The sequence below is a fragment of the Lytechinus variegatus genome, chromosome 1 (genome assembly GCF_018143015.1).
Source record: "Lytechinus variegatus isolate NC3 chromosome 1, Lvar_3.0, whole genome shotgun sequence".
Classification (NCBI taxonomy): domain Eukaryota; kingdom Metazoa; phylum Echinodermata; class Echinoidea; order Temnopleuroida; family Toxopneustidae; genus Lytechinus; species Lytechinus variegatus.
Genome location: NC_054740.1, coordinates 85706715 through 85778803, shown reverse-complemented (window position 1 = coordinate 85778803; position 72089 = coordinate 85706715). Strand labels below are relative to the sequence as shown.

At 35.5% G+C, this 72089-nt stretch overlaps 1 long non-coding RNA gene across 2 annotated transcripts; it reads right to left on the bottom strand.

Moving 5' to 3' along the window:
* Positions 1-38371: 38371 nt before the first annotated feature.
* Positions 38372-42930, bottom strand: LOC121426146. 2 transcript variants are annotated; one of them, XR_005971563.1, is made up of 4 exons: positions 42660-42930; positions 41568-41728; positions 41114-41191; positions 38372-39788 (listed from the first exon to the last, which is right to left on the bottom strand). It is a non-coding gene; the product is annotated as an uncharacterized LOC121426146 (long non-coding RNA). The 2 variants fall into 2 exon arrangements; XR_005971562.1 differs by lacking the exon at positions 38372-39788 and having other exon boundaries at positions 41113-41191.
* Positions 42931-72089: the final 29159 nt, after the last annotated feature.

Genomic DNA, 72089 nt, shown 5'->3' with positions numbered 1-72089 from the left:
ATGGTATATCAAGAATTAAACATCAAAATGAGTTCTTAGAAAATTACATTGATTTCTTACAAAAGGCACTTCATAGAGAAATGAGAAACCTTGTCATATATCTACATCTTTTAGTGGGAGTCCCACTACACAAGCTCTATGCATCTTTCTTTTCTGGAGCTCTACCCGTTTTCTCCATTTTTTTTCCTTTATAGAGAAATTTTAAATCAAGGAGTAACATGGAATGTCGCTTGCAGGATCCTGTAGGAAAACCACAGCTCTGACCATTGACAAGGTGCCTAAAACTAGGGTCAGCTTCTCAATTTCTCTTTAAGGACATCCTCAGGAGATAGCTGTATAGCGGTATGGTCTTTGGGAGAACAATTATCTCAAAATCAATGATAAACGAATGCTATGGTACTTTATCACGGAATAGAAACCTGCCTGCATTTCTTGGAAATTGTACCCTGGGAGATAAAAGAATTGTACATGGAACTGAATTGCACAAAATAAATCATTGGGACTATGATACATCTGAGGTGAATTTGTGTATGATAAGAAAATATTAAGAGATGAAAAAACTTTGGAATTAATGGATCCTAAAACAATGTTCCTGAAATACATCGACTCCATGTTGGAGTATATACAGGGTGACAAAATCATCAAAGTCTACTAATGAAATTTTATCAAGTAAATTAGAAAACAATAACTTGAACTTTGAAGCAAAAATATGACTATGACAATGAATCAAGACACAAGCTATTGATTTTTTTCCCCAAAAAAAGGTTTGTTTTGAGAAACATCTGACAGAATACCTCTCTTATATCTAATTTGTCTTTAGACTCAATAGCATATTGCAACCCCTAAAATGAGATGCATGTGCAACATAAAGGCCCTATACTGAATTCTTTATCACCCAAATTTAGCCAAAACATACCCAGTAATTTGACTTTGAAACTTGACCTATAATACAAATCCTTGTTAATCTTCAAATGGAATTTCATACTTTAAATTGAATGATAAGAACAAAAACATATTTTATTACTGTATGGGCAGAGCACAGCTTGTCACCTTCTCTGAGGCTATAGGCCTGCATACATATCAAATGAAAGGTATGCCTATACAGATAGACTGCTCTGTGCATCTCAATACCAGGTTTTTTAATCAACTGGGACAATTTTGATTGAATTAAAAGGTAACCGTCCACGTAGCTCTCCTGTATCAGAATTACCTGATATTAATGCAGCATTACGTGGTGGAATACGTTTGGGGGAGCAATACCAGGATTGGAGGAAAGAGAGAGAGACCCTTAACATTTAATGTATGCAATTTCTTTTCTCTACCTTAGAGCAGTAATGTGATAAAGAAGATTCTATATTACTGATTTGATTTGGTCATTTTATTTTAAATGGGAAAGGGGTAACATTAAAGTTCAAGGGCACTGTGCAGTAAACATGCATGGCTTCAACTTTTTCACAATACCTGAATCCTTAATAGGGGAATGCATTTTCCGGCGTCCTTTATCAAATCCTTCATTCATCAAAACATGACTAAAGCTTCTATATTTTATCTTACAAAATCGTAGCCCTGGGCATATTTTTTCATTGACTGATTTTAAATGAAAATTTGAATTTGACAATTAAACACCCTTCAAATGCTCTTCTGATTGTAAACTTATATCATCACTTTTAAAAAAGTTATTTATAAAAATAATTGCATTATTATTATTATTATAGTGGCAGATCTAGGCAAGGGTACAAGGGGCGCATTCCCCCTCCTTATTTTCAGGATTGCCCATTGGACATACATATTGATATATGTGGAGCGTTGTGGCCCAGTGGATTAGTCTTCTGACTTTGAAACGGATGGTTGTGGGTTCCAATCCCAGCCAAGGCATAATTTCCTTCAGCAAGAAATTTATCCACATTGTGCTGCATTCAACCCAGGTGAGGTGAATGGGTACCCCGCAGGATTAATTCCTTGAATGCATGAGCACAGGAAAGGCGGCTTGAGATAAAGCCGGGGGAATGATAATGATAACATCGCGCCTCGGAATAGAATATTTATAGATAGATGGCACAATATAAATGCCTATTATTAATATTATTAATATCATCATATAGCTATATCTAAGAAAATTGCCATCTGTGCTCCCTTTATTTTCAAATTTACTACTTTTTCCTCCTCTATTTCAAACTCTTGGATAAGAGTTGTATTATACCAAAAGGAAAGAGTTACTTTCAAAGCCAGGGAGGCAACATTGATGTTTGATTTAAAATTTTACCCACATCATTCCAGCGACATGTATTTTAAGATACACTCTATAATTTCCTTTGAAAATGAATTTTTAGATTTTCCAAAGATTAAAGGTAAAATGCAGTAGTTGCAGCAAACAATTATTTTTCGAGAAAGTCTTTTAAATCAAGGTTAATTGTCAAAATATTATCATACATCTAGATCTAGTACGTTAGTGTAAACTCGTATTTGTGAAATCATGAAATCTTAGCTCAAAATAGTAAATTCTAATGATCACTAACACAGAAAAGCATATGTGAGACAGCGTAATATTAATATTGCTTCAAAAAATACTCGACATTTGATAGAATTCTGTGCTTATTTTGCTAAGTTCTCAGCAATAGGCATTTTCTTCCAAAGCTATTTGGTACATATATACAAACACTTTGGTGGTAATTTCATTGGATTCTGTTCGAACTTATTTTGAGATCGTTAACACAACTGTTTTTTAATCTTTAATGCAGGCTCTGAGCTACTTTTCCTCTCACATCTTCTTTGCTACCCCATTCTACTTCCTATCTTCAATTTTCATTCCCTGTTTGCATGGATCCCTGCGATAGTCGGATTGGATGCTTTCAACTTCAGAATGACCCATCATAATTTCCACTCACCATCATTCTCACTGATCGTGCCTGATGTTGAACTTTCCTATTGATGTAGATGATATATAAAGGAGGAGTGTTTTCTTTCATTATCTCTTGAGTGCTTGGAACCTGGAGATTCCCAGAATTACAAAAAGATCAAGCAGAGTGTCTACATTCATTCAGTCACTTCTTGTCAATTTCAATTCCAACTTTTACCCTTTCCAATTTTTAAATTTGTCCACTTCAGATTTTATATTTGCCCCTTCCAATGTCGTATTTTCATTTACTCAATGAAAATTCAATTAAGAGCCATTATGCAATTTAATGTTTTGGGGTATCATTTCAAACCTCTCAATAATTAGTTTAACTGAATCAAAACAACCATTTGAAATTCAGTCAATGTAGCCTAGTCTAATAAACATGTTTTTCCTTTTGTAAAATAGAATCTAATGATATTTCACCAGCTTCAAATTAACCTTCTATAATTCAACCCTTTCATGTTGACCAAAAGAATCTAATTTATTACAAATTGGCTCTAGGTACCAATCTGAAATCAATTTACTTTTTTAACTCATCAGATTCAAATATAATTTGTTGGTAGTTAACACTTTTCCACATTTTTGGTAATTTCAAACAGCCGTCCAAACCCTCACTAATACATATATCCAGTTAAATCAATTTAAACAACTTCAAGAACTTCTTTCTTTTTATTGAATTCCCTTAAATTGTCAAAAAATCAGTCTTCTTCTTTTCTACCAAACTTCTCATCAGGGCTTTCTCTAACTCATTTTTTCCATACTGGTCTTAAGAAACTCCTATTCATTCTTTCCTATCTGCCCTATTCCCTTTTCATTTCAATACTCAATTCATTTATGTCCTTGGTACCTAATAATCTATGATATAGTAGGCTATAATCACTGGATATCACAGAAGATCAAAGATCACCCCCCTCCCATCTATATGTTTCCCCCTTAGACTGTTTCATCTCTAAATTCATTAATAATATTTATTGATTATCAAGCAAAGGCATTCTCTAATTGATGGATATCAGCTCCTTGGATCAGATTCAGATCAGGCTACCCATGTGATTGATATTTCTCTTCCTCTTTATCTTCTAATTGCACAACTATGACTCCAATATGTGGTGAGTTATCAGTTAGAAAACAGCTGTATAAACTATATCATTGTATAATAATGTAAGCAAGATACCAAGTTAATTAAACAACTTTAACCATAATGGATGGTTATCATAAAACCTACATGTAAAGGTTTTGGATAGATTGGTTCTGTTATCCCTGGCCCACATTCACTGACTCAAACTGGCTCTCCTCTTATACGCCCCTATCCCCCCCCCCCCCCATTCTCATTGGGGTAAATGATATGTACAGACTTGGGGAAGCAATTGTTTTTGTTTTACATATTGATTGTAGTAATTGTCAATTGTTAATTGGCATTATCATTATTATCATTGTACTGTCATCCAGTAGGGTACTCTAAAACAGTCTATAATTACAACTGACTTTTGAATTTAAAGATAAATACTAGTTGTGGTAACAATCTCAAAACAATTTCGAAAAGAATCCAATCAAATTATCACCAAAGTGTTTGTATGTATAGATATGTGCCAAATAACTTGTGAAAAAATAAGTTATTGCTGAGAAATTAGCAAAATAAGCATGGAATTCCATTAAACATCAGGTATTTTTCGACACAATATTAATACACTGTCCCATGTTTTTCTATATAGTGATCATCAGAATTATTGATTTTGAGCTATGATTTTACAAAGACAATTAAATTAACATACCAGATCTAGATGTATGATAATATATTGACAATTAACCTTGATTTAAAAGCCTTCTTAATTAAATAATTGTTTGCTGCAACTACTGTATTTTACCTTTGATGTAAAGCCTTTGGATTTTGTTAGGGTGATGTTTCATTTCAAACTGGAGCACTGTCAAATCCCAATTTTTTTATTACATTTTATATTTCATCATTCAATTTTTTTTCTTGCAAATATTTCACATTCTCAACTTTATATTTGAAAAAATACCAGTTACCTATTTTTCTTCTTCTATTATTGTCCAACTAGATCAAATTTTATTTGGAAACAGAGAGTAGTGTGATGGGAAACTTATGTAACCATTAATGGTCCAAAGAAACTATAAAAAAGGGATCCTACTTATTTGTCCTACCCAATAGATCGACTGTTTAACCTACCTATATGTATGTTTTTCATTGACTTCTCATTATATAACACTGGTACATTGTCCCAAAACCATTTTAGGCTCAAAATGCATCATCCGTCAGGGTTTCATTCAAAAGTACATGGAACTCAAAAGGACTGAAGTTATATATTTTATGATGACTGCAATGTAACTGATCTACAGTAAAATGACTTAAAGGATTCAATCTTGTTTGATTCCTAATTCATCATTTTGTTAGAAGACCGTCCATACATGTTTGTATTATTATGATTATTATTGTTAATTCAATGCCTAGTAGTTAGTTCCTACATAAATCCTAAAACTCTACATAATAATAACCTATGTTGTTCTTTTTGTTGTTGTTTGGGGGGTTTTGGACATTGATCTACATACACTTCACCCATCTTCTCAAACACACATATAGGATCTTGAGTTTGGTGAAGGCAACAGCCATGGCAATTTATTTGGCAAATCATATGTAGGATATACAGTGCGTCCCAGAATAAACGAAACCGAGATTTAGCGATCATTTATCATAACTTAATCATAAATATAATAGACAAATGGCCTACCAATTTAAAGCTTAGAATCTCCTCTTTCATCTGATATTACTTAGGTTATTTCTTATTCACGCATGAGTGAGCAAAAACAATTTGAAGAAAGGATACCAAAACCTCATTTGGCGGGGAGTATCTGGGTTTCAAAAAGAAAACCACATTTCCGAAAAGTTCAATATCTGCTCTTTAATTTGGTACCTCAATTACAGAAAATGGTCAAGAAATAAAAAAGTTCTGGTCATTTGAAATAAGGCTTGTATTTCCATAATTTCATGAGATAAACGTGTTTTCACCGGTTTCCCACAGAAGTTTTTGCATGGTGAACAAAAGATTTAATGCATGGCTGATCGTCAACAAAACGGAGTGTCAAGTGAGTTTGAACGCTAGCCTGGAGAACCTCTTCATTTTATGAAATCATTGAAATTCAAGCCTTATTTCAAAGGACCAGAACTTTGTTATTTCTTGACCATTTTCTGTCATTTAGGTATCAAATTAAAGATATTGAATTTTTCAGAAATGTGGTTTTCTTTTTGAAACCCAGATACCCGGCCAAATGAGTTTTTGATATCCTTTCTTCAAATTGTATTTGTTCACTTATGCGTGAATGAGAAATAATCTTAGTAATATCAGATGAAGGAGGAGATTCTAAGCTTTAAATTGGTAGGTCATTTGTCTATTTTATTTATGATTAAGTAATGATAAATGATCGCTGAATCTCGGTTTCGTCCCGGTGGGGTCACTCAGCCGCAGAGGGGGACACGTATGACCGTTACCACAAATGCAAGTGACCCCCTATTGCAGTCAATTTCAAGGACATTTTGTGAAATTAACCCCCCTATTTTCACGCAAAACAAGGAAAAAATGCGGTAAAATGGTACCTTGAAACACCCCTAATGATAAGATTGTAAGGACATTTTTGCCCATTTCGCAAATTTACCCCTATTTACCGTATTTCAAGGACAGGGCATTTACACCCTTTCCTCAGAGGAAATTGCAACACAGGCGTCAGAGTGCTCAGTTCTTAAAGATGACCAAGAGCCACGTCATATTGATACAATAATCCAAAAGAACTTTATTTTTCTTGAAAAATAAGAAAATTAGAATTCTTTGTAAAAATAAATGTAGAGTTGTCCATATAAAGGTACAGAGCATGATGCGCGTTCCCTCTGCGGCTGGTGACTCGGCGACAGATTTTACTTCCCGTAATCGTTTTCCCTTTTTTCCTGACCCCTATTTCCATCAGATCGAGGACGGTGAGCACCCCTATTTTCACTACTTCGAGGAGTGTTCTGTCCGCGGACGTTCTGTGAAATTGACCCCTTTTCCCGCGATTTTGGTAACGGTCATGCGGTCCCCAAGTCATATTGAGTGACCCCACCGGGGGTTTCGTTTTTTCTGGGACGCACTGTATTTTTATTTGCAGTGGTGAATCAAGGATTTGGAAATATAGAGGAGGCACAAATAGCAAATTGTAAAGAAAAGGGAGCACAGATAACAATTTTTTTAGAATTAGCTACATCAATATGTATGTTGAACGATCAATTCTTAATATGAGTTTGAGGGGGTGTGCAATCCTTGTGACCCCCCCCCCCCCCCTCCCAATATTGTAAACTAAACTTTTGAAATTTTAGGTCTACTTAATTAAATATAAGGTCTGATTTATACACCTGATTTATTTGATCAAACTCTAATCTTCTAAATCATTCAGTAAACTGTAAGCATAACTTATCGAATTGAGACTTACCTGTCCATCTGCAAGAACATGAAGATTTCGATCACTTTGGTGCGAAGGTGTGTGACACTGCGAATTCCCCGACTTGGATAGCGGGCGGTCCAGGCGCTCGTGGGACGAGTAGTCCGACCGTCCTATCACGGTCGCTGCTGGGAACATTTTTACTTTGCTGTCTGTCCCTCCAAGACGACGATTTTAATCCGATAGAAATCCGTGACTAGAAAAGGGATCCTCGTTACAATCTTTACCTTCATCAAGAACTTGATCTAATCACTCTGAAATCCATCGCAGTTACAGCTCACTCGCTCAGGCGCATGTGAAAGAAAGTTTCGCTTTACTGTTTACACACACCGCACTGCTGATATCGATATCGTCCCAACCATGCATCGAAATTATGATTGAAACCTCATTCAGGCTTTGCAAATCGCAAGCCTGCTTTTGTCGTTTATAAATACCCTGTCGGAAAATTAAGATTGTACCCGAGTTCACTCAGCCGATGAGCCGAGAAATACTATACCGACTTTCCGCTCCATTCATCTACAAAAGTTCGTGATATGAAAAGAAGGTAGGGAAAAAAATGTGTCTTCAAAAAATATAACGGACCTAGCAGACTATCAAAACAGTGTGTGTGGTATTGCGAAATAGTCGTCTGAGGTATGGAAAGCAAAGTGCAGCAAAATATTTTTTTAAATTCTTTTGGCGTGAAGTGGGTCTACCTCGTCCTCAATGAGCTTGACAAATATCGTCCAAATGAAACACTGACAACGTAATTGGTGAGCATGCTCAAGTACTCAGATTTCCACTATCTAGAACCGGTATTGATTTCTTAATGAATAAATGAATGTCAATAAGATACTTAAATAAGGTAAGCAATCAAATGAATATGATTTTGGAGCAAACCATAGCAGGTTTATTTTATGTGATATTGAAGGAAGAGAGAGAAGGGGTAGAGAATGAAGGAAAGTGGAAGATGGTGATGGAAAGAGCAGACCAGAAGTCAAGGGAGGAGTGGTGAAGAAGGGGGAGTCAGAGGGGGATGACTAGGGAGAGAATGGTAGAAATCTACTAATGAAATATAATGAAGAAAGAGGAAGAGAAAAGGAGAAGTAAAGATGTGATGATTAGGATGATTATGTTGATGGAAGTGATGGTGGTGGTGGTGGTGATAGCGGTAGTTGTAATGGTGGTGGTTGTGGTGGTGGTGCTGCTGATGGTGGTGGTTTTAGTGGTGGTGATGATGATGGTAGAAGTGGTTGTAGTGGTGGTGGTGGTGTCTCTGATGATGGTGGTGGTAGCGGTTGTGATGATGATGGTATAGTGGTGATGGTGGTGGTGATGATGATGATGATGATGGTGATGGTGGTGGTGATAGCGGTTGTGATGATGTTGATGGTGGTGGTGATGGTGGTGGAAGTAAGAGTGGTGATGTTGAAGAAATTATAATTGATGCATGGAACTGGTGATGACGATGAGATAATTGATATTTTATAGTTATATTTTGATAGATAGATAGATAGATGGATGGATGGGTGGATGGATATATTGATAGACAGACGGACAGATAGATAGATAGATAGATAGATGCATGGATGAATGGATGGATGGATGGATAGACAGACGGACGGATGGACAGACAGACAGACAGACAGATAGACAGATAGATAGATAGATAGATAGATAGATAGATAGATAGATAGATAGATAGATAGAACGCCGAAATATATATTATGGTAACATAAAATTTCTCAAGGAATCATATTAAAACGTGAATCCAATTTCAAGACAAGACCCACGTTCAACAGCCTAAAGCATATTACGTGACAAAATGCGGCAAAACATAAAACGAAACTCCCAATTGTTTAATCCAGATCATAAACAAATGCAATGAAGGCTGAACAATTCAAATCCATGTTTCTCTTGATGAGAAATAGGCTTATTTTCCTCCGTCCCGGGGCAGAATCTTTACTCAACAGTAATCTTGTTCATCGAGATACAAGATGCTTTCTAACATGACTCATTGATTGAGGGCAAGAGAAGGGCGCAACCAATTAGGGATGGGTTTTCGGGCTACATAACTCGTGCCGCTGAACCATTTCGAAAACATTTTCTTCCATTATCAAAGTCAACATTGCTCTTATCAAACACCTTGTGTTGAAATCACAAGTGAAAACATATGTTCTTTTTAAAAATGAAGAGGTATAAGCAACTTTAAACAAGTGGTATAAATCATAAAACGGTCAATAGTCATGATCAACATCATTACTCCTATCTAATAAGAGTACCGGAGTGTGACGTCATCAATTTTCCATTTTTGTGACGTCATCACTTCGGTACTCATGATTATTATCGTTAAGCTCGTTTTCTTCTCCTTTCTTGATTGAAGTATTATTATCACAAGAAAAGCTTTTTGCTTAACAGCCCTCTGTACACAGATTCACCGACCCCCCCCCCCCCCCGTTATGACTAAATGCTCTCGAAATAATTGTCAAACATTAATAATCCGTGTTATGACAAGAGGGGGTGGAGAGGAACATCTTTCTTGTTTGATAGACCGCTGTAAAAGATGACATTCTCTTTTTGTGTGTGTGTGTAAAACCGTTGCGTTGTGATATTTCTTAAAAAATGTTAGGAGAAAGTAATTTAATGAGGTTGAGCGACTTTTGTGTAAAATAGTTCTGCAGTTGTATACCATCGGAAAAAATATATATACACAAACAAAATTTTGGCTATGCGGACTTATCAGGGAAAAACGAAAGTTATATGGTCTGTAATTCCTTTTTGACATAACGTTCGATAGATTCACTGCATGCATGAAAATGATAATAATGATAATGATGAGTGTAATATTAGTGGAAAAGCCTAACTTCCAGGCAAACATAATGTATGGATAAAATATTTTTTCACATTCAGCATAAGAACTTGTAAATAAGGAAACCATTGTTTACTATCATGATCGGATAGACTCTCTCATTACGCATCGGTTTTTCACAAACATACACTGGCCGAAACATAAATTATGGAGGCGCCACAAAGTCGTTCACAGAAAACACATGCCGTTTTCTCACAAGGCACCCATGATTTAGCCTTCTACAAAGATTTGCAATTCATTGAATAGCTTTTCTGTAAAAAGAAATACATTTTCGCATAGATTAATGCCTAGTTTGCTCTGCCCGAGTGTCAGTGGTGCAGGGGGAATTAGGGTCCAAATTTCACGCATAACCCCTTCCTGTATTTTTGTGTTTTCATCCTTTTTATCCTATTTTTTAATGCAGTCATTTTCAAGTTTTTTTCTTTTCCATTCTCTGCCCCTCTAACTGAAAATTTCATGATTTGGCTGCAAGAGTCGTGATCACGTGGCAAACGGCATCAGTTAGAAGCTCTTATAAAATTTCTTGGAGTGATATCCATTCAAAATACCGTTCTACTCCGCATCACAGGCGGGTCTGCCACTACAGACTAACAACTCGGAGGGTGACCTTGCACTCAATTGTATTACGAATACGGGTGTGAAATTATGAAAAACAGAAAAACAAAAGCACGCTTCGATCGAAAACAGACACTTATTTATTATCAGTTGCGACATGTTTATAAATATGATATTGATATTTACATCCAATGAACCTTCAGGTACCGTATTAAGCACTTCAGAATGGCCGATTAATAATTAACTTATTTTCAATAATTTCAAATGATCAGAATAACTGTATTTGTATACATTCTGTAGGACACATGCACGTTGAGCAGACAAGGAGGGAATATATCCACATCGTCAGAAATGCGACGACGAAGCAGTTTATCAATACCAAGCAACGCAGTTCTTTCGATATAGGCCTATTCTAAATTAGAATGATTGATGCCGATATGGAGGTAAATTATACGAATCATGATACGAGTATAAAACAGGAACCAACGGGCAGTCTATTATGATTCAAATAGTATAAATCGGTTGATGGATGTGCATTTACTTTTCATTGACAGAGTTCATTAATTTCATTATATACTCTGATCATATTCTTCAGAATTGTAGACATTTTTGTAAATTGAAATAGAGTTTGGAATCAGAAAGTACACTTGTTTCTCCGAAAAGCACAATCATGGAGATAGCTTTTTCATTAAATCATAACTGGCTGTAGCAAAAATATTATAAAGTATGCTGTATTTCCACCATCAAAAACCTTGAAAGTGCACCGATTTTTGACGAACTTTGAAAGTCAATTCAATTCAATTTCAAATTATGCAAACAACGTTTATTACAAAATGGAATAAGATTATGTATGCAAAACAAGCATATTATTGCCATTGGCATTTGTTTGAAAAATAATAAATTTGTTCACTTTAAACATACCATGACCAAGCACAAAAAATTTTAGAGATGAAATTAAAATGTCGTTTGCGAGTAACATAATGAAGACTTATACGAATGACAATGTCACTATTCTGGATGTCATCCAGTATTGGAACTCAATCAATCGATCGATATACCTGGTAGACAAATTAAACAATTAACTGGTTTCCACCTGTGACGTTTATTTGGCGCTACCTGACAAAAACCGTCTATGGTGTCATTGAATACAATGATTCTCTCCTTCACTTAATTGGTCGAAAATTACAACACCTATTTCTCTCTACCCCCCTTCTCAATCTTTCTCTCTCTCCCTATATCTTTCTATCTCTCCCCCTCTGCCTGCTTTCTTTCCTCTTTTTCTCTTTCACTATATCCCTGTATCTCACCATTCACTAATTGCTAATTTTAGCCTTTCACTGTCTATTTTGTATATTCATCTATTTCTCTCACTTTGTATTTACAATTTTATATGTCATAAAGTAATGCAATCATTTAATCGATGAAATAGCGATATAATATAGAAATCTTCATCGTCGTTGTATTAGTAGTTTTATATTGGTAGAAGTAATCGTTGTATATAGACAATATAAAGAATAGAACATAACATTTTAATAAGCGGAACATGTTTCGAGGTGTCGCACCTCATCCTCAGCCTGAAAATTATTAACAGTCAATGGTATTTATACAGTTAGGATGTCAAGTAAAAATTTCAAGAATGTAGTTACACAGGATTTCAAGGTGTGAATTCAATGTTAAATGGAATGAAGTAAAAAATTTACAAGTCTATGGAGTCATCAGATAGGGGTGGGTTGAATTAAATGGATAACATTATTTGGTAATTGTACACCTGTTGGTTTAGTTGAGGTTGTTTCCATTTGTTAAAAAGCCCTTCTTTTATTTTTAGTTGAAAATATGTTTGAGCAGTGTCGAGAATTTTGAAACAGTGGGTATTGCATTCTAACAAGCATTGGGGTGACGATTGCAAGTGTCTCCAGACATGGGAGTTCTTGTCCTTCCCCAGGTGTTCCTGTACTCGTGTCTTATAATGACGATTGGTTTGACCAGGTAGATAGTAAAGTGCGCGTTATTACTTTATATCTCTATGTAATAGTAGAAGTTGTAGTAGTACTACTACTAGTAGTAGTAGTTGTAGTAGTAGTAGTAGTAGTAGTAGTGGTAGTTATAGTAGTAGTAGTAGTAGTAGTAGTAGCAGCAGCAGCAGCAGCAGCAGCAGCAGCAGTAGTAGTAGTAGTAGTAGTAGTAGTAGTAGTAGTAGTAGTAGTAGTAGTTGTAGTAGTAGTATAGTAGTAGTAGTAGTAGTAGTAGTAGTAGTAGTAGTAGTAGTAGTAGTAGTAGTAGTAGTAGTAGTAGTAGTAGTAGTAGTAGTAGTAGTAGTAGTAGTAGTAGTAGTAGAAGTAGTAGACTAGTAGAGAGCGTTATTAGTATAATATCGATGTATTTTACTCACTTAATGGCAATCACTGATATATTTCAACACTAGAGGGCCCAAACACGAAGACAGTACTTGCACAGATTGACTAGCTCGCGCAAGAATTATTGAGTGTTTACAACTACTTGAAATATTAATGAGCAGAATTATCCATGTTACAGCCCCATTAACTTCTTCAATAACAATTCTAAAGCTACCAATAATAAATTCATTATTATTTCCACAACCACCATCATCATCATTCTCAATACCAACGCTGTCACCATCTTCATCATCACTATCAGCATCAACACATTAATCGTCACTATTATAATCACCCTTCCGTAAATTGTATCAGACACGACAATATAGACATATACATCTCTATGTATAACGAATTCACTACTTGTATTTCACCTTTGATATTTCCGTAGTTTATGATTTTACACATCATTGTCACCGTCACAATCATAATCACAATCATCACCACCATTCTCACCATCACTGTCATCATCATCATTCATCTATAATGGTATTTTCAACATTGACAACGGCAGCAGCAACCAATGTTTTCACATAGAATGCATTTGACATGTTTGACTTCTATCTGGTCATGATCTTCACTGTGTCATTCGCATACTATCCACACTGAACAACTGCAAGACATCCACAGTTTGCACCATCATTCACTGTAAAAACTGTGGTGTTAAAACTAACACCAATTGGTGTTATTAGAGGACCACACCCTGAGGTGTTAAAATTACACCCTAGAGATTGAACATAACACCAAAGAGTGTAAATGTAACAACAAAAGGTGTTGTAATAACACCTCATAGGTGTAAAACTAACACTACCAAATTAACACCGTTGTGAAATAAATGGTGTGGTCCTCTATGTAAACCGGATTACACCACAGTTTTTGCTGTGTTCGAATACACATAATGGACTTACCTATTATGTTGGTTGTACGGTAGTGAAAGGAGACATCGATTTCAAGAAGACATGGATAAAAGGAAAAGAAAGAAAATACAATAAATTGAAATATAAGGATACACTTAAGAAACATTGATAAAAACTTGACTGATATATTGCAAAAACGATAATATGATTTTGAAGTTATATATAACTAATTTTGATACGCTTCCTATTTTGAAATACTGTATGTGTTCAATATTCAAAATGCAAAGGTTTATTGAAAATGATTGTAAAACATACTGACACACACAAAAAATCATATGAAAAAAATCATATCGTTTAATCAAATGACCTGTACTACAAAACGAAGTCAATTTCATGTTTAATTCATTTTCATAATGTCTATTTTCTTTATCATCATTTTTGTTGGTTGGTATATGTTATCTTCTTCCAGAATTCCATAATGCAACAAATTTCACATTTTCAAAACTTTGGCCCAAGTCATCTAAATTTATGAGTTCATATCTAAGTTTGATCTCTATTAATGTCAACGTCCAATACTTCATTACCTCACTTTTCATTAATCAACAGTATCATTGATATTTAATGATGCAAATCAAATTATTCAAATAACTCTCGAGGGTAAGACTGCAATTTTATGGAGAAATATATAACGATAAAGGCATATTGTATTGGACATGCATGGCGTAGGCACGAAAACGATCAACGAGCCAACCAAAAATGACACGAACTTCCTACTTTGGTCGCCAGAGGGCATACTTCAAAACAATTCAAGCACACCATTGAGTTACGCAGTTTGCATATCGACTCGCTAAAGAACGTGCATGGCCTGAGGCATAGCATTTCTCTTCTCACACATCTGTTTATAACAATCCTTGTGTATTGCTCTTACACGATTTAATGCTCTGCTCAGTGATATTTCTCTGTTTATTGCAAGGGAAAGTCATCTGTTCTTTTGCTTCAATGTTACTTCTTTTTTAAAAGCCTAATCGAGATCGATGGACTTCTCCCCGGGCTTCTCCCATCTCAATTTTGGAGATACCCGTAGTTTTGCCTTTCTAAATATCTTTCTTTTCATGCAAAAATCCCATTGATTACTTCTCTGTCTTAAATAATATACTTACACGCGCAATATAATAACTTTTTCATATCGCTCATTTAAGAACAGGTGAATTTCAAAATTGAATGAATAATAAATGCAATATTGCATGCAACTTGTAGATAACAATGAAAAATATATCAATTTTTCCAAAGGCTTTGGCTATTTTGAATGGAAAGAACTAACATAGTAATATGTGCAATGCATTTAGATTTCTTGTACATTTTAAGCGTATTATAAGTGTCATAATTTAAGGACAAATTAATTGAACAAATGAGAATTTTAAAAAAATATATCGCTTTGCATGGGCAGCAGAAGCGGGGGCCTGGGGAGGGAGTTCAGCCTCCCTCCCCCCACTTCTTTTTCCAAAACCGCGCACAAAAACGTAAAAAAATGACCAGATGATTGTGATTTTTTGTATGGTCAACCCCCCCCCCCCCCACTTTAAAAACCGTTCCGCGGCCCCTGTTTTGTCATTACAAAGGTCATGTAAAAGCCACGTCCTTTTCTTATTTTTGATGTGAACAGATGAGAGATGGATGCACAATCCCATATAGCAATATGGTAAGTGTAAGGGTTGGGAAATTAAGCATTTTGTTTAACATTGATAATTATGGGAAAACAGTTAAAGTAAATATATAAATAAATCAGTCACAGTAACAATTCATGGCAGAATCTTTTAAGTGCCATCGGCTTGACGAGATGGTGAGGTACTTAACCTTGCCAAATCGATTCATAACTTATTTTATGTTGACATGACAAGATACAATATCTACAACATATCTCGCAATGTTGACACACAACTCTTTGTAAGTCGACTTGTCAAGATATATATACATGTATATATCATATTGACATAATAACGTTCCTATGTCGACATACCATCTGGTGGATGGCACTTTAAAGGTTCTTGTTTATCATCTCTTTCTCAATTGTCTTTTCACCTATATGTGAAGTCACGTATCTCATCTTCACCTGTCAAAGAGTGGATGATCTAGTATAGTCAGCAGAGGGATCACGATTCGTCACGCTTTGTATGCAGATTTGTTCGGCCACATGGATTTACGTCAAAACTCATGTAGTCACAGTAGGAAATAATTAAAAAAAAACCGTATTAATCAAGATGAATTGTATTCAATTATTATAATAGTTTCTGAGAAACACTATATCATTAAAACAGAGTACGCTTAAATATTCCACCGGAAAGGTACACAGGGCATGTCCAATGGCTTAAGCCTGGAGAAAAATGGCAGATCTCCTGCAATTATTCATCTTCCACCGGATAAATATGACGCAATTTTTTGTCTGTGTCATGTACACACACACCCTCACACACACACACAGATGGTTAGTATTTTAGTTGGGTTTTGTTCAAAATAATTTTGCCCACACGGGTGGAATATAATCTTGAAGATCCTTCTCGGTCAAAAGTGCATCTTGTAATCAAGAAAAGAGATAGATGAGGTAAATCTCTTTTTGATTGGTGTCAATCCGTAATGACCTCGCCTTGGGATAGATCTAAAGGCACGATGAGATTGAAAAGGGAACATTAGAACCGATCTTTATCCCTCATCCCCTCCCTCCCCCGATAATGAATGTTGTGGTATCTTCATGATGATGAGAATTATGTAAATCAAACGAGATGTAAGTTGCTGTATAGGTGACAATGACAGAACCATCTGAAAGAAAACCGAAGAACAGACGGCTTCTCCCCATAATCGGCTACCCCATGCAGTACAATAGATGAAGAAATTATATAATATTATTTTTTTTTATTGTAAGTCCTATATCCTATTCTTGGTTGATCATTTAACATCGTGTTAAGAAGACAGTGGTAAATAAAGTAAGAATGTAAGATTTGATCTTGAACTCAAAACAAAACACTAATCAATCGAATGTGGCTATATGCGGTTATGCTATAGACCGTTGTAATGGCGAAAAGAGCAAAAATGGCTATGTCAATGTCTTTTGATTCTGTGCTGAGGGAAAGAGAGAGAGAATATTTAGTTCAATGGCGCATGAAATGAATGTTGTTTATATGAGCAACATTAACTCACAGTGATGTGTACGCGGGGAGATGGGATGGAAACGAAGTGAGACAAGCAGTTCATTGTCTTTATGCGTCAATAAAATATTACCAGTTTGGTACCAGTCTTCTGTTCTTGTAACCAGCTAACTTGATATGAATCACTATCGACTTGATTACTATCTCCACGCTATCTACAGATAAAATCCCTCACCCCAATCAAGTTGGTTTGATTTAATAAAGAAAAATCGAGCAACCATCGCACTGGGATTTTTTTTAATGGTTGTACTTAGATTAAAGTTTTTCCTATTTTCTCAAAACTATATGCCCGACACGGGTTTGATGCCCAAGAAGAGGGTTGTAAAGTTTTTCTAACCAGTTTCATTTAGATATTAAATAAATGGTGTCTGGACGCAGCGAATTATAAACGTTATATATCCAAATTCTATCTTGAATATCGATCCAACTCTCTCTTCTGAATGCAGGGAGAGATTCTTTCTGATTTGCAAATCTCCTTCTTGTACTCATATTACCCCCGGCAGTTGAAGTATTTTCTTTAGTAATTGCTGTAATCTGATTCTCAAAATGAGTCAATAATTGTCAATTTCCCCAGAAACATGTACAACACATTTCATTTTCCTTTTCTGTAATGTCCGTTAGCATGTTTTAAAAAGCAGGATTAAAACAGCCATAAACGAAATCCAGATTCGCAATTCAGTTCTTAAATCTTACTTCAACAAATTTTCTAAACGAGAAAGCACCTTGACGGGTTCGGGTTAAAAAAAATAATAAAACATAATAATAAATTCATATGTAATCGGTGAAACTTTAAAAGAAAAAAAAATAGATTTATTGAAGCAAAGTTTACGGCAATTCTCCAACAAATGGATTTCAGGGAAGGGATTCGTGCAAGAGAGGACCCAAGACCAGTGGCGTAACTACGGGGGGGCAGAAAAAACGGGGAAAAGGGGAAAAAGAGGAAGAGAACGTATGGGGAAATAAAAAATATTGTTCATTATAATGTTATATTATGTTATTTACATAAGAAGCATTTTTTTCATGAATTTATGAAACATTATTTGCTCAGGGCCTATGTCTTCATTGGTGCTCGCATAGACTGTTTAACGAGATATAAAATCCTGTTGTACTAAAACCTCCCGTTTTCAAATCAATATACACCAAATATATTTCTTCTCAATTCGAGTTATGATTGTTTTATGTAGTGACATTTGCTTCTTTTTTCATTACTATTTAATGTGACTGCCCTATTTTAAGGTCTTAATATGAAACATTCCTGTCCGTGCTAACGTTCGCATTAGTTGATTGGTGAGATGTCTGCTCTTCATGAATTCCTAAAATCAGTCCTTAAAATGTCAATTTTTCTGATCTGAATATCAAAAATTCTCAGCTCGCGCTTCGCGCTCGCATCATTTCGTTAGTGAAATACGTACGGTCTTAGTGAATTACCACAAACAAGCCTTAGAATGCCGCTCTTCAGGTCTGAATTTCTAAATTTTCAGCTCGCGCTCGCAGTATTTGAGTATTTGATGAGTGAGATGCGTATGATAATCATGGTTACAATGACTACAATAAGTGCTTCATGTTTTTAGATGTAGTTCTAACAAAATCAGCAAAGGATGGCACTAGCTTTAGATGACTATGCCGAGATATTTATACTTTAATGGATTCCTAAAATATAGTCCTTAAAATGTCCCTTCTTGGGGTCAACATATACACAAATTTCAGCTCGCGCTTCGCGCTAGCATTGCTTGTTTAGCGAGACAGGTACGTATCATGATTACAAAAAATTGCTTATAATGTCCCTATTTAGGTCTGAATATCAAAATATTTAAGCTCACGATTCGCGCTCTCATTATTAAATCAGTGAGATACATATCTGTTTAATGGTACTGCAGGTCCTTAAAATGTCTCTCTTAGGTACGGCACTGCCCAAGACGCAATCTTGTGGTCTTACAAGAATGCCATTGGAATATTCACTTTATTTTCGACGTTTTCGCTGTTGGTCCTTCTTTTTATATCATTCCTAAAAAGAATAAGGAGAAAAATATTCAAATATTCAAGGGGCGAGGTTCTAGGATTGATAAGGAGCACCAGTCTATGTGCAGCTTGCTCGATTTATAAATATAAATGCACCAGGTCATCAGACAATAACATGCAAGAAGTAGAAATGTTTGGCATGACACATTATTCTTGTTTTCATTTTACATTTCGACTTAAGCTACATTTTTATCGTTCACATATTTTGCTGCTTCCATTCAATTGTATTCTATTATAGCTTGGCGGAGGCATGCCCCTTGCCCATTCCCCTCACCCCCAGCAGCTGGTATCCCACTAGAGACAAGTTAGCCCGTATTATGTGACTGACAGCAGCGTAAAAGGGAGAGTTTGTCTACATCAAGACGTGCATTGGATGCAGATCGATTCAAATTTCCTCGGAGGAAGGAAAGGGTGGATGGTTGTTGAATAAGAAGGGGAAATATAACAGGGCTTCCTAACACAAATATTAGCAATCAATCGTAAAAAGGCTCCGGCCAATCAAGATTACTAATGGACGTTCAGTGTGTTTGATAGACTGCCCAGTAACCTATCAGAAACGTTCTTTCAAATTTGCGTTTAATCGCAAGGTTTTATGTAACGGAGGCAATGAATAGGATTGGTTAAGCATCAGCCATTTTCGAAAAGCTTCATCCAAAGTAATGATTGGCAAGGGCAGACAGACGCAAGGAAAGAAATAATGTTGGCAAGAGAATCACGCTAAGCGTTACAGTGTCAACATTAAAGACACCTTTTCTAGCAAAGAGTAATTATAACATAATTTCATTAAAAGGAAAAATAAAACTTCGACCTTTGCATTTCAATCAGAATCTTTTATCTAAAAGCATATTTAATAAATCAGTTCGCTCTCCTGCATTATACTTTTTTTCAAACTATTTTCGGGAGGGGCGTGGGGTGTCATACTGTATGTTATTTTAGCCTCACCAGCACTCATGGACTTACACTCCAAAAGCTTGGACAATGCTCATTAAAAACAGTGATCACTTTAAATAACTAAAAGAACTAAGCAACACTCACTCTTCTCCCACATTCATTTCGAATAATGGCTTTCGAAATCGATCTGTACCTGTCTCTCATGAGCGTCGGTTGTTCCTTTTCAACCGCTATTTTTACCAGTTCCTGTCATCCTGTTTGACAGGTAGGGCCGCATGGGGATAGGCTATTTGCCTTCGGTTATATTTCTTAACTCTCTCAATATTTCACCGGCCTCTAAATCATGCAATTCGCCATCGTTGAGCTGCAGAAAAGAACCACCATTGGGTTAAGGACCCCCATTTGTAGGTCAGAAGTGAAAATCAGATAATATTCCTCCCTTGGCGCTGCGAACGAAGGCTCAAAACGGATTGAATTCGTTCAGGTGTGCACAAAGATGATTTTTTTTTCTTGGCGAAAAATGGAATGCAAAATATTGATGACTGGGGATGAATATGGTTTAAGAGTATGGGTATCAATATTCCGATCTTAGCTAAACTTTCTGCGTAACATGCACCATTTGAAACGCAGCAACATGCCGCACAATGTGCGTCTCTTTTATTTCCTAATGATTCTCATGCGTCAATTTAAATTCATCGATGCATCAGTGTTTTGACGCAATGATAATGATCACTGTATCTTTGGACTTGATATGGTTTCCCTAAAATATTCAAGTAAGAACTACCATATCTATTGACGTAGCACTGCGTCAAAAATTGCTTGTAATGAACAATGGGCGACACGGAGGTGCAGTGGCGTACCTAGGATTTTTCAGAGGGGGCAAATTCGTCCGCCCAAAAATTTGACAAGGAAAAAAAGGTCTTCAACCACAAATATAAGATTTTGTGCACAAAAAAAAATTGACAAGCAAAAAACAAAAACAAATAAACACAAATAATAAAAGGTTTTCAAGTTCGTCAGGTGGGGGGAGGGCAGGGATACGTCCCTTGCATGGGTTGTGACTACCCCACCCCCCCCCCCGTAGGAACGCTAGTGCGGAGGTGTGTATTTTATGTTATTTAAGGTGCATCACTTTCGCAAGTACATCGAGGCTCAGAGGCTGCGCCCTGATCAACAACAAGTGGAATGCCTCTGGCGGTCTTACCTGCATCACACGATTGACGATTCAATAAAGCAGCAGTGCTGACTTTGAAAACCACTATAAATCGCATAAGATTTTCAGTGAAACTTGGTTACTCTTTTATGTCCACGTTTTATGAACTAGACCAATACACTTACAGAGATATGATGGTAATTCACCAAATATCCCCAACATGGCCAAAGTTCACTGACTTTACATGAACTTTGACCTTGATTATGTGACCTGAAACTTGCACAGGATGTTCAGTGATACTTGATTACTATTATGTCCAAGTTACATGAATCAGATCCATAAACTGTCAAAGTTATGATGTTAATTCAACAAATACCCCTAGTTCGGCCAAAGTTCATTGACCCTAAATAACCTTTGACCTTGGTCATGTGATATGAAACTCAAGCAGGATGTTTAATGATACTTGATTTACCTTATGTTTAAGTTTCATGAACTAGGTTCATATGTTTTCTAAGTTATGATGACATTTCAAAAGCTTAACCTTATAGGTTAAGATTTTGATGTTGATTCCCCAATATGGTCTAAGTTAATTGACCCTATGACCTTTGACCTTGGTCATGTGACCTGAAACTCAGGCAGGATGTTTAGCAATACTTGATTAACATCATGACCAAGTTTCATGAACTAGGTCAATATACTTTCTAAGTTATGCTGTCATTTCAAAAACTTAACCTTCGGTTAAGATTTGGTGTTGACGCCGCCGCCGCCGTCGGAAAAGCGGCGCCTATAGTCTCACACTGCTATGCAGGTAGGACAAAAACTACAAAAATATACCCCAAATGGTGCGGACAGACAGGAAGCCATGCGGTTTATATCCATAAAACTGAATTTAAAGCACAGATTGCAGTGTATTTTATAGATTTGGCTTAAAATGGAAAGATGTTAAGCACTTCTTTGGTCATTTCGATTATGTGTCGCATGAAAGTGAGGCAATTGCATTTTAACGGTACACTGACAAGACGATGAGATAAAAAAAGAAGAAAGAGGAGACAGCAAGAGCGATTGTGGGTCGGATAAGAACCTACATGATCTTCTTAAAAAGCAAGAGCCTCACATAAAGCAATACGAAGTGAAGACAGGGAGATACGTAAGATTAAAAATAATAAATGGATATATATGATTCTTAGACAAGTTAGCCTTTCACCGTGGCAAACATTATGATCGAAATTTATAGAGAATACCTGTAATACAAAAGAAACCTCTTTAAAGTGTATACATCGAGCCATAATACTGTATTAGGTAAAGTTTACGTAGAACTAATGTGCTCTAGAGTCCAACGGAATTATCTCTTTTCTATGATTGAAAAAAAATCCATTTTGGGTAAAAGTTACCATGGTTACCATGATTCTGATAAACCTTAAAAGCACAATTATATTGGAATTGTTATATTTTCTACAATCCTGATTTTTTTTCTTTCTTTTTGCGGGGAGGGGGATTAGGGCCCAAATTACTGCACATTTTTCAGTTCAATAATGAGTTTTGTAATATCATAATCTTCCCTCATGTTGCAATTACGGGAGGTCTTTTACCTTATAATCTAACAATGCTAATCTACAGAAATGCTCTTCAAATGGGTACTAGAAAAGAAATTTATGATTTATAAAAAAGAAAAAAATACTACTTAATTCAGAATATCTGTACATAAATGGAGATGCATCCTTACGCATACACTATGGACATAATGAACCATTCGTTTTAGGGGTGTACTCAAAGATTCTGTCTTTCAGGGGTGAAAATATTGGAAAATAGAGAAGAGGGGTTGCTTAAAGGAAAGATGAAGAGCTGTGAAGTGTTGCTCTGCAATCAAAACATCTATCACTGTCGAGTTTACAGGCCAAACTGAAGAGGACAAGTGCTTTCAAGGCGGTCGAATTTCGAAGAAAAAACAGACAGATAGTCAATAAAGAGGAAATTGCAATGGATTCGTTAAGAAAAGGGAGTTTTATGGAAGATTCGGTACCTCAGTGGTTGGAGGATAGAAGAGAGTTGGTAAGATCGACGAAGAGAAAGAACTTGATGAGTGATGAAAAGAAGTACAATCACAAGTTAGAAATTAAAGATAGCATTATGTAAAGTCAGTAGAGAGAATAATTTTTTTCATATGCACAGTCTAAATCAAGTTCCATTTAAGCCGCAAGTAGTACAGTAGACTATGCAGTGGTGGTAGTAGTAGTAGGAGTAGTAGTAGTAGTAATAGTAGTAGTAGTAGTAGTAGCAGTCGTCGTCGTCGTCGTCGTAGTAGTAGTAGTAGTAGTAGTAGTAGTAGTAGTAGAAGTAGTTGTGTAGTAGCAGAAATAATCATTAACTATACGATAACATCAACTTGAAAACCCCAATGTGTTTATTCATTCATTCCTTAATTTAATAATTCACTGATTGTTTTGAGATCGGAATATCTAACAGGCTACTTCCAAAGATCTACACAAGGGTTGCGTTCCTCTTTCTATACTACTACTAAACTACGTTCCTACTACCCTTTTTCGATTGATTTGTGACTGAAATAAAGTACAAAATATGTTATTCCCATCTATTAACGTGTATCGAAGAAAATCATATATTTTCCTTTAAATATCTTTGATCTTGGATTTTCATCTAAGGACTTTCTTTACTTTGATATGAATGAGAGTAAAGCTTTTTTAGTTATGATATACTGCAGATAAATGGGTTCTTAATCATAATGATGCATGCATAAATCCTGCCCGAATGAGCTAATGACGCAATTACTTTGGAGATTATGAATATAAACATTCCACATTGAAATGCTTGAAGGCACTAAGTACATGATTCTGGAATAATAATGGCGGTCTGTTTAACGATTGGCCGATGTGTTTATGGAGAGGTTGCCATGGAAATGGAAATTGCAAACATCATTTTGCGGATGACCTCCTCAGGAAATCGGATATACGGGAGATGAAATGGGATGATAATCTATTTTTGTATCCTTTCATGGCAATAACAGTTGCTTAGCATATCAGCGGACTCATTGAAATATTTTAAATACTTTAATATGCCCACCATTAAAAAATTGCTTAAAGCGTGATATGAAGGCTGAAATACAAAAGAAAATTTAAAGATGCATGCAATTCCTTAACTATCATCAACTATACAAGTGACTGTACATTTCACCGTGAAATATGCTTCTTTAAAGTTTTAAACAGAATTAGTTTCTAGTTTTAGTTGTAAACAACCCATTATAAAGAATAAAGAAAATAATAATATATGCACCCTAATGTAGCCCTGACTGCGCCTTTAGTGGAAAAACTTGAAGCCTAAATTAATTTGATTTTGTTTGTTTTGGTTTGTAAGTTGAAAGAGGATACAGCTCTGCATCATTGGAAAGCAAAATGGAGCTATACTAACTATGTGCACCTTTGAAGGTATAATAGCTTCTGATGATTGTACGGATTTATAGCTTCTAAATGTTTGTACCCAAGCGGATCTCCAAATGTGGCGTTTGAAAGTTGCTATAATTACAGCTTTTTCTTAGTTTACATTGGGTGCTACTCTCAAGCTTTGTGGCTTCCTATATTAATCATTTATTCGCATCTTATTTCATCAAAAAGAGTGGAAGGTAATCCGGCCAAGTAAAAAACACTCTATTCTGTCATAATGATTACAAAATGGGAGAAAAGTGGTAATCGAAAACATTTTTTTAATTCAGCATAAGGGGCATGGGCGTATTTAGATCTTGTTAAAAAAAATGGCCGAGATATTTTAGCAAGCTCTTGCATGCTGAGCGACATTTTAATGATTGCTGGGGATTTGCCTTCCAACAAAAACGAGTCAGAAACACAAAAAATTGGAAGGCAGAACTCGCTGAGAAATCTCGAAAAGAATTAAAATAAATATCTATCTTGGAAGAAGAGGAAACGTTCATGAATTTTTGAAACAACCACTCTTAATGTGGTTAGTGCGCCAATACGAAGATTGATTCCTACATCACTATTTGATTATGTGTTTAAGTGTTGATGGGACGGTATGGCGCCTTTGGTGAAAAAATGGGTTACATTTCATGTTTACCGCGTGAATGATCGACGGTATCGTTAACTAACGCAAGAGATCGCTTTCCATAACATTTTTTTCTATCCCTCTTTTTACCAGATTTTTTTGCTGCTTTTTTAAAATTAAATTACGGTAAAATGTAAGTTTTACGTCCCCTTCTATATCGTTTCATTTTTTTTATTTACTTTTCTTTCCCTATATATATATTTTTTTTAAATCTATTTTTCCTATTTTTGCATTGTGATGTACTGTTATACTCTTCTCGTCATTTAACTTTCCTTTATACTTGGTTACCGTCTACTTGTAATTTCGCTTAAATATTTTATAGTTTTTAATCACTAGTTTACGATTTATTATCATTTTTTTCTTTCTTTTCCTCTTCTTACTCTTCTTCTACTACTACATTTTGATCTCCTACTTCTTCATTTTCTTCTTCCTCTTCTTCTTCTTTGTGATCGTATAATCTTCTTCCTATTCCCTATTCCTACTTCTTCTTCTTCGTACCCTCTTCTCCTTCTCCTCTTCTTTATTGTCTTATTATTTGTTTTCTTTGTCTTTTTCTTCGTCTTCTTTTTTCCTCCTCCTCCTCCTCTCCTTGTTCTTCTTCATCTTTTTTTCTTCTTCCTCTCCTTTATTTTATTTTTTTTCGCTTATGGCTTTCGTCATTTTTCTCTAATCGATGCATCTCTTTTTCATTGTCCTCCATCTTCCTCTTCTCACACCCTCCCTTTCTCTTCCTATTTTATCTCTTCTTTCTATCCTCATGTTATTCATTTTCCCCTTCCTCCTCATTCATAATCCTTTTCTCCTCCATTTTCCTTTCCACTCCTCAAGGAATTTTTGTATACGTGAGTGACATCACAGTCGTGTATCGAATTTAATCCACCCAGTCGTGCAAACAATATAAATCTCGTTACTGATCATATCCCACTGTATTCACAAAAAACTGCTCTAGTTTACACTTACAGTAAGCCATATGAACCATGATCATACCAAGGTCCCGTCTCACAAAGAATTGCGATTGATCCAATCGACCACAACTATGGAAAGCCAGCAACAGCAATATCGAACATGCATGTTTGTTCAAAATATTTTCTACAAATGATGTATATTTATGCAGGCATCGTTTTCTTGAAAATTCATTGTGCTTTCTTTTGTTTGCTTGGACAATTTCCTTATTTCCAGAAGAAAAAAAATGATGACATTGATTGATTTCCATATATTTGAGATTGATCGGATCAATTGCAACTCTTTGTAAGACAGGGCCCAGGTCTCTACTCATATGAAGATAATTCAGATAAATGTTTGCCTCAACGGATCAATCCAGAATTTCCTTATGTCCATTTTCTTAAAGATGATACCAAAAAAAGTTGTCATCTTCACTCAACAAAAAGTTATTCGTTAAACGCAACTCGAAGAAACGGAATCATCCGTGTATGATTTTGATATGATGTAAATCGTCCATTGATATTAATATCCAAAAAGAAATTTGTTTTTCTCGCGCTTTGTTTCCCCTTTATTATGTTTATCCTTTTCTTAATCGTTCTTTGTTCATGCGTGTTTTTTAGATATAGTTCTTGTCTTCTTTTTATTTTCTTCAGTTGTGTGTAGTATTCCGTGATCTAAAATATTACTGTAAGCGGCAAACCAAAGAACACGCTCCTCAAAATAAGACACGAAATATAAAATTACTCTAATCACAATTAGTTGTAGAAGAATCAATATACAGGGTCTCCATTACAGTATTATGTAATATGTTCTTTTTTTGTTTACATGAAACATAAATATTCATTTCAACACGATATTTGTTAGCAGTCTTGTAAATACACTTAGGACGATCGAGCTTAAACTATATTTTTATCTCCCATCATTTTCTTTCTGTCATCTTCTGTCAACAGTAAGTCTCATCACCCTCTCACACTATCCCCTGGTCCCTATATACTTTACAAAAAAATGTGATAAATTACATCAAATTCAAACTGCAATTGAGATTAAATCATGTAGTTAAGAAATGTGTCTTACGATCAATCTCAATCTAAGTTTGATTTGAATAAATCAGAACTATCAGTAAAACTGGGCCATGATCTCCTTTCATTATCTCGCCTATTCCCTTGTCTCTCCCCTCCCTTCCTTCTCTTCCTCTCTCTTTATTTATCTCTCTCTCTCCCCTATCTTCTTTTCTCTCCTTTCTATATATATCTTTATTAATTTATACCTATTTCCTTTCCCCGCTCCCATTTTATCCCCATCCCCTCTCTTCTTTCTTCCCTCTCGCTCTTTCTCTACCCCTCTCTTTTCTCATCTCCATGTCACATATCCCCCTCTCTTTCTTTATCCCTCTTTGTATATTTCCACTTCACATCCTGATCATGAATATCATGGCCCAGTTAGATATATCTTCAAACATCATTCTGATCCATACAATATTTGCTGAATCAATTTAGCCCTCCTCAATCGTCCAACCATCCATGCAAAACGAAGGACAAAAAGAGATTTGATCTGAATATCTCTACATCAATGGAAATGATGAGAATACATGAATTTCAAAGGTACGGTTGCAGGTTAAACTTTATAATCAGAGGAGGTTTAGTTGACTGTTTATTGTTTTATTAATGAATGAATTAATAAATAATAAAGTTCGTTTCAATCACTAAGGTGTAAGTTCATTCAAATACATGTATTCTGTGTTCTTATTTAGTTATCTCTTCATTCAACTATTTATTTATTTTTGTTTTAACCAATATTTTTTAGTAACTTATTTCCAAATGAACCAATTTGATGTTTCAATATCTAGTTCGGAGCTACATCCAACACGGGTGAGGCAAATTGGTATTTATTCCTCGAACCAACTCATTGGTAACTATGTAAAAACTTTTGAATGTTTCATACTTGAAATATATTTGTACCATTATGATAATATATCATTATTATTACTATTATTATTATTATCGTTATTATGATTTTCATTATGATATTATTACCATTATTACTATTATATAATGATTATTTTAATCATTACTATTATCATTTTTATTATCATTATCATCAGTATCATCATCATTATTATCATCGATAGTAGTATAGTACAACGAGTAGTAGTAGAGTCTATTGTGGTGTTATTAATTCGCATTAAATGGTAATTTTATACATTCATTCCTTCCTTCAATAACAATGATAATAATAATAATGAAAATAATATGCAACATTTATAGTCTATAGCGCTTATAAAGCAAATGTTTCTAGGCGCTGCATACTATTAACTCGGCTCAACACGACTACCCTGATCGGGCGCATCATCAAGCATTCAAGGAATTACTTCCTACCGGGTACCCACTTACTTCACCTGGGTGAAGAGTGGCAAATGCAGATAAACGCCTTGCCAAAGGACGCAAGTGCTGCGGTGAGATTTGAATCCCAGACCTTGTGGTCTGAGGCTGAAGAGTCAACCACTGTGCCAAAACAACTCTATAACTCAATAACTCACTCATTGGTTTCAAATCAAAATATCATAAGACTACTTCCATATCTACCCTAGATCGCTAATAGTAACGACTTGATCTTATATAGGCTGATAGCCCCCCCCAAAAAAAAAATATAAATAAAATAATAATAATAATAAAATAAATAAATAAAAAAATAAATAAAAATAAACAAATATATAAATAAAAAAATGAATAGATAAAAATAAAATGAAATAAAAAATAAGTAAATAAATAAATAAATAAATAAAAAACAAAAATAAATAAATGAAAAATATTGGAGATGGAGGGCATAGCGTTTTGATGGGAGAATAGGAATGACTTCAGAATCACATCAATTTCTATTCTTATTTTTCACAGCCCTGATAAAACATCAGATTATTCTTGACAAAAAAGGAGAAAAAAGGTTTGATCTAACAAAAAAATAAAAACAGTTCCGAAACATTAACGTTTTGATGGGAAATTGGGGCTGCCCCATCATTTCTTATATCACCGAATATTTAGATCAGCCGGTCACTATGGATTAAACATACTTCTAACAAACTAAATAATGAATCAAACATTAAAACATGTATATGTAGGTGTTCTCAAAAAGCCGCTGTATTAGAATATACTTGGCGTAAAATGATATACCCATTGTGTCGGCTGTCCTCGAGTTTATGCATTTTTTTCTTCATGCAGATATATTGACATGATCGAGAGTTGGCGTTATTTGTGACAGAAAAAAAGGAATGTGTCTATTTGCATGATATTATCACACTTACAGATGTATTTTCTTACACATGCACAGACCTAAACGCAAATAAACTGATGAAAGTATCCTTACATATCCATCCTCATTTAGTAGTTTTAGCCTATATAAGTGATTTCTGAGATGCAGAGAAACGTGTGCGCACCGTACGAGCATGGTCGCTCTTCGACGTCTTTCATCAGCTGCCAAGTTCAGCTCGAAAGATTGATGGATTAACAAGGTAAACTCGTAATGAAGCTAGCCGACAATTCCAACCGCCTCCGCGGCGAAGCGAACAAGACCTTTCCGAAATTAGTGTGCGCAGTCCAAACAATGTTGTTCGTCATGTTAAAATGGGTGATTGAAGTGCAAAACAAATGACGAACCGAGTCCCTAATTAGCGGTCGATCAGGGCTTCTCGTGGGGGGGGGGTAGGTATGAGTGTAACTGGGGGGTGGGAGCAAAGTCCTTCATTCCTAATGACCTATACACTCTAAAAAATGGAATGTTAATTCAACATTTAAAAGGTTGGAGGAGTGACAACCTTTTCCAAATGTTACATCCAGCTTTGTATAAAGCTAAATCCAACATTTTAAGTGTTTGGTAGAACCATTTAAAGTGGTAAATGCAACATTTAGAAAATGTTGTCCCTCCTCCAACCTTTCAAAATGTTGATTTAACATTCCATTTCTTAGAGTGTATGTGTTAGGTACACTGTTAGAAAATTTATCCTTAAACTAAAAGAAGTTCCTGCAGCAGAGTCTCGAGAACACCTGTAATCTTACCAGATTGCGTAATCTTACAGGAAATTGGTATTTGGTGTGTGTAATCTTACAAATTTCCTTAAATAAAACACTCTTTTCCCCTTTTTCTAACAGACCTGTTCTGTTTAAATTGCAGAAAAATTCCTGTTTCATGAATTTAAAGAATGATTCTGGTATTGCTTTCTGCAAAATCTTCTTTTATTTTTCTGTAAAATCAGGTTTTTTTTAACAGTGTAGAAAATAATTCCCCCCCCCCTCCACGCACTATCAGACAATAGGTGAATCGTATTTCTAGTCGACCAAATTAAACTTAAATTTTACAAAGCAAAAACAAAAATTGAATATCCAGAGATGTTTGCTCCTGTAGTGTCACATGTATAAATAACCACAATGCAGTTCAATATGCAGGTTTAATGACGATTAAGCCTGGGTTAATACATGTGGCTAGAAATAAACCCCATTACCATCATCTTAAATTTTAATAAGATGGTTTTATCAGACCCGTTTTCGACCCATAATCATAATCTGAGAACTTGTTGCAGCTCTTCCGAGTGCAGTGCACAGTCTTTCCCACGACTTTTTTGGAATTCAAAACATAAATACGTCTTCACCTTCTATAATAACTAAATATGGCCTTATGATTTTTTTTTCTATTTTAACATTACGCATGACTTACCTATTGGTTGATTGGTATCAATCCGAAGGCAACGCGAGGGCAAGGCAGGTACATCCATGGTGATCGAAAAGAAAAGAAGAAAAAGAATGAAATTATAAGTTAAATATCTAAAAACGGCGTTATTTTGTATTTTGAATTTTGAATAAAGAAATGAATAACTTCAATTTATAGACACTGATAAGACATGATAATGAGGAATCATCATAATGCGAACATAACCATGTAATTTGTCAGCTCCACAGCGAAAAAGTCGGAACAAGTTAAGCTAGCTTATTCACAGAGACGTCCAGCACATCGTTGATGGCAACTATGGAAATACAAAAACAACGTCAAATGTATCATCATTAACACATCTATCACCACCATCACCTTCATTAAGATTTAAGATCACCATCATCATCATCATCATCATCACCATCACCATCATTATCATCACCATAATCACAATCATGATCACCATCATCATCATCATTACCATCATCATTATCATCATCATCATCATCATCACCACCACCACCAACACCTCTATCATCAACACCATCAATGTCATCATCAAATGCTTTTTTTCATATTTCGTACGCCCTTTTGAAACTTAATTGCATCCTGAAAATCCTGTGCAGTACATTGTGCACCTTAAGGTTGAGAAAGAAGCTTCCTCACACCAAGACAATAATGCCACAATTCTAGAGGGGGACACCCATAGGTTGCATATAGGGTTTGAACCACTGAGATTTTTAATCAACAATATTCAATAACTGCTTTATCATGTTTATCATACCCTAACTGCGGTCAATGCATAATACATCCAGATGAAGTTCAATGGTTTAGCAGACAACTTCAAATAAAAAATGACGCCTGTATAGAATAATTAAAATGAAATCGATTTTATACTCTAAGAATGTGTAACCATCCTGTTAAAAATGGGGTAAACACAACAGCTGCTCTTCTATAGCCAGTGTAATTATTCCGCATTTACTGTAGAGCGATTAGAAACTTCTGTTAAAAAAGGTGTTAAGCATTATAGTAATAATTATTATATCATTGCAATGTTGAAAATATTCAAGGATATATTGATACCTCAAATAGGAGTTGTGAATTTCATATCTAAAAGCTAGATTAGCTCATGATCATGTTGAACATCTCCAGGTTCAGCCACAGACAGTGAGCGGTGCGATTACATTTTCACTTGAAAGTTCAAATTTATCTCAATTTGTGTTAAAGTTGTTATTGTTGATGATGTAGTTGTTAAGTTATTGTTGTTGATCCCTTCCCCTCCCCCTACCACCACCACAAACATCAGGTCCTATAAAGTCTTACTGAATCAACGGGAACCTTATGTACGTCAATGAAGATTATTTTGTCTACATTTTCAGATTAACATAAAACTATATGTTTTCGTTAATTTGTTTCATTTTTAGAACAGATTGGTTTCCCTTCAAACTTTAGTACTAAAACAGCATATTTTGCCCAAGGCAAACGTGATTTGCTTTTTTAAAGGATGATAAACTTACACGTCTTACAAGAAACTCATCAATATATTGATTCAGACTTTATGTTTTTGAATTCTATCAGAGGAAAATTTATTTGTTTGTTTTTTAATAGAATTACGTTCCACACATTTTGCGCTTGTTGTTTTCGCGCCAACCTCTTCATAATACCTCCTCCTCTTTTTCCCTCATACGCACTAATGGGTCCCGTTTGTTGCGACCACATTTAACTTAATATATCATGTCGATCGAAAGACTAATACTACGCAAATTTTTTTTCAAACAACACAGACTTGTGATCATTTAATATACATTTTGACAGCAAACCAAAATCATGGAAACTGATTCTCACTTTTCATCAAGACAATAAGAAGTAGAGATAGTAGAAGATAAAAATCATGGTTTGAAGGAATATTGGGTTAAGAACGACTACACATTACTTAAATAGAGGGGTGAGCCGATCTCTAACTGACTCGAAATATATGGGTACAAGCAGATTTGTTTTACACTTCTTTTCGCATTTTCTGTTGTCCCCTTTTTCTTCTCTTTATCACCAGAAGAAGAACAAATAAATCAGTACAGTCTTCCCAAGAAACCTTGCAACCAATGACCGCCACCACTTGACACCTGCCGCGCTTTGATCGCAACAGATCGAGGGAATTGACAGGAGATGACTATGAAATAGTATAGGAGGGTCACATGTTTTCGAGGTCTAGTGTGTTGGAGTATTACCCCTCCCTCTGATATTCTCCCATCTCCTTCTTGCCCTCTCCCTCTCCCACTCTCTCCTCACTTCCCATTTCCACCCTCCATTTCTCAGTTCTATCCCCACACCCGTTCATCTCATTCTACATGTTCTTTAGCTATCTTCTTTCCCTCACTCCTCCTCATCAATATATAACATATCATTTCGCTTGACGTGTCCTATCTTTATACATTATTAATCATTGGAGATGAATCGCTTTCCCATACGTGGTAGTCATGCACCATTATACCCAAATCAATCATGAAGATAAACGCAAGAAGAAATAAGAGGGCAATAACCGTTCAAGGCATTACAGGCATTGTACTTCAAGGAGATGTAAAAAATGCTCCCACCCAGTGGCGGTTCTTCTAAGGAAAAACAACCCTTTTTCAAAATGGAAAGTGCACTTTTTCAAAATGAAATACCCTTTTTGAAGTAGAACACAATACATTTTAGGTTGTACAACGCCTACTTAGCTTGTTGTACGCGAGCAAATGGGAGGCAGAATGCAAAGGTAGAATGTCATTTGTACCGTAATTGCACACAAGACGTAACATCCGAAATGTACCGTCCAAAGTGTACCATTGCACGGCTTTAGGAGGTAACGTCACAATGCTATTTCATTGATTAAATAACAAAGCGCGTACAGCTCGCTGGCTAAATGCGCAATGCTGTCCAAGATCATGCGCGCTTGTGGGATTTTGCTTTTCGCTTTCGATATTTTTGCCCCCTTTTCATAGATTACTGCAGGGAAAAACTTGTTGTTTTTTTTTCATTTTTTCGCTAGATTCCAAGGTGTTGTACAACACAAATAGCGAATATTCTTATTCGTGCAATGGTGTGAGATTTCGCATTCGGTGACAGAAAGAAACGCTCTATTCAACTCGGCTAACGCCTCGTTGAATAGAGCATCGTTCTTTCACCTCACGCGAAATCTCGCACCATCACACTCATGCCTATTCTCTTTTTGGTGCTCGCGCTCGCATCAATTATTGTTTAGTAGGATGGGGGGTCGGGTGTCCGGACACTTTATCTTTTTGAAGCCTTTTTTTTGTCTGTGGATTACACTAAAAAATATAAATTCATTACTTGTAATCATTATCTATTTTGTTCTTTATAATATTTCCTAACATTTTGTACTAATAAATGATGAAACTTCGCTTGTAAATTTTTCCAAATGACATTCTAAAATTGATCGTCCGGACACACAACCCGTCCGGATACACAACAACTGGGTAAAGGTATTTATTCTGTCCTTGGATAAAAAAAATGCTTAGAATGTTTTCAAGTTGGAATATCATATTTTTTTTGGCTCGCGCTTCGCGCTCGCATTATTCGATTGATGACCTATGTATCCTATTCATCAGTCAATAAATGCAGTCCCTATCAGGTTCATTTTCTGGTCAGTATATTGAAAAATTCAGCTCGAGCTTCGCGCTCGCGTCACTTCTTTAGTTAGTTATAGGCCTACATCATTTTCATGACAAAAACTGCTCGGAATGTTTACATTCCATGTCTTATTTCTTTCATTTTTTCATTTCATTTCATCCTCACAAGGATGCCCTTTTAACAGTATAATTATCGCCATAATGTACCAAAAAGCGAGTTTCACTATTAAAGAAAAAAAAGCCTGAATATATATTTCATCAATCAGAAATCAATTCAAACAGGCTTTGCTCAACTTAATTTTACTTACAAAACTCACAACTACCTTACGCAGATGGTTATCTCATGGTGACAATATCTGTTTGCACCCAAATGCCAATTTTGATATGTAAGTATCCTGTTTAGGCTTTGCCCCCCAAACGAAAATACGTTCCGCCGCCCCTGGGGAAAGGGGGCACGAACTCTGGGAACACTTTCATAGATTAGGGGTCAAATGAAGGGGAAAGAATGGTAGAAAATGGATTATAAAGTTTAAAGGACAAGTCCACCCCAACGAAAACTTGATTGGAATAAAAAAGAAAAAATCAACAAGCACAACACTTAAAATTTCTTCAAAATCGGATGTAAAATAAGAAAGTTATGGCATTTTAAAGTTTCGCTTTATTTTGCAAAACAGTTATATGCACATCTCGGAAGGTATGCAAATGAGCAACTGATGACATCACTAACTCACTATTTCTTTTGTATTTTATTATAATTTTTATGAAGTATGAAATTTTTTATTTTTTCGTCATTATCACATGAAATAAAGTTTCATTCCTCCCTGAACAAGTGGAATTCCATTATTTTAACATTTTGTTTTTCAGGCAAGGAGGGCCTAATCGTCAAATTCGTAAAAATTGAAATATTGTATAACTCAAACAATGAAAAAAAAAGAAATTTGTGAGTGAGTGACATTATCGACTCTCTCATTCGGAAGTAACTGGCTCGTTCATATGACTATTGACAAGTCCACCCCAACAAAAACTTGATTTGAATAAAAAGAGAAAAATTCAACCAGCATAACACTAAAAATTTCATAAAAATCGGATGTAAAATAAGAAAGTTATGACATTTTAAATTTTTGTTCATTTCACAAAATAGTTATATGCACAACTCGGTCGGTATGCAAATGAGGGAGCTGATGACATCACTCACTCACTATTTCTTTTGTATTTTATTATATGAAATATGAAATATTTTTATTTTCTCGTCATTGTCATGTGAAATGAAGTTTCATTCCTCCCTGAACACGTGGAACTAAATTATTTTAACATTTTGTGCTTCAGGCAAGGAGGTCCTAATCATCAAATTCGTAAAACTTGAAATATTGTACAATTCAAACAATAAGAAACAAAAGAAATAGTGAGTGAGTGACATCATCGACTCTCTCATTTGGATGTAACTGGCTCGTTCATATAACTATTTTGTTAAAAATAAGCGAAACTTTGAAATGTCATAACTTTCTTATTTTACATCCGATTTTGATGAAATTTTCAGCATTGTGCGTGTCTGATTTTTCTCTTTTGATTCAAATCAACATTTTTCTGAGGTGGACTTGACCTTTAATTCGGGATGCACAACCAACGAAGCCATTGGTGTCAGAAGTCGGGAGGGGTGTGATTTCATTGCTCGCCCCACCATCAGATGTTGCAAGGGATGGAAAAATGCGTGCCCCAAACCGCTGATCTCCCCTGATACGCCATTGCCCCCCCCCCCCTCCCTACCCGTCTCCCTTTTAACTTGTTGGAATATATATTTCTCTCTATTTTGGGGTGGGGGCTTCAATCATAGGGACACTTAATAACAATTTCTATTAAAGAATGACAAGAATCTTGTCATTATTTAAACCGTCATTAAAGATACAGGCCTGGTAGGTGTTTCATAAAGATGTTCGTAAAGTTACGAATGACTTTACGCACGACTGGAACATGTTCTTAGGTCAAAAATCAATTACATAGAGATATCACATAGCATAAGAAAGGATCACCAGTCGTGCGTAAAGTCATTCGTATCTTACGAACAGCTTTATGAAACACCCACCTGATCATATTAAGTCCCCTTCTGATAAGCTATCTCCACAAGTTTAAGACTATTGTTTATATATTTGCCCAGTTAATGAAAATAATTATAATTTAAAAAAATCGATGTTGTACGTATCAAGTATTGTTTGTAGTAGTAGTTTTTAGATTTTCAAGCACTGCCCATCTTTATCTCTATGTATCTCTCTCTCTTACACACACACGCACACACGCACACCCACACCCGCATGCACACAACACATTCTTTCGTTTTTCTCCCTAGCCATCTTTCCCAAGACAGTATTTCTATGAATAAAGAATGTGGAGTACAAAGATGATGATACGTTGTCATGCCAACAACTACTTTAAACCGTTGTAAAATGCATGAAATCTGTTATCTCTTGCTATCCCCTATTCATTATGCATCCCGGTGAAAGATACACCCACAAAAAAAAGTGAGTCACCTTGACTCACTTTGGCGAGTCACCAGTTTGTCCGTATAGCGAAACACTTTTACGAATATGTGAGTCACCATGACTCATTAAAGATGAGTCTGATCATAGGAGACTCATTTTTAATGCATCATAGTGACTCATCTTTGCCTTGCAGACTCATTTGTAATGAGTCATGGTGACTCACATAATCTAAAGACTCACTTCAAATGAGTCACCTGACTCATTTAAAGTGAGTCATTAAGACGCAGACTCATTTTTAATGAGTCGTGGTGACTCATATAATCGCAAGACTCACTTTAAATGAGTCACATTGACTCGTTTGAAGTGAGTCAGTAAGACTCAGACTCGTTTGGAATGAGTCACGGTGACTCATGTGATCCTTCTAGTGTGTCATTATACGGACAAACCAGTGACTCATCAATGATGAGTCAGGGTGACTCACTTTTTGCCTAGGTGAGTCACATGACTCAGATGGTTTTACTTAAAGAGTCATTACTTCTGTTCGTAGATCAAGCCTCTTGACTCACTTCATGTATGAAGAAGTGAGTCAAGGCGACTTAACTGAAAATGAGTCAAATACATATGTGATAATTAAACCAAAAGAAAAGGGTGTAAAATGATGCCAAATAAAATAAATGGTCTGTTGTCATCATAGGGGCTTTTCCAAAAATGATTAATAACATTTTCCAAGTAAACATGATCATCAGCAAAATTGAATGGATCAGGAAGTCTCATTGCATGCTTTAGATGTGCCGATTATGATGGACCTACAACCAACAGATCAATAGCCTAATGCTAACTTAACAGACACATCACAATCAGTTAAAGCAAAAGAACTAGAATGTATAAATGCATTGTACATGCCATCTGATTTATTTCTCTCTCAAACAATAAATCTCCGGAGTCACCATCAATATTACCAAAACAAAAGTGACCATTATGCATCCGTGATGTAACCACAACAGACAGAAATGTGTTTCATGGGATAAATGTTTAAGAGTTTACTTGAAAAATAATTATGGTTGCTGTGCATTTCTTTCTATAATAAAAATCTATTCTCAAGCATAGAATCCAGTCACCAAACATGTAAATAAGTGCACTGCTACCTCTCATCAAATAAAAAATAAAACTATCATGAGAGAGTGATAGATTTTATAACTGATTGGCAACATGGTTTAACCGACTAAACAAAGATAAAGCTGTCACAAAACGTCAATTTTTCAAACTTAAGCATACGTACAAACACAATTTAAATTTAAGAATCCCCATGCATGACACGGGAATTCCCCAAATGTCAATTTTTGCTGTAGGAAAACCCACAAAAACATTTTACTACTAATAGTACAAAAGACAATTTCAAAATGTGCAATTTGGATTCTCAATTAATTTTTAAAGCACTTCGCAGAATCCCCCATTCTTAATACCATTTCTCTCACTGTGAAGCCCTGGTATTTTCCGCAAAATCTGCCTCCTATAGCAGCTGTATCTTCAAGCAGATACTGACCTTTTCTATTTAAATATATTTGTGCAATTTTTTTTTAAAGGCAATGATAATTGTGGTGATTGGGCTATTAAGCAATACCTTTGACATGCTTGGAAGTGTGCAGATTGGCTTAAAATTAATGGCAGTGCTTTGTCAAATTTATAAAATTAGTTTCAAATCAGTTGCATGTGCTTACCATCTCTCAATAAATGTAAACATTGAGAATTGTTTCCATCATGTACTGATGTTGGAAGCCATAATCTTGAAAAGTGCCTTTGTATAATTCTTGGAATTAAATACTAAGTTGCTTGAAACTTACAAACTAACTAAAATTCCATAGAGAACCTTTAAAATGTTGTAATTCTTCAAATTTGTGGTGTTAAACTTATTTACATGTACAGTAACAAAATGTGTACAAAAATCAAAAAGTAGAATATTAATAGCTTAGTCTTCAATTCCCCCCCCCAAAAAAAAAAATTGTTGACCATCTGATCTATAAAAATTTTGGGTCCAAATATATTTTCTTTTTGTGTGTGCAAAATCCTATTTTATCTGTGACAAAAATTTCATTAAGCATTTATACGTAATTCTTGGGATATGAAAAGATTTCCAATTCAAGGGCCACTGAAATTGTACTGAAGCAAAGCGAAATAATGCACATACTTGATGTCTAAATTCACGGTCAACCTGTCGTATCTATTTCAATCTATTTTGCACATAAAAGACAGATACAACACCTAAGGTGATTGCACGTAGAGAAAGTGTGATCAGCTGAGTTGCAGTAGCATCACCCAAGTAATTAATTTCTATTAAACTGAAGAACTACTGGCATCAGCATTTCGGACAGCATTTAAGTCATACAGGCTTCTTACGACCTTGGATGAGGGTTGAGATGTGGAATCTATGTTCATCAGAATCTTCTGAATGAATGTGAGGGTGTTACCCATCTTGGGGGTGTATGATCAGTTGAATACATAATGGGCCGACATAAGCAGAGAGACTGCTGACATGAGGTAGGTGGTTTTCTCGCAGATGACTTCATTCTCTGCTGTAATATAGGATGATTGCAGAATTTCCGTGAATTTTTCATGATCACTGCTCAGAGTCAGACCTGCACTGTCGGGCTTACTTTTGTAGATGATTTTGGCGATTGGTCCGTTTTTTTTCCTAAAAAAGGGAAACATAAGTGAGAAATGCTGATTAGTTTATTTCTGGTAATGTACACAAGGCAAATTGGTTGATCCTAGTGAAAATGATAATTTCAAGGTTATGCTAATACATATACTGCTAACTGTACTGTAGTCCAAGATGTACTAGTATGATATTAAATGAAACACCATAGTATTTACTTTGATACTTTACAAATTGTAGCCTAAAGAACCGCAAGACTTACAAAATTGTAACTGTAATAAAGAATTTCTTAGCCATGGTTGAGTAAGTGTTCACTATGAATTATCATCCAAGCTCTATCAAATTACATGGATGGAAATGAATAATAAATTGGACTCAGAGTTGAGAAATGTACTACTTTCTTGGAAACACCAAAACATCAAGTTGAACAGTTGTATAGCCATCAAATCATTTATATACAAGTGGAACGCCTCTGGCAGTCTCGCCTGCATTACTCAGTTCAATATAGCAGCAGTGCTGACTTTGATGGTCAAAGTTCATTAAAGGACAAGTCCACCCCAACAAAAACACTGACATGGCAACACACCTGGCTCATGACATACTCCATTGAAAGTGCTTTTGTTGTTTTTTGGAAGCCCCCCAGTTATGGCCGCCACAAGTTACAGTGAGGTGAAGTCGAATTCACCTATACTTTTCTTAAGCCACTTCAAAAATTTCTAAGTGCCTTTTAAATCTGAAGTACTATTATTGCAACTTTCAATTAGAATAATATTAGCAATGAATTAATATTTTATTTTTTTTTTTTTGGGGGGGGGGGTGAAAATTAAGATATAGGACCTACTCTTCACTTTAAACCCCTATGAATTAAACCCTGGTGTGATATTGGTTTATAGGCTTCAGGAGGATGTTCTCAATTTATGAATCAACTCTGGAGATAATTTGAGATTCAATAAATCAATTATCACGAAAATTATACTGATGTGTAATCTTCTTTACATTGATGCTAAACAAAAGTTAGCAATCAAAATACTTAATCAAATGGGCAAAATCTAATCCCTTATTCTCATAAGTAGAATTCTATGGTAGGCAATGTTCTTTTCTTAATCTTTCGAAGGTTAGGATCTCACTGTGATAGTGAGTAATACATCATTTCAAAACTTATTAGAATTTCCTGTGTTAAAAGAGAGATTAAATCCAATATTTATTTCTTCTGACTTTTTAAGAGTTTTGTGGTGCCAGGTCTCATATGGCCTGTCAGTTGAGCTATCTAAATGGACATGCCTGCGACAGCTTCACTCACTCACTCAAAATTCTGCTGATATTTGTATAAACCTTAAATGAATTTTAAGCATCAAACTTACCTGGCTATGCTGACAAAGCAATGCCTTCTCTCCAAAAAATAGTAGGAATCAACAGAAGTGCTCCACATGATTTGATCACTGCAAAGAAAAAAAATGAAGACTAAACTCAAGCAATGTAACTCGAACTCCAGAATATCAGTATTTTTGTGGTTGTCCATTCAGAAATATTAAAAATATACAGTATACAATATACATTTTGACCAACTGGCCTGGGTCATCCTTCTTTAACCATTTGAATTGCACATCAGGTATAAATAGAAGAGTACACTTTGGAGCCATGTAATTATTGTCTTTCTCTCTCTTGAAATTAAAATGGGGTATATGGATTTGGGGCTGGTAAAACTCGGGGGGGGGGGGGGGCAAGTACAGTAACTCTTTAACCATTTTCAAAGTTTTCCTCCCAAGAATAAAATTATTGCAAACCCACTCCTTATCAAACATCTCAATAACATACTTTTCCTGGTGTCTTCATTTTCTGCTGCTGCAGCCAAGATCAGGTTTTTGAGCTCCAAACCTTGCTTGGGAGTCTTGCATATCTCTAGTAATGGATCAGCATATTCAAATGTCCTGCTTCCAACTTCTGCTTAGTTGGGTCCTCTGACAGTCTCTCAAACTCTTTCAACATCAAATGAAAAGAATAAAGAGGGAATTTAAACAGGGCAGTCTTATGTTTCTCTGCGTGAAAAAAAAAGAAAAAGAATAGGTGTGTAAAAAATGGCTCAATCAAGAATAATTTTGAAGACTATGTGCAAATCTCTACACTCTTGATAAAATGACCCAACTGACTCCAGTCTTTCTTTGTCTCCACGAGTTGGAATCACTTTCATTCTATATATACAATAATCAATGTATTGAATTCATATGGAAATTTATTGGTGAACAATTACATACAGTTCTTGAAATGGGCCTATCACTTAACCCATTCACAAAGATAAGTTTTTGCATATGAGATGCTCAGTGAAATTGTCCCTTACTTGTCAGCAAGAACAAAAATTCTATTAATTAAGAACGAAGAGTAAATATTTTGCTCTTGTAAATTTTAGTACTTTGCAAATTTTGATCTCCTTTAACTATCATAATTTTAAGCCTGTACACGCTACTTACTGCATTGAGTGTGAAATGGTAGGACCTTTAGATTCTTCTCGATCAACAGACATATGATTGAGATCAGATAAAGATTAAAATTTCAAACTTTCTAAATATTATGTTTTCACACAATTTCTTGATTATTTCAAAGATGGATACTAATAAACTAGGTTAAAATACAGAATGTGATTGCATGATCCTAGAAATGTGAACATACCCATTTCTATAAAACTTATAGCTCCAATTCTAGTTAACCCTAACTAGGCCGGGGTTTTATTGGCTGTTCTGTGGCCGGGGGGGGGGGGGGGGGGGGCGGGGGTGGGGTGATTGATTCAACCCCCCGGCCTGTTTAGGGTTAAGCATGGACTTGCTTATTGCAAGAATAGACCCTTGTTACACGTAAATCTAATGATAGATTCTTGAAGTTTCTTGATCTGTATTAACGCTGATTTGAACTTACCTCATCTTCATGGAAAAGGTAAGGGTACATATCCTTCAAGTAGGATTCAGTCCAGTTGCTGTTGATGATACCCTTGCGCCTATGGGCATAAGTTAGTAGATTGTCTATCATCAAGCTGTCCTGTCTTGTTTTTCTGGATTCATTCTGAAGCATCTTGATGTGAGCATTGATCGTTTCTTCATCCTCACTTTCTGGGGATGCAGGAAGGTACTTTCTTTATGCCATACATGTGTTTGCCTGCAGCTTTGTCTGGTTTGGGTGTAGTCCCTTTCTTTGCTTCCATTTGTCCTAATGGATTATCACGTCATGACATTTCCTGCAATTCCTGAATCTGTTGCGTAGTGACTTCTTCCAGTAGCCCTGTAAAAAAATAATAATAAAATTATAAAAAACAAATAAAATGTGCAAAAAAGAAAAAAAAATGAATTGGAAATATTCTTAATGTTATTTTGATGGGATAAATGTGACATATGCTTCAGATAGTGACTGCATTTCCAAGTTAATAAAAACAAACACCACATCCATTCAAGATGGGGGCTCACATCTCAACATTATCTAATAAAAATATTCATCTTAATTATTGTTGGGAAAGGGGCACTTATCAAATTAAAAACAACTCAGTAGACCAGGAATAGGTCCTACAGTACACCTCTACATTTTTCTGTGAGAAGGAAATGCATGTAGTCCAGACTCACCCAAGGGTTCATTACATGCCTGCCTGTGGGGAATCTAGGACTATATGGAATGCCAATGCTGTACACAGCACACAATTTAAAAATCATTAAAATATCACTTTTGTGACCATAATACTAATTTCTGTACAGTTGCAATTCATTTTTCATTAGTAGCTTGGGGTAATTTTCGTATTCACCAGAGCACTTGAAAACTTAAATTTTGGGCATATTTTTGTGTACGCCCTCTATTAGTGGAAAAATAAAGGCAAGACAATTGTAGTTTTTCAATCTCTATTTTTAATTAAGAAAAATTAATTTAAAGAATCAAATTTAATTAAGAGACAAGTTACATGTATGTGATAAATAGCTGTAATGGAACCTAACATTGTCAAAAAATTAAACATTAGTCCCAAAGGAGAAAATAGGCCAAACATTGCCAACCTTTATATTTCACCACACAGGGGGCAGTAACACTAACAGAGAACAAGGTTATATCATAACCTTGTTCATAGAATGAGTGGTCTAGATTTGATCTACCTGACAAAAAAACATAGGGATCGATATGTGAGAGTCATTTTGAACTCAGATTATATCGATAGGCAAGTGACAAATAATAGTAAGTGCCAGACCTATCATCCAATAAGAGCAAGAATTGAAAAATACAGGAACTTGTTCTTCTCAGTACCGGTACCATCATCAATCATATGGAACCACCTGATTTACATTGAATAAACTCGCCATCGACAAACTCATTCAAGAATGCCATCGAAAAGACCTTCTAATCATCCCTTCGCCCTCCCTCAAGCTCACCCGATCTCAGGCTCATCCGATGCGTTCATGCCCAGGAGGGCCCTGCATCGTACACATCCAGATCCAGATTTATAGGCCTAACTGTTAGATGTGGTAATCTGTTTCGTAGGATGTAGGGTCAGGTGTCCGGACATTTTATATTTTTGAAGCCTTCTTTTTTTGTCTTTTGATTAGCTTACCCTAAAATATGAATTCAATAGTTGTAATCATCTTCTATTTTGTAATTCTCTATAATATTTCCTACATTTTGTACTAAAAATTGATGAAACTTCGCCTGTAAATTTCTTTGACTTGCTAAAGTCCTGACACCCAACCTGTCCGAACACACAACAATACATATCTACACTCATTAAACAGACGCGCAGCGGAGCTACACTACAGCCTACAAGTACAGCCATATAGCACACACACATACACGCATCCGTCTGGTGCACGAAATCCCGCACGTAATCCTCTCAAAGTTCCACAAATCATCACCTAAATTGAGAATCAATTATTCTTGTCCACCAAATTTCCTCTCATTCTCTTCAGCAAATTAATTTCTCAGCGGCCTACAGGTGAAATGAACAAAATTATTCTCAAAACTGCAGGATTAAAACGATTTTACTCACAGTATTCTCTTGATCCAATTCAGCAATGGCGACGTCAAACGGGAATGTTCGCGCGATGGTTGACGTCATAGCGTGCAAGTAGCGCATGCGCGCACGGCTTTATTCTTGACTCATTTTTTTTTTTGTAAATGAGTCAATCGCCGATCTTGACTCATTTTTTACAACTATGTGAGTCAGTCGGAGCATTCTGCAAGTGAGTCATTTCGTTATTGACTCACTTGTTAATTACAGATGAGTCAACTAAGACTCATTTAATTTTGTTAGTGAGTCAAGTTTCGCCTGACTCACAAATATTATACATAAATGAGTCACATGACTCACTTTTATCTGTGGGTGTAATAATAATAATAATAATAGTCAGTTCTTGTATAGCGTATAACACATTATATCATTTCATTTCATTCATTCATTTATTGGTTTTTGCAACGTCTTTCATACCAAAATTCTGGACAAGAAAACACATATCTGAAACTTGACATCAAGATAATGAACAATAGTTTTGTATATAAATCCTCAAACATATGTTACATAAATGAAAATCATTAAGTGGTATTTTCTGTTACACAATTATGAATAACGTCTCTATGCGCTTCCAAAGGACTTGGATATTATTACCCTGGCTTTAGCCCCGCAGCATTTACAGCGCTGTGGCATTTCAAGGAATAAATTCCTGCCAGGTACCCATTCACCTCACCTGGGTTGAGTGCAGCACAATGTGGATAAATTTTTTGCCGAAGGAAACAACGCCATGGCTGAGATTTGAACCCACGACCCTCTGTTTCAAAGTCCGGAGACTAATCCACTGGGTCGCAACGCTCCACATAATGAATCCTTTTCTTCAAAGTGCGGGTATAATGAGTACTAAGCCGTTATTAGGTGGATGTTGCTATGAGTTTCACATGGGACTTGTTGAATCTTTCTTCTTGTTAGTTTTTTCATTATCTTCGATATGCTTTCGCATTATTTATTTCACATGTTGAATAAACATGAATGAAAGTTAGATAATAAAGAGAATGGGAAAACAATTAGAAAGAAAAGATGAAAGCAAACAAGTTCGAAAATGCTATACAATGGATCTACATGTATATACCTTAAAAATAAAAGTCTATAGGGAGAGACGATCTCGAACTGGCTCCATAAATATACAACTAGGGATTAGCATCGGGATGATGATTTTCGATCCCTCCATTTCGCGCCTAAAAAGTCATGAGCGTATATATATACTTATCATTTCATATTTTCCTTCTTTTTGCTTCTTTGCAGGCATTGGTGAAAAGGTTAGAAAGGTATTAATGAGGGGATATTTGTATCTTAACGTTAGCATTAATTTTTGACAATCTTTCGCTCTCGCTGACGATATTCATGCTGGTGGCCCCCTTCTACTAACGCATAAAAATATTTCAAAAAAACCTACTGCTGAAAATTGTGTATTGGTTTCTTGAGAGGCATAATGCACAGTGACGGATCCGGAGGGGGGGGGTAGCACATCCGGCCTATGCTTCCCCTTTTTAGAGTCATATTGAAAAAAAAATAATGTAAAAATATGCCACTTTTACCCTAGTGTGTCCCCTCCTTCCCCCTTTTTTTTGGGGGGAGGGCTTGTCGCGGACGAAATACCCTTCAATTTTAGGTGGAAACCTTGTTTTTATGCTTGTCAAATTTTCATCGGAAAAATGCCCCCCCCCCCCCTCCTTTGGAAAATCCTAGATCTGCCCCTGGTTATGCATGAATAATCAATGTGACTATACTAAAATCTAAAATCAATATAAACCGAGTTGGCTACAACGACTTGTAAAAGACCCGCTTCATTCTGATTCTCAAAGTAGTTATTTTTTCTCTCTTTAAAAAAATCTTTTGTTAAACTTCTATCTTTGTTCATTCCTATACTGTGATACATATAAGTTTTAAGTTATATCTCTTACAATGTTTCTAATACAATTTACAGAAAATATAGGGAGGCCATGAACTTGAAACTCTTTTGAATTTAATTTCCTCGAAATTCAATTTCACATTTTCAGCATTATCAGTAGAAAAAAATACATTGCCAGCAATACATTCATCTCTATTCTTTCTCTTCATTTTATTAGCTGCATCTGTTTATCATCCCCGATGTTCACCCCTTAACCTCTCATTAACGGTATAATTGCGTCAATTGCTTTCCCAATCTAATTAATGATCAAGTTCAAATTCCTAGCGCCGTCCATTTATTGAACAAACAGACTGATCAACAGCAATTTCGATTTCGAAAGAAACACTCGCTAGGTAGATGACAAAGTAAAATGGGGTGAACGTTTAATTTGGTGGTCTTTATTGGGCACTTATCATGGTAATAAAGTGCATCAAAATTGTAATTGCTTTTTGTGGGTGTTTTTAGCAAAACTAATGACACGAAAATACAGGGAATGAACTGTTCCAATATGCCTTCGATTATACGAAGTCAACTCATCTTTAAATATAAACTAACTCCCTTGATCGTCGCCAAAGTCTTGACACAGAATCCAACATGAATGGGGGGGGGGGGGCAAAATGGATACGTTTTGTCCAATATGGCCAATATCCCATTTATGAAATGTGTCTACTGTGCCCCTAAGATACTTTCAAATGAATATCAATAGCTTCTCTGTCAGTTTCTGGTTATGGAAAAAGTGAGAATCTTCCATTTTTACCTGTCAGATTACAAAAAAAAATTTGGTTGAAAAAAGTAACTGCAGTTTTGCACCTACTAATGTTAACCAATGAGAGATGAATAGAATTCGATGTTAGGTTCATCTCACTTCAAAAGGCGATATATTATCAGTAATGAATAAAAATGATTCATATTTTGTTTCATGGATATAATACAAAGAGTGAAGAAGAATGTGATGATATTCGCACGCGTGCATGGGTAAACGAAAAGACTAATGATAAAAGTAGCTTTTGGAAAAATATCAATGGTTTTGTTAATCTCTGCAATAAAGAACCCCTCTCTCAAACATGTTTCAATTATAATTGTGTACATTCAGATACACCCCTAATGAGCACTAACCCCTGAATACACTCCCCGAATCACCACCAGAATAGTATGTTTATATATTGATTAGATTGTGCTTATCACCACATTCAATTACTTTATATCACTTTCTATACCCAAACCCACCTTTTCCCCCTTTTTTTCTTTTCTCGATTCCCTTTTTTTCTAGTTTTCTCACTCTCTCCCTCTCTTCATCTCTCCCTACTCCCCTCTCTACTATTCTCTCTATTACTTTAATTTTGGCATCTCTCCTGCTTCTCGAAATTTCTACATCGGTGCCTTAGAACATTGACGCATTGATCGAGATATATGGCTAATGTGATTAATTTTTTTCACTCACAAACATGGATGACCTATTTTTCCATCAACTCTGCTCTTGGAAGTGATTTCTTGTGTTTTTGGTTTGGTTTTATTCGTATCGCTCATTCATTGAGTTTTGTTGTTGTTGTTGTTAGATGCCGCTTTGCGCTATCAAAACTACTAGTGAAATAGACTGATGGAAATGATTTTGCTCTATATAAAGTATTACATTTTCATCATCAAGATTGGTACAGTTTCAAAATCCTTTGTTGCTTGTGGCTTTATAGATTTGCAGATCCTTTTCTTCTAATATCATGATTCTTTACTCAGTGATTTTGAAAACTGAATTTTGTGCACAAAGTTACGATGAATATCATTTTGATGACAACTGGAAAAACAAGCAGCATCATCGTCATCATATTCATGATTATAACAATAATAAAGACAACATAGTGCGATGTAAAAACATAAACAATAACGATGATAATGTAAAACCCCGGTAATGAACTTGATGTTCCTATTTTTCAATATTTTCACAGTATATGATTACATTCGGTTTCATATAATGTTTGTATTATGTTCATATCATTTAAGATTGAAATATATGAAAAGATATTGAAAGACCAATAATTACACCTAGCCTTCCACAGCTGAAGTCCCTATAAGCGTTCTACAACAGCATGACTAGATGTTGTTATGCGTGCAACATTTTCAGAGATGAAACCTCTATCAAGTCACTATTCACTTCACTATCGGATGGAGTATAATATTAAATATATGTATATAATATGAATGAAATCTATTGTAGGAATAAGTTTCGGACCCACACTGCAAAAACTCCGGTGTTGATTTAACACCAGCCCAGAATCTATATATGTCCACACCAGGGAGGTGTGAAACAACATCAGTTTGGTTTTGGTCTAAAACCAGATGGGTGTTAATACAACACCAATTAGTATAAAAACAGCATCGATTTGATTCATGAGTAGTGTTGTTTCAATACTTCTCTGGTGTGGACATATATATGTTAAATCAACACCGGAATTTTTGCAGTGCACCTATGGTTGAAAACGAGAGACTGAGACACCACACCAAGACTCCTCCATATACTGCTAATTTTAAATTATAATTGACATCTTCATCAAACTTACACGCGATGGACATCATCTACCAGTATCAATGATAGAATGATGAGAGTCCGAGGAGAGATTAAAACCTGCGATTCGAGACAATTTATCAACGTCCCGTGTTTAATTTCACTTTAATGAGAAAAATTGAGAAACGGGACGGGTCAAGAGTATAGCTCTCACGCGTATCAATAGCATGTAATCACAACATTATTTTGTACCTGTAATATGTCTTTGGAAAGGGCAGGGGAAGAAAACTACCAGAAGAAGCATTAAAAAGAGACAGTTTAGAATGATTAGTTTCGAGTAGATTCTTTTATTGTTTTGTCTCTCCATAAATCAATGTCTATTTCATGTTTACATCATTGGTATCTGCAGAGAAAAGGAAATTGAATTACTGTGAATTCCAGTGATAAGCAAAATATTCAGATAATAGAGAGGAATTTGATAAAATGAAAAAATGAAATTGGATTCTCGGAAGGAAAGGAAATATTTAAAAGGAAGTAATCCAGACAATAAAAGGGTCATCTAAAAAATCTCTAGTATAATAACTTAAAATTTCTTCCACAACATTGGTAAAAGAACAATGTTGAATTTATCATTAATATTCTGACTAGTCATGATCACCAAAAATAAGCAACAATGTCAACACAAAAATTATGGCGCGGATCAAGCGTTTGTCAGATGTGAAATTTGAAAGGGATTAAGTGATAACCTTCTTTTTTTCTTTCTTCTCTTTAAAGACGAATTGGAAAAAAAGCCGACTATGAATGTTGATGATTAATTTGCAAAGAGAAGGTAAAAACATCGAAATGAAGCATTATTGATTGTCGTAAGAGAATTAGAGTTAATTGATGTTCCAATTATTGCAGTCGACGGACAAAAATGACCCTAGATTAATTAGTACGTTATAAATAAGAAACTTTGGCTCATTAATCATTAACCAGATACAGATGTTTTAATCTCTACTCGAGATTCATTGATAATGATCTTCACTGGTAACGTATTAATAAATATCAACTATTGTTGGGTTTAAGGATGATCAAATACACTGGGGGTTCTGATATCCCCCCCCCCTCTCATTCCTCCCCTCTTGCTTATTATCCTATTATTCATTATCACCATTATTTTTTTTCTTCTTCGTATTGTCATCCTTCGTTTTCGTATTTATTTGACCCTTGATATGAGGGGTAAATGCTTCCCTCTTTTAGTAATGCTATTTTCTCGGGGGTCTTTTTCATTGTAATATGATTTTTTTTTTGGGGGGGGGGTAAGTGTGCTACTTTCTCAACGAAAAAAACAAAGTCTCTCATAATCGGGGTGTGTGAAAAGTATAAACGGGAAATATCCCCGCGGGTTTCACAAATATTACTGATGTCAAGACATTCTAATTGAACTTTGACAATGATGGATAACTGCGTCTTTTCCTTTTTTTACTTATAGGATCAATGTGCTTCCAATGACATTTTGTAGATACTGCTCACTTAAAGCATGATTAAACTGGTCAGATATCATCGATTTGATATAATTATTGCATCATATATACATAGTGTTTTTCTAACCATATTCTTCTACTGATCTTTCTTAGTTTGGTATACCATACATGCTTTCAGTTGATGTTTGATTTGTCTACATACATGGACATGGAAGTCGAATCTGTCGTGAGGAGTATCCGAACACCACCCCCCCCCCCTCCCCTCTAGAGGTAAAACAAAGTGAACTATACCATTGTAAGAACTTATAACCATTTTAATGAGAACGAGATATCACAGTATACAGCAGTTAGAGGCGTTATGGGTCATTTTTTTGTAAGGGGGAACAGACATTTCTATTTTCTTGAGCTGCGAGAAAGCAAAATTTAGACCTTTTTATCACAAAAAAATGATTCTTGAAAAAATGTTGACAAAATAGTCACAAAACATTATCATATTTCATACTTTGTCTTTCATTTTCTTTTTCTGATTTTTGTTTTGAGGTTAGTGGTCCCATAAGCCCTCATTATGTATACCAGTGATTTAGATGCATGATCATTACCAGCCTATTACGATATAATCATGAAAGCCAAACTTTCATTGTGTTCCAATATGTCTCAATTCCGTTTTACTGATTACCAATCAAATACCTTTTGATTAAAACACAGATTGGTCACACTCAATCACTGTCGATGTTTAATTAAAAAATCTGGATTCGTTTAGATGCCTAGCAGGTTATTTGATCCTGTGTAGCGCGATAATGAAACGGAAGAGCAGATTGAAATAATGACGATTTCAACACGACCATATATCAAACTCCTATTTGTGTGGGTCGAAATGCCTCTTGTAGGCTTTACTGTGTATGTTTTTTTTTAATCAGATATCTTTCCTTTTCATCACTTCAAACATAAGATCAAGACTATTTCCTTCGTTACCTGGGCGTTGTGGCGTGCGCCTGTACCCCAAGCTGTGGGGAAATTACAAATTGATGCAGAGGTTCGAGGTTCGAGCCTGGTCACGTCTTTCGGATGGTGACGTTTAAGGTCGGTCTCTGACGTAAATAATCATATCTGATTGATACACGTCTGACAAAACTCAAACATACACACACCCCCTCCATTTTCAATGCAATTATTATTCCTGTATAGTCATTAACCCCCCCCCCCAAAAAAAAAAAAATAAATTAATAATAATAATAAATAAATAAATGAAATGAAATAAATAAATACATAATAAAAATAAATAAATAAATTTTTAAAATAAAATAAAAACATGATTTTGACCATTATTACGCTAACATTAAGATTTTTTTTAGTATGGAGTATGTTTCGTTTCCATAACAAGAATTCAGGAATATATCATTCAGTAGAAAAGTATGTCCTGTTTATTTATTTCAGGACACGTCGTGGTCTAGTGGTTACGAATTTCGTCTTTCAATGAGAGGGACGTGGGTACGAATCTCAGCCACTTTCAATGAGAGGGACGTGGGTTCTAATCTCAGCCACGGCGTGTTTCCTTCAACAAGAAATTTATCCGCATTGTGCTGCACTCAACCCAGGTGAGGTGAATTGACCCGGCAGGATTAAGTCTTTGAATGAACTAAGCACCTTTAGGAGCTGCAGCTATATACAGCCGGGGTGTAGTACGCCATTGAATAGGTAACTAGATAAATCAGCACCTGATAAATGCTATATATTTTTTATCATTATTTGTAGTCGAACCCAACTTACTGTTTTAAGTTCCCTTATTCCTTCGCAGTGAAATCATTCCGGCCTCTTGTATTCACCACCGCGCACTTTATAGAACTTGACCTCTTAAAAACTAGTAAGAAACAAACGTCTATCTTTTCATTCCCAGGGCAATTTAAAACGATGATAACCCTTTATATATCCACAATCAAATCGTTTCCCTATCAATATCCTCTGCAAGAACTTCCCTTGAGAACTATCAAATATTCGTAATGACTTTTCACTTCTGTAACAAGATTTGTTGCGAACTATATACCCCTAGACGCTTTATACATCCGCTGTATGTCTAACGTGACAGACGCTATTCAATTTGTAACGGAAGCTTTTGCCGACAGGATAATATAATTATGTTTATATCATTAATCACTCTTTTATCACTATTTTATTTATACATCTGTTCAAATTATATCCATCTAATTATTTTAGGGTAATTCTAAAGGTAGCTTATCATCAAATGTGGTAGCATTCCATAAGGCTCTGGAAACGACATGGAGATAAAACAAATCTAAATATCAAAATTGAATGAAATCACTTAACAATAACATGCACATATAAATTAATCAAAAGCAGACTTAACTTCATTGGCACCCATTTGAAAAATTATCATTATACTGGCCCTAAATTAAAATAATTGCACCTTTTCTAGATATATACTAAACGCATAACACAAGGACCAAAAAAAATTATTTATCCTTATTTTTTTTCTTTTATAACTATTTATAAAACAAAGCATAAACGACATGTAAGTAAAAAGAGTAGGCCAATGCGTGATAGTTTGAATCATGGAAAGCAAAAATAAACTGATATCCACATTATACCTTCAGCTTACGGTGATGAATATAGTGATAACCAAACCAATGCAATGAACATGTCACTGAGTAACGTTAAATAGAAAGAAACGCATCTGTCAGGTGTTTTTTATATTTGATATGATATATTAATTTAAGCATTTCCAAAGTGCCTTTGCCGAGCTATGCATCTCAAAATTATTCAAAGTGGTTACAAACTGGAGACTAGTCAAGAGGAGAATGAACTCGCGCAAAATATAACTAGAAAACATCCTTCACCTTTTCAATACCACACAAAAAAGTTTTTTTTCAGCTTCGTAATGCACTTCTTTTCAAGTACAGTCAACAAAATATAAATTATACATGTTATGTTGGTTACTTTTAACTATAACACAAATGAAGAAACAAACGTTGTGATTATACTGGATATCAAGAAAGAAAAAAGATAGAGGGAATAAATGGAGTGGGGTGAGAAAGACAGAAAAGGAAGTACCTTAAAAAGATAGTACACAGCAAAAACTGTGGTGTTAACCGGTGTACATAGAGGACCACACCAGTTATTTCACACCGGTGTTAAATTGGTGGTGTTAGTTTTACACCTGTAGGTGTTATTACAACACCTATTGTTGTTACATTTACACTCTGGTGTTATGTTCAATCTCTAGGGTGTTATTTTAACACCTCAGGGTGGGGTCCTCTCTATTAACATCAATTGGTGTCAGTTTTAACACCACAGTTTTAACAGTGTAAGAAATCAGGGGTGCTTGGAAATTACATCTATGGTAGAAAATACTCATTTGACTCTGGCGATTATGTAGAAAAGATTAATATGATCAGGAAGAAACCCAGGAGCAAATTAATATAAAAAAAGATGAGAGAAAGACAAAAAAGGATTTTTAAAAATTACGAGACAACATCGTATTATCTAACGTCATTTATATAAAAAAGTAGATGGAGCCTCATGAGAAAGAAGAAATAGAAATAGAAATACAAAAAGATTGAAGGAACGCCGAGGGATAGGAAACGAAAATGAAATAGAGTGAACTTTACAAAATTATTGTTAGTCAGTTTTGTTGGAAAGAGCCAGTCTGATAATGGTGGGAGTAAAAAAACACAAAAAAAAATAATCAAAGAAAGAAAGAAAAATAAGAACTTGACCGAACTAAAACATGCTTCGACATAAAATATATAAATAAGAACTTCTCTTGAAGTGGAGATAAACAGTAAAACTAAAAAAAGATGGAAAGAGAGAATAAAGTGATAATAGCGAAGAGATCGAGGTGAAGGAGGAAAAGCGTGGGTAGAAGTAGAAGGTCCATGGTAGAAGTTGGGATTGATGTCTAAATAAATATCTTAAATCTCATACGGGCTATGTTGTCTGCATTCACTGGGTGAAACATGATATCTAGTACTCAAGTTCTTTTTATTGAAGTATAAAGTGCATAGAATGACATGGATTTATTATAAATCTCAACAATCTGGAATACCTTAAAAATGCTGGATCCAAATTGTGTATTATTATTACTTTTATAATTAAAACGATTTTATATAATAAGCGGCGCCATAAATGAGGGGAGGAAGTCATACTTAGGCTGTCTTGTCCGCATCAAAATACCATGGCGCCTCTTCAGCTTTAATGCATTTTGATTGGTTGAGACGCAAATGCACGTGACTTGTTATCCACGTGTGCCGCGGTCCTCGTTCGGGTAAAGGACCTATTTGGTATGTACGATCACGTGGTGTCTAGACGGTTGGAGTGCATAAACTTTACAAATTTGAGATTTCACATGAAAGATACCTTGAGGCTTCCCGCCCGATCCATCTGATAAAAATGTATGAAATCGTCCATCTATGGGCCAATCTATATACGACATCTGATGTGGTAATGTATTTACGCATGTTAGTTCCTTATCATTGCATCTTATAATTCGCACTATGAGGTGACGAATGTTTTTTTGTTTCCTTCAAAATGCATGAATGTTTTAGACATTTTACGATTGAAGTCATAATGGGAAAACACTTTGAACAAATGTCACTTGATGAAATAAACTGCCAATGCAGACTACCGTTTTAGTCATATCATAAAAGGAACGAGTGCACTAAAAGCTCATCGTGACTAGCATCTCCGTATACACTTTATTAAGGTTCATGTTTTGAAGGTATAATATTGGCAGATTCTTTGCAAATTTCACGCAAGTTTAGACCAATGGAACATTGCTTTTCACTCACAAAGCAAACTTGGGTATTCCCTCTTTGCCAGATAGATAATAAAACATTTTATTCGAATATTTTGAGAGTGTACGCCTTTTAAATGTAAAAAACGTAAATCATACCTCTTGTTATAACGTGTTTATGCTCTTCAATTTCAAAATTAATGACATGTTCATCTTTTTAATCTAAACTACTAGGATACATATACGCTTGCATTTTCTTTCTAAAACAATCATCTAATTCAGTATTTCTTTTTTATTATATGATCTTTGCAGGTATCTCTTAAGGCCACCGCATATCTTACGACTGTTCGCGATCCGATTTGGAACAGATCGCATTTTGCTCATTTTCTGAAAATGTGAATGGAAAATATCATTTTACTTGAGGTTAAAATTAATTGAAAAAATACTAAAATAACAATTATGAAAGATTGCAAGCCTTAATTTACGAGTAAAGGCCAAATTAGTTTCAAGTCGTAGCTAATTGTACGACTGCGATGACGTCATTACGACTAGATATTAAATTCACTTTTATTCTATGAAAAGAAGGATGATGGCATAGTCACATATTTGAAATTAGGTATTGGTGTGATGATTTAGATGATTACACAGTAAGATATTCCATGTTCCAATATTAGCATCAAATTCTACTCCGTTTTATTCCAAAATTGGATCACGGACTAATCGTTCGGTGTGCGGTCGCCTTTACATGTATATTCGTAACTGAAAAATTACGATGATCAAACCAATGTTAGAGGTATCAAGATCAAGTATCAAAGGTAACATAGGTCATCATGAATATACATTGAAGTATCTTATTCTGGCGAATGGGGGCGCAAAAGATCATGTCCAAATCCCCCCCCCCCCCCATTTTTTAAAAGAAATTTTCCTTTTTATAGAATGCGCTCGACTTTACTAAGTAGCTTCACAATAATCTATATTTAAATTCTGAGTTTTCGTCTCTAATTTAAAAATCGGTTTGAGGCCGTAATCAATCTTTTTCAAGCGATGAAAGATGCAAAAAAATATTCATTTTTTGTCGATAGCTCGCTCTCTCTTGTAGTAGAAATAAAAATGTAGTTTTGACGGTCATGTGACAATCACTACTATTTGGCAAATTATTATGGTGATTGACATTTATATTTGCAGATATCTTTGGTTTATCAGCAAACAAGATTCTGTCACATACTTTTCAATCCGGCAATAGCAGAGTGATACATTTCCTATAGCTCGCAATAAAAACAAAAATATATTAACATCTTATATTCATTTTACATTTTGCACGGTGAAATGACAAACGCGTAAAAATAGTTTGTACAAATATTGGAACGATTATATAAATTCAAGGTATTTATTTTGAAGAAAATTTTTTTAAATTCCGAAATGATTCCAGGGTACCCATCGCCTATTCGACTTTAAATTTATTCAAACTCAATATGACTTTGTCTTGAGAGATAAACGACATCGTTTTAAAGTAGAGGTTTCTAAATGCCTACCTTCTTCCCCGGCTCTTGGTGTATGAGAATACTGGATTAGATTTTAATGACATTAGCTATATGCAGTACTCACTGGAATATCAACTACTTAAGTGGCTATCATGGATATAATCATTACATATAAAATATTTCATTATCAAACAAACTGATCTCACGTAGGCTTTGCAACAAACCACTATTCTAACATACCAAATTGTTTTTAAAGATCACACTTGACCCCTCAGTGCACATGAAGATAGAATAGAAACATACACATGAGTCGTAAACAGAGTACGTCTACTCGTCAAAAGTATATACAGGACCATAATTTTAAGCAGAAAATTAATAGAAATATTCTTCCAAGACCTGGTATCTTGTGTTTCATTTTAGTATGGTAAAAGCAAATACATTACCTCTTCAGATTTGGTTAATCCTAGCTTGTTGTAGAGAGCTGAGCTACCAGCTACTACCACCTCATCCCCACCTCCACCTCCATACATAGCCGACATGATGATAACTTTTCAAGTAGTCACAATCTTTCGTCGAAAAAAAGGGTTTCCTTGATTCTTTAAGAGTGAACAAAGTAATGAGCTGCTTCTGAATATTCTATCTTCCACTTCTAAAATCAGTCTGAAAGATATTCAATATAGGCAACGAGTCCGAAAAGGAATGTCTTTGGGGATATCTTCAAATCCTCCAAAATGTTTGGTCCAACAGGTCCTGGACTCGATATGTCAAGAACGGCCTGATATTCCCATTAAATCCTCAAATCTAGCGGAACTTAACTATGCCGTCTAAGACAGGAAACAAAAAACCCACAAAAACGTCCCAAAATTGTGAGACGAAACTCTTAGTCCCCCTCACAACAGATGACGTTTGTAACGTTTTTGTTTACCCTACGCGCCAAAGCGATTTCTGTGTATTATTGTATATCGGGTCGACAAGGGGTGCATGAACGTTACGTGTATAACCACTAAGGACAGGGACCTAACCCCTTAGTTTAATCCTACATCAAGACCGAGTCTCTGGATCAGCCTTTACAATTGTACCGGGCCGTTCAAGTATTGTAGTCTAAGACCTAATCGATACGAAGGATGTATTGGGGTATTGATTGTTTCGAAACGATAATATGCGGTGTACAGTTAGATGGCTAAAATAGATGGTATAGTCTGCCATTGTGTTTCAACTTCGCCTGAAAATGTCCGAAGACTACAATTAAAATAATCGCATATGGGGCATTTCCATATAATATATACCATGCTACTCTTCACGATATTAGTTTTTCAAATAAAAAAATAAACATATCAGCTGATGCTCGCTCTGAGACTTTCATTGAAAACCAGTTCCTACGCAGCACCGTAGAGATGTTCTGGTAATACACATTATTCCTTCAAATAATGATACAAAAATGTAAGTTAAATGAGCCAAAATAAAAATGTTTTGAAGGGAAGAGTATTTGAAGTATGTGATACACAAACAAAATAGGAATGGTGAAGGAGAATAATAAATAATCCTTTCAGAGTCTCGAGCTTGTCTCTTCTAAAAGACTGCCAAAGTGACGAAAGCCAGTCATCTATTCAAGTCATATTCCCCTATATTTTCTTATGTTTTATACATATATATGTTCCCTTTTTTTTGGGGGGGTGGTTGCATATAGTGTTCATTGTTAGATAATCTTAATTTACAATCATTGAATAAATATTGCTCAATTCACATTAATTCATATTTTGTATGTTGATAAAATTACATGCCAATGTATTTTAACTATTAATTAACTATTACTTGATCTAAATCTAATTCACCAGTCTAATGCTTTTTACAACGTATATATGTTGAGCATTATATTCAAGACAAGAAACTACTTTCTTTAAAACAAGTGCATACCCAGTTAGCAAGAAAGCATATAACATTTCCATTTTAGAACATTGAATGATTTGCTCACGGGCATAAGTGCCGTGGCCGGGGATCGAACCTCGAACTTTTACGTGTCTCAACAGGAGCCTTAGACCGCGCAGCCACTGCACCTCCAAAATGCTGTATACCGATTAGGGCATTTATTTTCATAGTCAACATGGTCAATTTATATATAATATTCTGTCAGACTTTATTAAGGTCGAAACAAAATAACATTTAAAAAAAATAATTGTGTTAAAACGGCCTATTATAATTCATGCCGATCATCTTGTGATGCCCCCATTCAAAGTGGATGAATACGTGATGCATTTTGATGCAGAGTGCTATATTATGAAAGAAGATAAAAGGGGTTGGGATTTTAGGTATAATTATACACATGTATATGTAGAAAAAGACAGAGTGAGAACGTTCAATCTAGAAAAGAAAACAATAATCCCTATTCGAAGGGGCCGTGAAATGACAATGTTTTTTTATATGCTAATACCATGGGGAAATCAATCATTTTATTTTCAACCATTACCTTGTCGAATAATCACATATAAAAGGTAGTCACACATCAGCTCTAAAAATGAAAATTTATGTTTTGGTTTGAAGAGTGTTGTAGACAACAATAGATTAGATCATAATGCTCCGAAGATAACCAAACTGCAATGCTCCTAATAATCTATTAGATGTTGTCTGCATGGCCTTTTATCTTATCTATTCATCATTCTCCTCCTCTGACTATAGTAGACGAGAATCATTTTGTCTTGAAGGGGCGTCTAATATGGAATCCCCAATGGACCCATTTTCGGCATCTTTGATAATGAAGACCTGGGATTATAGGAGAGAGTAATCACTCCCATTTATCCACCATATTCCCACGCGGTAGTGAAACTGCGACCCAGATACTCGGAACTTTCTGAGATGAAATTCCAAACCTTAAAAGCATACCCGATATGGCATGCAAATTTTACCAATTTTGAATTATGAAAGGATGGGGGAGGATAAGGAGAGTCAAGTGTATCTACATAAAGAACTTGTGGTAGACATGCCAAGCAAACGACACTGAATGTAGAAGGCATTACAGCAGGGGGCGAGGAAGCCCCATCCCTTCATTTTTTTGCAGTAACCATGTACGTGAAAATGAACATCAAAATTTATCCTTATTCAGCCCCCACCCTTCCCACACACCCACTTCCATAATCGTTCCGCTGCCCCTAGCTAGTTACGAGATTGATGGGATTCTTTGTTGAAAAGCCACGAAGGAAAGGATCAATATTCGAATCACAATTTATTAAATGTATTATTATTAAGAGTAATGAAGCTAAAATGCCTTGTTCAAGGGCACGAGTGGGTTAGCAGGAATCGTATTTATAGACCTAGCACTTTCAGTCAAGTGTTTTTACCCATATTAAGTGACGGCGCCTCGACTAAATGATGATAATGATGACAATCGTATTCCACTCACACAAAGCTATGGTCGGTCTTGTGCCAGAAGAGCCGAGGTCTAACGTTTTGTCATAGGGCGAGGCCGGGTCCACGTTGGAATGCTTTGCTTTTTATACCCCGCTGATCGGTATTTTGCCCATTATGATCATGCACATACTCCACTCCCTGAGGAGTTACCCAGCAAAATGGGCGTTCAAGACACTGACAACTGACGTTAACACAGTTTTAAAACATCCTGTAGTATAGAATGACGTCTTCTTACCGAAGGACGTTTGTGCCGCAGTGGGATTCGACCATCGACCCTCTGATTAGATGGTTAAAGACATTAAAACTTTATTAAAAAAGAAAACATTTTTAATGGGAAATTCAATGCATATATATATATATATATATATTTCTATAACCTCCTTATGACATACAGGACATCTAGTTTTTAGAACAAGTCTTCCCTCAGTGCGTGTCTTAAATCTGGGTTAGCTAATCTATACAGAATGAAAGGGGTATGCAGAGGACTAATTAAAAAGCGATACGGTCTGAAACAATATACGACAAGCTATTAAAACAAAGAAGTATATAGACTCAATTTGAGAAAGAGAAGCATCGAGGAAACAAAAATCAGATAGAAAATGAATGAATGGATGAATGAATGAATGAATGAGTGAGGAAGTGAATAAATTTAAATTAAGAAATATATATATATTATATCAATCAATTAATTTAAATGCAAAATATGAATGAATAAAAAGTAATTAAACAAATCAATTACCAAAAAAATAAAAAAGAAGAAAAAATTAAAGTAACAAACATCCACACAAACAAAATCAGAAAGTAATTAATAAAGGGAGAAAGAAAGCAAGTTTAGAGAAAGTGTAAGATAGAAAGGGGTCAGGCCAACGCTCACTTCCCAATCGTTTTTTTTTTTAATTGACAATGCCCGTGACAGTCACCCAATCAATATGACAGGACTTGATGCCCGGTGCTCAAATCAACATCATTCTCTTGACCAATGATGTGATATGAAGTCGGACTCCAACTGGGTGATGAGTCACGTTCCGTTCAGGTCACGTGTCAATATCACGTGATTCTGTCAACACCATGCCGAGATCGTGTCCTAGTAAACACTGACCCTCACCGAAACGCTTACCACTCACTGTTATGATGCGAACTGATTGATTTTTTACTTGATATAACGTTAATTTCAAATTATAGGACTAATTTTTCTCCTATATATAGTTTTCCACATAGTACAAGGCAATAACTGATCTCTACAAAATACAGTCTATGTTAATAAAATGTATTCATTTTCCGCAAAGAATGTAAACTCTACATGATCGAGCATTGAATCGTAATATCAAAGACATGAAAAATCATATTTAGAATAATACGATTCAATAAAGAACAATAGGATGTGATGGTCCCTAAATATGTCTGGAGAATTAAGTTTAGGTTTGTTTCTACATTTCATATACACAGTACAAAGAAACGCTGTTTAGCATTTTTATACAACGCTGATTATTATATGAACCTTACAATATTTGTTTAAACATGTGTATCAAAATAATCTAAAAACAACAAAGTTTAGTTTTTAATGCTTAATTCTCAAAAAATAGACAATGTATGTTCAAACTGTTTACAACCCATGAAAGGCACATAAAGCAAACTGCATTGTGTAAAATGATGTTTTTACTGTGTATTATCACGTAACAATTCATGATCATTATACAATCTATAATATAACAATAATCAATAATCAACAATCAGAAGACGAATTGCATTGATAGAAGTTTCCACATCTTGGGCGCGCCTTGGACTACCTCGCTATGGGGAATATTAAGAAGTCGCTATCGGCTCATTTGGTAGAGTAATGGAATCATGGACCAAACTTTTAAACACAGGTGCACCTTTCTGAAGTGGTAAATTATTCGATCCCTATTTTGATGCCCCTCAGAGTAGATCTAAAACCTTTGATTCACTGTTTAGAAATCATATAAACCTTCCCTAATAAAGTACATTTTATTTCCGGGGTCTGACTTGATTTGCCTTTGGGTAGAATCCTTTGGTAGTATGGGTGCGTCGTGGTCTAGTGGTTCTGACTATCGCCTTTGAAACAGAGGGTCGTGGGTTCGAATCGTAGCCATGGCGTGTTTTTCTTCAGCAAGATATGTATCCACACTTTATAAATCAAGCTATTATTATAATTATTATTATTATTAGATCTAATTTCTAAAACTTATGCATATACAGTATCTAATTTTCTAAAGCATCTTTTCTTTAGCCACGTATCAGATCAAAAGGGAAATGGAAAACCCCGGAAGAATTCTATAAAATCCAATAATAACAATAAATATAGTATAATTAGAAGAAATGCATATTTTAAGACGATAGGAGCTAAGGAAATTATTCTTTTTACATTGTAAGAGTAGGACAAAATCACCAAAAATAAAGAAATCAGACAAAAAAAATCGTAGTTTAAGGAGCGGAAACGCAACTCGTCAGTGCTGATTTCAAGCGTATACTACTTATGTAGAATTGCAGAAGTCAATTTTATTTTCTTCTTCCAATGTTGTCTGGTAAATTATTCCGGATGGCCAAGCAATAGATCAAGCAGCGGAAATCGTATAATGTCAGATGTGTTTTTTTCTTCTCGCTTGGAGTATATATGCCTGGAAGGGCAACGCCCCGGAGGACAAATTCTGCTATAGTCTGGAGAACATTGTTATCGAAATTTGCTGCTTAAAGCAATTGACAAGAAAACCTAGGGATGTCGTTATTGCTTATTGAAGCTCGCATGATGCAAGTCAATTTCAGAAAGCATAAAGTATGTAAAAGGTGTACACTGTTATAGCAAAGAGTTTTGGCAGTTTTTTCGTCTTTTTAGCGATTCAATGATTCGATGCTGTTTTTCATCTTTATCAGTGTGTTTATGAGAGATTGTGCAGTTTCTGCATGCCATGTTGAAATGTTAGAATCAAAATTCCCTTTTATTTTCCTTTAAGCAACTCCGTCTATCAGTTCGTAGCACGATACCGCCGTGAACATTATTTTGTTGTCTTTTGTATTTCACCTGAGGGGGCGGGATCTTTCTTTAACTGAGGGTATTTCCCTTCCCTTTATATACATGTATTTCACAATTTTAGTTAATATAGGTTATTTTGTTGAACCTCGATTTCACACTTATCTCCCACATTCTCTTTCATAATACAAACTAATAATTAAAAACAATAAAGTTTTAAATGCGTATATATTATGATGAGTGAAAGAATAAACGATTTAAAAATAGTGGTCATCGTTTGGAAAAGGAAAAAGTAGAAAGAGGGAATTTTTAAAAAGCTTACGAAAGAAAAAAATAAGACGATAGGGGAAAAGGAAAACATAAGACATGCTGAGTATTAAGTCTTGCATCCTTTTTTGTTTGAACATTGTTGAATAAATATACTGTAATGGTGACAGTGGCTCAAAAGCAAGAAATAAGACGAAAATAGTGGAGAAACATTAACTTAATTATTTTTCTCATCATCAGACTCGTTTGCCTGTCAGCAAGAAAGTTGTAAGTGCTTCAGATTGAAATTGGAGGGTGTCACATTGCACATTAAACAACAAAATAAGACAACTTTAAAATAATAAAATCATAAAACCTTACACCTACAACGCAAAACAGGGAAATTCTCGCATCCAAATCAACACAAAGGCGTAAAATACATCCCACCAGTGCATTTTCATAATATTTTTGGCGCATGCTGCTCCCATTGGGTTCGGTTAACCTATTGCAATTGTGCCATTCTTCGGGGACGCAGACTCTTGACTTTATACCCTGGTTCAATTACATATTAATATTAAATAGATGCAACTCTGAAAGCAGTGTCTTGCAATGGTCTTACGAAACGGATGACCAACCGTCACGTTTCACATGCACCGTAACAAATCCTTTCTCTGGCTCTAAATGGGGTTGATATCAAGCCTCAAGGCCCAGTCACATCAGAAAGGTCGATCATTGAACGATAGAGTGGATCAGGTCCAATCAGAGGTATTTCATAAATAATGTGGTATGCACATACGCAGGTTGGTACCCCGATAGTGCATTTTCATGTATTCAATGGTGATGAAATAGCATCAAAAGCGGGATTCCTTGCTAAAGAGGATAACTGCTGTGCTGGGGTCGAATGCTTCATTTTTTCAGCTTTACAGCTTATACTACCAGTGAAAAAAAAAGATCCATACAAGAGCTACTTCCCAGAAACCAACAAAATAAACTATATTATCACATAACAGAGCAGACAAAATAATTCAACTACATTATAAAATGAAAATATGTGCTTGGGTGATGTCACCATGTCCCCATTTGAATTCATCTTGATGTTATAAGGTCTATAGGGGGCAACATATAACCTTCAAAAATGTCATTTAATACTCATTCTCCCTAATCGCCCCAATCAGTGAAAATAATTGTGACTTCCAATGTACAACCGAATTGATTCGCCACAAACCAACGTTCGGCAAATCGTTTTTATAGGTCGGGCATCTCGATGTTTTGTGGCACTGGTATGACTGGAGTATTTCACCGTGCCCAATCTAATCCCAATCAGGATGTAATAACGAGGAAAGGCCGATTCGTAATACTTTCACTTGTCAGCGACCTTTTTGATAAGAGGCGTAGCCAGGACGAATAGAAGTCCGGATAAATCGGGTACTGAAAGAAAATGAATATCGAGAAATTGAGAAGGGGGGAAGAGATGTAGAACTGATGTGGGCCTATGGATGAAAGGATAAGAGGTCTTCGTGGGTAGCTGAGACTTTATGGCGCCCTTTATAGTTCAATGAATTTTTTACGAAGGGTCTGTGAACAGGGGAGAAAGCGTAGCCATGCTGCTAGTATACTATCAACATCCGTTCATATAGTTCTCTACATCATGTAATTTTAGAGTATACATTTTTTTAAAACTCAAAACATAATCGCTACCGATCAATCACAGAGGAAGCTTTACACACCCAATTAATAATCATGATAACAATAGGCATTGATATGTCGCCATCATTCTAGAAATTATACTATTCCAAGACGCATTGTTATTATTATTATTACCCCGAATTTAGCCCGAGCTGCCTTTCAGCGCTCGGTGCATTTACGGAATTAATCCTGCCGGGTACCCATTCACTTCACCTGGGTTGAGTGCAGCACAGTATGGGTGAAATTCCTTGCTAGGAAAACACGCCATGGCTGGGAATCGAACCCACGTCCCTCTGATTGACAGACGGGAGTCTTAACCACCAGACCACGGCACCCCCACACATGCGTATTTCTTAAATGTAATCGCAGAGTACGGAGCACTTTGTTCATATCTACATATGATCATGATGATACATACTACTTCCTGTAACATGGCATATCACTTAGATTATCTTGATAATCTATATACAAGGACGTATAGAAATGGGATGGGAGCACGCGTCAAAGGTGAAGTAAAACTAATTAAATCACGTTTTTGTTTCAATAACATTCCATGACGTTTTACAGATAATAATTGGAATTTATGAGAAATATCTTTTTTTAATGAATCTATGAAAATTTAACAAATTATGCAACACTCAGGAGCAGTTGCATTGTATATATGTTGCTTAACAATATTATCATTATGATAGAATATTGCCAATAATAAATTTTGGATTGAATGTGTTTCACTTCGTAGAAAGCTACCCCTCCCCTCTCCTCTCCTAGCAAACCTTCATAACAATTAGGCTCACACCATGAAACTGGAATGTTACAGGCAGACTCATGGGAAGAGAGATTAAGAGAGAGAGGCAATGGATCTGAATCAATGTGTTCATGTTGAATGAAATGTTATTCTATTATTCTAATCAAACCCAGTTTATCATCAGCCAGGCCCCCGTTGATGACAGGGTATAACCTTCAGCACGGTAGTGGGATGGAACAGATGGGAAAGATTGTTATCGTATCTACATCCTTTTCACTTGGCGCCGAATGGGTGCTCTCGCATTAGTTTTAACTACTTAAGCTTGTCATCAGTCTCTATCTGGGTGGCGTAACCTGATTGGATGAATGATGGGGTGACTTACACAAATTCTAACTCTTATTTCTTGCTGGTTTCCGTTATAGTAAGGGGCGTGGTCAATTTGTTGGTGGGATGGGGAGCATGGTTCGAAACGGTTGGCGGACTGCATCCATTGAAACTCAACTCTACAGACTCTACATGATAACCGATGAATTTTACTTAACTATATCACATGCCATCGATATATCCACTGGTAAACTCTGAATAAAAATCACAACATAAAAGATAAAAGGTAGAAAGAGTGGAAAAACGCCAAGGAGGAACAGCATTTCCAGCCATTTAAAAAAGGTCCACCCTTGGCCCTTTTAAGGGGGTCAATTACCCTTTTCCACCTGAGTGTTTCATCGTATAGAGCATATAGCTTAAAAAAGACCAAAGAGATAGAACTTATGTTTGGATTATCTCAGTCTACTTTAACCCATATTCCATGAACATTGTTGACCCCTTTCGACATGAGAAGGGGTTGACTGAAAGGTAAGCTGGACGTGACTGTTATCACTTCGTTTGTTGATTCACCAAACACAATTACAGTGTTTCGTTGAAAGAAGATGTCTTCATCATCCCTGTGGCGTCATGGTTTAGGTCCCTGGGGTGTTGGAGTTTGTGACTAACAGCCACGCAAATGGGGTGTATCAGTATGAACTATGTGAAATAGAAAACTGCTCTTTTTCTCTCTTCTTCTACTACTACTACTACTACTACTACTTCTTCTTCTTCTTCTTCTACTTCTTCTTCTTCCTTTTCTTCTTTTTGTTTTCTTCTTCTCCTTCTTTTGTTTACTTTTTCTTTTTCTTCTTCTTCTTTGTTCTTCTTTTTCTTTTATTCTTCTTCTTCTTTTTTATAATCATTTTATTCTTCTTCTTCTTATCATTATTACTATTTTATTATTATTCTCTCCATCTCTCCCCAACTCTCTTTCCCTTTATTTCTTTATCACAAAGGCCTACGCACATCCGCACACACCCATACACCTTCTCAAACATTGCTTTGCTTATTTCGTTGTCCTTAGAATAATTTACTTCGTTGTATTTCTCATAACTTTTTTCATAACTATGTTTACATTCCAAATACAGGTATATTACCATGCAGAAACTGTGGGTGGAATTCGATTTAAAAATAATCTTGATCGATCGCTTAATCAATCTAAGCAGGAGATAAAAAGAAAGCACTTAATGATCTCTCAGCAATAAAAATCAAATATTAATATCGTAACGCATATTTGAAAATTCATCTGAACAGCTCGAGTTGGAACAGTCTGGCCATAAAAAACATGTTCAAGGCTGCACAAGAAACTAAGTTTCACTGCAAAATCCTCAGATGATATTCCCTTTCACTCTGTCTCTCCAAGCACAAAAAAGAATTTAAAAAAGAAGGAAAATAAGACAAGGACGGTGGATCGGTTTATTTTTGATTGGTCAAATGCCAATTCGACCAATTACCAACTCGTCTATTATCATAATTTTGGTCTACCATCAGTTAGTCCTCTATCCACATAGTATAATTGTCATTTCATTCACTGTCATTTCGTCTAACAACCAGTTGGCCCAATAGCCATATAGTCCATATGCCGCTTGGTCTAATTGGACTATGTGTTAATTTGGCTAAATCGATGAATGAAATAAAAAGGGATATTAGACCATCTGCTCATAGACGAAATGGCGATTAGACGAAGTGATGACTGGACGAAATGGTTATTGGACCACATGGATGTTAGTCGAAACGTTGATGGACAGAGTGGCACGAGATTAAATTGAAGTAGGCAGTAGACGAATTGGCAATTAACTGGTGGATCCTAAATGGACACCCACGCCCCTATCAGTCCTTCTGACTACTGAACGCAGATCTTATAACAATCGATCGAGAGAGATCAACTGATTTCATCTTTATTCTATCTAACTTCAAATCCATATGATCCATCACGTCTTCTCTGCAAAACTGCTTTATGTTCAAAGACGACAATTTTGTTGCGGATTTCCGTGTTTGATTCAGCTGATCCATTTTCTTTGCATGCAGCTGCATCTTCACGACCGAAATGTAAACAGCCTACATACAAAGTATTAAACTTGAAACCATGCGGGTAGCAAAATATGGAATCGATTCTTTAAAAAAGAGAAAGATACGATGAGCAAAAACAAAGTTTTTTTATGGAAAATTGATAAAATAAAGGTATAAGATTATCATGAAAAAAATGTTTTATCTTGAATAGTTATATCACTTCCTGCTACTAGTATGTAAACTGCTGATGACTTTTTTCTGATTCTACATTAGCATTACGTCAGGACCTTGTTTCCAGCATGGCTAATATTTTTCATAATTTCTGAATCATTGAGTGAAAAAAAATCAATCCTTACTAGAGGGAGGGCCTTCTATGATCAGTCAGTAAACCCGTGATCTGCACAAATTTGTCTGGAGACTTCTTTCCCTTTCTGGTACGTGCAAACTCCTTGGTAATCGGTCATAGTCCCATAATGCATGTATAACATGTATAACAAATCAACCTTGATTGAGCTACATCGTGACTCTCCCTTGGAAATTCGTCGAAATGGTTTGTGATCGAATGGAATAGACATCAAAGTGAACGACCCCAAGTCGTGTAGTATAAGAAATCAAATTACCAAATACTGTCAATATGTCACTTTCCATTCATCATGCCTTGTTTTGTGGCGCATTTACATTGTACATATTGTACGTATGCTCTGTTTTCAGAATAATTCAACTTCACTATAGCTTGCAGCGAGTTTATCAGTATACATGCAGGCTAAATCAACAATGGTTTAAAGGCAAACACAAACAATGCTAATAATAGTAATAATGATAACAATACCGACTATGAAAACAATAATAATGATAATAATAATGGCAATAATAATGATAAAAATCTGAAATTTCAAGGCATAATCCTTGCTTGTATAGCTTTTTGATACGCAACCACTAATATTGTATCAAGAACTGTTTAGTGGCCTTTTAAAGAACAACAACCGAGAGAGGGCGCTAAATACTTTCAAATTCTAATTTCATTTTTTTTAACAAACGGTTCAAAACAAATTTGATGGTCACTTTACTTGAATGTTAAACGATTCAACAATATAGTTATTGTTCAAGCTTTACTACAGAAATTGTATAGGCCTAATCGCTCTGGGGATAATATGTGGCATGAGCATAAGCACGCAAAAATATTTATCGTTGCCTTGAATCTCTCTTTTTCTTACAAACTCCAAAAGAAAGGTAATCAATTACCATACCACTAGTAAGAAGTTTCACAGTAACCTGAATGAAAATGTCAATTATGCTGTAAGCATATCAAAAACAAAATGAGGATTCTTAGCAGAATGATGTGCCAATAATATTGTGTGTCACTAACTACATTGCTTATAGGGAGGAAAGATTAAGAAGGAAAATTAAATAAAAAGTAACAAGAGTTTGGTATTCGCCAGCCTACATTACACACTTAAACAAAGTAGAGACGCTATTGAACCATACTGACACATAGGTTCATAGGTCACACCTAAAATTGTCATGATGCCGAAGACAGCGTATTAATATATGATGCTATGTTTGCTGAAAGATAGGAGCTTGAATCCAAACAGGCAATAAAATGCATTACCAAGGCGACTGAGCCTGAAAGATGAAATTTAAATGATAGTACAAATAGCATTTTATGTCCACTCAAACTCAGCATTACCATGATAATGGCAACTCATATCTGATGTCACCGCGTATAATAAATCGACTCTGTATAATCCCTCTTCCCACCTTTCTACTGTAATAACTGTCTTGCATGTTTCGCACTCCGAGCGTCTCCGTTCTTCTACTTAAGACATTAATCTAAACCCTTTCTACTATGTTTTGTTTTAATAAAAAAAATGATATTACCAATCACAGCCACCATATCTAAACACCATCACAAATGTAACTATCACCATCACCACTACCATCTTTACATTTATCACCACCACCCAATAACAGTGCCATCATCATAATCGTCATCATCATCATTGCCGTCAACATCAGCATATCATCATCGTTGTCGCCGTCGATATCATCATCATCATCAACAACATTGATTTTCCTACCATCATCATCACCATCAGGACTACTGACATAACCATTACCATTTTCTCACCAACATTGTCGCCATCATCACCATCGTTGTCGTTAACACACCATCATGCATCATCATCATCACCATTATCACTCCCAACACCCATCACCATTTATTACCAAAACTACCACCATCATAATGACCACCATTAACATTACCATAACCGCCACCATCACCATGATCATTGAAATGTCCAAACCGACCCCACAATCACTGTTACCACTACCATCATCATCATCACCACCATCACCACCACAGTTATCACTTTTCACATTACCATTACGACCATCATCACCATCATTGTCATTATCACCATCTCCACCACAGTAACCATCATCACAGCAATACCTATCGTTTCAACCCTATCGAAACCATGGTACATAGCATCTTCAAAATTGTGCAAACTTATTTACTGAACCATACATCATTAGTAACGAAGTACTGCATCATTATGAGAGAGACAGACAGCTGAGGCTTCTTCCAAAGGCGGAAGACAATTAGAATAAAAATGAGGTCCGACATGTTTGGCAAGCCTGATACCATATGGGAGACCATTAAACATCAAATGACAGAGAGAAAGTCGTAATTTTGTTTCGGCCAGGGGAGTCGTCATAAAACGTCCTACACGACAGAAATGGACTGGAGAGCGATTTTTGCCCCTAGCAATAAATAATGCCCTATATTAAGATGCGTATAATGAGATTAAGTATTAATAAACTTACTGGTTGAATGTATTACGTTGACGAATATGACAACCGTATGTTGCACAGTATAATACTATGAGTACTTAGAGAATATTGATCCAATTTAAGTAATCATTTATTTTTCTTTCAATGGACATTTTGCAGAAGAGTACGAAACATAAAGGTTTTAAATAATATCTATAGAAGAAGGCATAAAACAATTGGAAAACAGATTTGATCGTATCGACATGTTTCATTCATGCTATTAAATCATCTTCACCATCATTGCCTCGATATTCTTAGTAGAATCAGCGATCTTCACTCATGCCTGGTTTAAAGGTCATGTCCACCCCAGAAAAATGTGGATTTGAATTAAAGAGAAAAAATAAACTAGCATACCGCTGAAAATTTCATCAAAATCGGATGTAAAATAAGAAAGTTATGACATTTTAAAGTTTCGCTTATTTTTCACAAAACAGTATTATGCGCAACCCAGTGACATGCAAATGAGACAGTCGATGATGTCCCTCACTTACTATTTCTTTTCTTTTATTGTTTGAATTATACAATATTTCATTTTTTACAGATTCGACAATAAGGACCAACTTGACTGAGCCATATAGTATTAAACAATATTAATTCCACATGTTCAGGGCGGAATAAATCGTTGTTTCATTCGACAATGAGGAGAAAATTAGAATTTTTCATATTTTACATAATAAAATACAAAAGTAATAGTGAGTGGATGACGTCATCAGTCTCCTCATTTGCATACCGACCATGCACGATGTGCATATAACTGTTTTGTGAAATTTAGCGAAACTTTGAAATATCATAACTTTCTTATTTTTCATCCGATTTTGGTGAAATTTTCAGTGTTATGTTTGTTGGATATTTCGCTTTCTATTCGAAATCAACTTTTTGTTGGAGTGGGCTTGTAATTTAAATAATGATGAACTATATGTGCATGATCATCTATACTGTTAGTAACATGAAACTACAACGAT